Raw genomic sequence first — 72,089 nt, forward strand, 5'->3', positions numbered from 1 at the left:
CCCCTAGGATCTCGTCCTCGTTGGCAGTTTCCCTTGGCATTACATTACTCCCCCCTTGGAGAAGCGTTTTCGTCCTCAAAAACAAAAGTGGTGATATCTTCATAAGTGACACTAATGTTTTCCATGGTGGAATCCTTCATGGATCCAACTGTTTGCATGACCAAAACATGTGTCAGTAGGAGGTTCAATCAAACCAAGAGTAACATCTTGATTTTCCACATTGTTGTCCCTTTGCAACTGCCTTGTGTAACCGGCGCTTATACAACATAGCATGTAGACTCCATGTAGAAATCAATTCAGTATGCTAAACAAGTTATCACAACTAAGATGTACCTGAAAGAATACCTCTTTGCACTTTCCATGAAAGTAACTGGGTGCCATAACTTATCAGCAAAATATAAGTCCTTGACTTGTTATCATTTGTCATCAATAAACAACCCCACCATAACCAGTGTTTAAGGTTGAGAATTTGACTTAATCATGAGGCACGAACTAGCGCAATAAATTCTTACTAATTGCATTGTCTAGTGCTAATGTATGTACTTCGCATATCCTTTAGCACAAGATATACTTTGTAGTCTGTCTAACCTGCCTATCCCCTTGGATAACTGACACGATTGAGGTGTGTTTCTCCACGATTTACATACAATCATCGAGAATGAGCCGTAAATGGGAATCACAATGTTGTACAACGTTGCTGAGGAATCAACAATGTCTTGAATAACCATCGTGGTTAACTGGAAAAATACACAAGCACCCAAACCAAGCCATGACCTCTATTGGTGATTGGTAGATCCAAAAGTAATCTCATAGAGATACTGCACATGGAGTGCAAAATGCTTCATAGCACTAATGCAATGAATATGCATGCCGCTCCAAATCAGCCTTTGCTAAAACACTAGAGCCCATAAACACCTAGTGTGCATGCATTAAACAAAAACGGATCCGAACCAGTATATCCAAGTTCATTATTGCCAATACTTATGGGGAGTGTGATGCTCCTAGAACATATTAAAGAGGAATGTTAATAGTTCTAAAAAGGAACTAACGACTTTTTGCTGCAATCATTTGCTAGCCTCGCTGAATGTTTGAACCATAATAGAAGGTGAAACATTAATCACTTCTAGGTACGAACAATGAAACATTTTCATTAACACCTTATAGTCTTGATATATGCATAAACAACCACCGGTTAATGTTGTTTAGGAGCACTTGCATCCGAAAATTTTTTGCCACGAAAATTGTTCCTTATACAAGGTGCTGAAAATAGTCTAGAAAACATAGTCGACCAGCATCTAGGGACTTTTTTGTGACACATAACTAAAATAGTGGGCGCCAACTACAATCTCAGAGACTCATATTCTCCACATATGGAATATGTCTCATGTAAGGGTGTCTAAAAAAAGATCTGCAAACACTCTACGATGGGAGTGAGAGGGACCCTCAGTAGACTTGCTCCACATTGTCTATACCGAACTCCTTGAGCTCCTAGACCATGTTGTATCCCATGTGAAAACATGTGCCAAATAAACCCTACAAGTGCGTCTATAACTGCATAATGGAGAAACTTATTTTTGGACACTACAACCCAAAATTTTTAGCTCTTACATGACCTTGTCATCTCTCTTAAGAGCAAAAATGGATGACAACATAGAATGGTATGCATCAGACTTGAAAAGTTAAAAACACATTAAAAAAAGAAACAAAACCAAATCAGATGCGTACCTGGAGGTTGAACATAGAGTTCACTAACCTGTAGGCAAATGCATCTACCCAAATTTTTCGCATGCAAAGGCATACGAAAACTAATTGAAAATCTTCGAAATTCAAGGAGTATTACACATGTAACCGGGGTGTTTCCTTTGCAATCCAAACCCCTTGGGTAATATAAATATAAAAAAACCCCTTTGGTTTCACTTTTGCAAGGAAACTGTTTATCTAGCAGTGGACCCTTCACCTGTGTTCGTGACTCCCCCTTCGGTTTTCCCTTAAGACTGCGGAACCTTAAAGTTCTCCACTACCCCTTGGCAGTTGGTGAACTTCTTTCTTTAAAAACGTAAGTGTGATGTAGTCATCATGAACTGGGTCTTATCCCAAAATGGTACTCGTACAGACACTCTTAATGTTGTAGATAAAATAGAAGATCTACTCAAGTTTGAATCATATTCACAATGCGATCTTTTCTAGACTCAAAAATCCATAATCTAAGAGTTTTTCTAACAATCGTGCTGTCTGAATTGCTTGCTTCATCTATACACCTTGGTAGAGAGGCGCATTTTCTGAGTTTGAGACTTTCAAAAACTCAACTTGATCTTGATACTGAAAGTGTGTGGTGATAGAATAAAACCCAAAAAATTAGTAAAGGCAAGACACTTGTTTGTTCATTAAAATCAATGGGTACTCAACTAAATAGATTTTTTACATCTTGAAAGCAGTCATTGATGGATTACAAATATATGGCTCTTAGCCATTCCAAAGTATGTGGCTCTTAGCCCTTCAAAAGTGGCTCTTAGCACTTCCTGTTACCATATTCACATAGAATAATTTTAGAAAAATCATGCCTAGTTTCACCTTTCCCGCAAAGAAGTAGGAAGGAGAGAGAGAGAGAGAGAGAGAGAGAGAGAGAGAGAGAGAGAATGTTGGGCTGAGTAAAATTCCTTATTCAAATGTGTTGTATGCCTCTTACATATGATCTAGTGTAGACCATGTTTGTATCTTAGCTTATCATATAAGCGTACAACAGTATACTTGTACCACACTCTCGGAGAGAGAGGTACCATAAATCACACCTTGACTTACTTACCATGTATGTGATTGTGATTGTAACGAGAAGGTGCATATGTATGGGACTTTGCCTATGAATAAACACAAACACAAAATGTTTTAAAACATCAATAACTGAGCTTGTCCTTGACAGAGTAGCTAGTGCTATAGCGAAAGAGTATGCAATGATGGGTGTTGTACCTTCATCGTATTAGTATGCCATGCATACCAAGGAAAAAAATAGAATAATAAGCCATTGGCTTCAATGAAAATTTCAACCATGTATGCCTTTGGTTCACGTGCCTTGCACGAGTACATTAGCATGGATACATCACAATGCACCATTGCATAAACTGTGAGCTTATATCCACATAGTGCCATTATCATTGATTTGAAGTACTCATTGATAATATATTAGCACATAAGAGAATCCGCGCTTCACATGAAGTCCAACAAAGCACTTTTCTTTGCACAATAGAGAGATCTTTTCCAAAATGAAAAGTAAAACATAGACAAGAACAAACATAACTTGAAATGTACTAACCTTGTTACACACTTGTGGCAAGGTTTCTAGTAGTTCGCTCGAATCGGGCTCATAGTCATACACAGTCCTTGAGTGAGGTAGCATATGTATTATGTACACCCTCGTGGGATGTAAAAATGTGCAAACATATGGGAAAGTTTTTCCCAAATTTCTATGCTAATATCATATTCCAAACTGTGGAAACTATGATGCAAATGACAAAAGGGAATCCTTGATTTGCATAAGTACTTATGGACTTCTGGTTCTCATAGCGAACAGATACTCTTGCCAATGTACAATGTCATAGCAAAAGAAACTCGACCATTTCGAGCATTCACAGATAATTGACGTTGTGAAAGTGTGCAAAGTATTGAAAAAGTAAGAAAAAACTTGCAAGAGATGTACCTTGTATTTTTAGACGGAGCCTTGCTCTAGTGAGGTCGTCGAAAACTCATCGATCATCCTTTGCTAACACTGGTTGGATCCTGTTGTTGTCTGATTGCATTAATGACAGATGACCCGTCTAGGAGCCCTGTCCTAACAAACTTATTTTACAACGTCTTGAAATTGTAACCAATGGTTGGCCTTGCCAAATACCTACACCTTACATGCCACATGCCTTGCATGTACCAGCATGCTACAGGCCTTGCTTGCACCCAAGGAGAAAACATTTCCTAGGACCAAAAGATTCCAAGCCAAAACTAGGAATTTGGCATCCATAACGGGAGACCCTTGATAGTATAATTTATTTGGCCTGCGACTATGCTCATAGTCGTTAAAGATCTCACATGCCATGCATGAAAAATTTTCAAGACTTACTGAACATGCTCAAATTGCCCCATGCTGAGGACAAATATCTCCAAAGAGCAAGTTGTCATTCTTTCCATTGCTTGCATTTTCTTATAATGTAGAGATATCTTCGAGATTCAATGAAGGCATAATTGAAAACATTAAAGCTGGATTGCTTACCGACTCTTAGAAGTCCACGTAGCGTGGTTGGGTGTCTGTTTAGCGATACATTTGCAATTAATTCTACCATCAATTATTTTTACAAGCTTGCATGACATACCCATGATTATTTGCCTTCAGCATGCCTTGCATGACTTTGACATGGGATTTATGGTTATATGATAGTTGTTCATCTCCTTGAGAAGCTATCATTTGAGTTCAATTCCCCTTTGCATGCCAAAATTTTTGAGCCTTAGGTGCTAGTCAACTACGTTTCTCTTGGCGATCGAATCGTGCAACCTTTGCATGATGCCTTCTTAGCCTTTGCATGTCATCCATGCACTATATCCCCACCCATGGACTTCCTTAGCCCTAGTTTTAGTCTCACTTAGTGGGTGACTCCTACGGATTTTGTGGGCACGGACCTTTAGGGTGGGTTATGGCAAAAAACATTGCATGGCAATGGCGGGCTTGCAGCAGAGAGTGGGAGAAGACAATGGAAAACCACAAGAGCATAAGCCCCTGTGTGTTGAAAAACCTCCCCCATTGCAGCGCAAACCCATTGATCCTAACTACAAGAAATTCTGTGGAGTTCAACCGCGAGCCTATGTTCCTTGCAAGCGGGCATTCTCGCATCCATCTTTGTTTGGACGTGTAGGGGAAGTTGATATCGGTCATGGCCCATCCCTGCTCCTGAACATGCCAAGGCATGCAAGCACATCTATTGAGAGAGAAGAATCCCCCTTCTTGATATCACCATAGTATTCTTGGGTGTGAGAAAGAGAAGAGAGAGAGAGAGAGAGAGAGAGAGAGAGAGAGAGAGAGAGAGAGAGAGAGAGAGAGATAGAGAGATAAAGAGAGAGAGAGAGAGAGAGAGAGAGAGAGAGAACAAGAGGCCATGCCCCTATTCCCCTCCTCCATATCTGCCCCCCTCCCGGAGCTCTAATACTAGTGTGAGATTGAGGGAACTGTCGTACTTGATCCTTCGCCCAACCTCCCTTTATAGACCTTGCCCATAGAATCCCGCCTCCATTGGCAGTGGGCCCCTTGCCCAGTCCATGACCTCCCTTGGGTTTTCCCTTGGCATTACAGCATGCATGCATGCCACATATCCTTATTTTGTGGGTCTATAATTGAAGATATTGTTGAGCTTATGATATAAGTAAATAATACAGCTAAGAAAATCAAATATTGAGGGTCTAAAAAATGTGTACAAGTCAAAATATGAATAATATAGGCATAAAAATATAAAGGGGTTAGCTTTAAAATAAGTCTCTCTCATTAAGAGGTTACCATAAAAAGATGAATATTTTTGGGGTTTTAATTTATGAGAGTGAAAGAGAATAATTGTAGGAAGGGAAAAATGACAATAGTGAAACTATACACACACAAATAAAACTAGTTGTTTATGTATTTGTGTTGGGGTGGAGTTACACCAATGGTAAGTTATAGCCATTTTGGTATTATTATTTGAAATATCTCTATATAAGTATACACAAGTATACAAGTATCTCTATTATTATGTAGAGTAAATGGTAAAAATTAACGTACGTAGGCTCGATAAAAATCCACACTTCAACATAGCTATATATACATATTTTCAAAATATTTACATAAAAAACACACTACAATTATACCAAAATTAAAGTTGAAATATTATATACAAACTTGAGTTATTTATATATTTTTTTGTCTCTCCTAACTAGAGATAACTAGCTAGTTGAGGTTTCTTCCATGGAATAATAAGTCGCATAACACATATGTACATATGAGTAGGTGAGGATAGCCATATTGTTAAAGTGATTTTTCTTACTATGATAAATACGGAGAGCCGAAAAATGACTATCAATAGTTAAATTTTACTTCATGCATAAAATCATAAATTTCACACACAAGTGTCATACAAAAGTATGGTGGAAGGTCAGCGCTACGTCTCCCTAAGAACTCTAAGAAACAAAATTTGTGCCCCATAGTCTAATTGTGTTGTCCAAGTAAACACATTGTTGTGGACGTTTGGATAATAATTACGAACCTTGCAGTATTATTATTGATGTGGAGTGGTGCTTGTCTCATCTTCAGAACGTCCATTCCTATGATTATACAAGTGTATTGTGGCACACACTATAAGAGTTAAATTAGATTCAATAGATCTTGAATAGAAACATAAATAAATTTTTGAAAATATAATATCACAGCCATCACAAAACTTGATATTGCTTACATGTGTATAATAAGAAAAAAAAATATCTTCCTCATTCTTAGTGCTTTTGTTATGCGGGACCAAATTCTACAATGTACATAATGTCATATGTGTGAGAGGTTTCCATGGTTCCAATTGTGTGCATAGCTTAATGGGGAGCTGAGGCCCTAAACGCAGCACTCTTGCACATTTTCTCAGATAATAAATGCTTAACTTGATTTAGGAATGTACAAATGTCAAGTTTTTTGAAGTGGCACGGTCATCTTGCTTGGAAAGTCTAACCTGTTGATCTCCTCTTAAAATAGTAAGTTTCATGTATATCCATAACGAATGTATCCATAGTGCTTGACATGTGGGTTTCAACATGTAATTTGAGGCCAAGGGAAGTTTCTCACAAATACAAGATATTTTCTAGAAAAATGGCAATATATTGATAAAGAAAATAAAAAAGTAGCCAAAGAAGTATATAGCACAATGCCACATATACAATGGTGGCCATGGTTGCTTGAGGAAGTCCAAACCCCGAGAAAACTTTTTTGAGATTTTTAAAAATTGAGTGACATTTGGATAAAATGGTCTCAACGTAAATTAAGCTTAATGATGGCGCACAATTTGAGAGAGCAATTCATCCTATGAGAACCATCAAACATTCTCTATGCATTGAGAAAAATTTTAATCCTTTTTTGTAGCAACATCATTCCCACAGACATGATACAAAGCACGTTTGTGAACACCATCCTAGTCACTTGGCCACATCCTCATATGCTCTACTATCTTTTCACCTAGAGAACTCTACATAGTTAGGTACACGTTGAAGCATGAGACAAGGGTAAACTAGGCATAGTCATTAGTAATTCCTCATATTCTAGCTAAGAACCTAGAGGGTGCTAGCCAGGTTGAAATCATAATCCTAACTTGCAAAAATCTTAAAGTGTTCTATTTGTTGTCAAATTTAAATTCTTTTCAGTACTAAAAAGAAATGGTCATCAAAGAGCCCAAAGAAATCCTCTAATGGACTATATGTTGAGATGTAGAGAGAAAGAGAGAGAGACGAGACAAGAGACACACCATATACGCTCCCAAAGACTGATTCATATTGAGGACAACATACAAATATATAGGTGAGACCAAGTTCAGTAGAGTGAGCCATATATAGCTCCAACACCCCCACTCAAACAAAGGTCTCTAGCTTAATGTGAAAAAACCCTTGGGGAGTTAAAGGGAAAAACCCAAGCCCCTATACAATGTGAAATATGAACCAGCGGTGATGATGTGAAAGTGAATTGTGCATCAATGTACAAATATTCAAGTGACTTAGATATCACAAGGTGCAAATGTGGAGTGTGCATAGTGCATGGTACCTAAAAGATTACAATGTCATATGTACGAAGCTATTACAATAGCAAAGAAGCTCCGAGCGCAAGAGGATGAAACGTGACTCATTGAGGCCTTTGGTCAAAATGTCTACAATCATCTGGTCACTTGGACAGTGTTCAACCATAATGGTTCCTTTGCGTACTTTATACCTGAGATAATGATAATGGACAACAATGTGCTTTGACTTATTATGTTGAACATAGTCTTTTTCAAGACTAATAGCACTTTGGTTGTCACACCGCAAGGGTGTGCTAGAAAAAGGAGAGTGAACAATATCAACCAGCATTTGTCGAACCCAAATCAACTCACGAGCTGCAAGTGCTACGGCAACATATTCTGACTCAGTCGTAGAAACTGCAACACAACGTTGTTTCTTGCTGGTCCAAGAAACAAGACAACCATTTATAAAGAAGCAATTTCCACTAGTAGATCGCATAGATAAATGTGAGCTTGCCCAGTCTGCATCTGTGTAACCCAAAAGAGAAAGAGATTTCATAGAATCCGATGTGAGTTGTCGTCGATAGACTAAACCAAAATCTGTAGTGCCTTTCAAGTATTTCAATACTCACTTTGGAGCAGACCAATGCTTAAGACAAGGACATGCAAGATGTTGTCCAAGATAATTAGCAGCAAACAGAATATCAAGACAAATGTTCATGCCAACAAACTGAAGACATCCAATCAAGTTATCATAAAGTTTATTTGTGACAAGTTGACCGCCATTGTCAGAAGTATTCTTCGTAGAGCTCCCAAGACAAGGTGTGTTGGTTGAATGTGCAGATTCCATACCAAATTTTTTAATAGTATCTGCAATAAACTTTGACTGTCGAAGGAATAAAATACCTTTTGTACGGTTCCGTTGGATTTGAATGCCAAGACAAGAGTGAATCTCTCCAAGATCCAGCATATCGAATGTAGAAATCCCAAATCATTGGAAACAAGGATGGTATCATCCACATTAAGAGCAAGAATCACAAAATAGCTACCTTGGTGTTTTATGTATAAGTTGGGGTCTGACGAGCAAGAGATGAATCCTTTAGAGGTGAGAAAAAGATCAAATTTTGTATACCAGGCTCGCGAAGCTTGTTTGAGACCATATAGTGCCTTATGAAGTTGAGCAACAAGGTCTTCTTTACCTGGAATAACAAACCCTTCTGGTTGTTCCATATAAATTTCCTCTTCCAAGTCACCATTAAGAAAAGAAGTTCGCACATCCATTTGATGAGATTCTAAACCAAATTGAACAACAAATGCTAATAAAACTCGAACACTTGTAATGCGAACAACTGGTGAAAAAGTCTCTTGATAATCAACACCAGCTACTTGGGAGTAACCTTTTGCAACTAAACGCGCCTTGAACTTGTCAAAAGATCCATCTGCTTTTACTTTTGTCTTATACACCCACTCACATTTAATAGTTGTACGACCAAGAGGTAATTCAGTTAGTATCCATGTACCTTTAGAGATAAGAGAATCGTACTCTACTTCCATAGCCTCTTTCCATTGATCCTTTTGTGGTGAAGAGATAGCTTCATCATAAGCAACGTGATCTTCAGAAGTAGAAAAAGCATTATCAGCAATATTGTCATCATAAACATGACATGAGCCATGTTCAAAATCAATAGGCAGATCAACAAAAATATAAATATCATCATTGGCAACATTTGGAATGGATGGTTGTGAAGAGGAAAGTTGCTCTATAGGAAGAGTTTCATCTTCTGAAAGAAATTGAAAAGCCTGAAGCAATGATTTAGTATCATCAGAATCATCCATGGACCATCAGCCTCCCATAAGCTGTTCGTTAAAACTAGCATCACGATTCACAATTACTTTCTTGGAGGAAGGGTCAAAGAATAAATGCTGCTGTCAAAGTAGCTTCAGCCCACAAAACACGAGATAAGCCAGAATGAATCAGCATACATCTTACAGCATTGAGAATAGTGCGATTCTTTCGTTCAGCAACACCGTTCTGCTGAGACCAATATGGAATAGTGTGTTCATGCTGAATTCCACTGTCAGCACAGTAACTCACAAACTCTCGAGAAACATATTCGCCTCCATTATCACTACAAAGCTTCTTAAGGCGAAGACCAGTTTGAAGTTCCACAGCCTTGTGGAATTGTTTGAAAACAGATAAGGCTTCATATTTTTGTCTAAGTAGAAATACAGTCATATACCTTGAGAAATCATCAATGAAAGTAATGAAGTAGCGATATTGTGATCTCGAAGAAGGTAGAGGTCCACATATATCAGTATGAACAAGATCCAATATGTCATGAGAATGAGTTGTATTTGAAAGAGGAAAGGGTTTACGATTGTGTTTCCCAAGAGCACAAAATTCACAAATTCCCATATGGGGATGGGCTTTAAAATCCATGCCATGAACGAGATCATGACGTTTAAGATCAAGGAGTTTTGAGAAATCAGCATGAACAAAACGGTGATGCCATACTTTGCAATCATGATCACCTGGAGCAGTGACAATATTTGCTACAGCATCGTTGAGAGAGAGTTCAAACAAATTACCGTTTCGAGGAGTAGTGGCTATAGTTTGTCCATCTTTCTCAATTCGGCATTTGGTATGATCAAATCCAACAAGCAGACCAAGATCAACAAGTCTAGCAACTGAAAGAAGATTACGTTGAGGATCTGGTACATGTAATACTCCTCTCAAAATTCGAGTGGAAGAAGATAAGGTACCAAGATATAAGTCTGCAATATCCTTTACTTGACAAGTAGTTTCATCAGCAAGATAAACAACACGATGAACTGGCAGTGGATGATAGTTATCGAGCCACTTAGACTGATATGTCATATTTCCTGTAGCACCAGAATCGACAATAAAATGTGATTCATCACGTACATGAAGTATTCTCTCTGGAGCAACTGAACATAGGACGCAGCTTGTTTCTGGTAGAATGTTGTTTCGATGTTCAGCAGCATGTGCAGTCTATATTTAGCACATATGAGTGGGATGATCAGATCATCCACAATATTCACAACAAGAAGAAGAAGAGTCTCTAGATAAACGTGGTTGTTTTGTGGTAATATTGTGTTCTTCATCATATTGACGTGCCCAACAGTCATCTTCAGTATGGCCATTTCTGTTGCAGTAAGAACATTGCTTATTAGGAAATTTAAGACGAGAGAAAATATTACCGCGACGGCCACCTCTATGGTCTCCTCTTGTGAAATCATAGCTGTATCGTGACCAACATTCCGACGTTCTTGACATTGAAAGTATTCAATTAAAGACATGCAAGCTTGGTCGAAATCAAGACCATCTTTATTAGAGAGAATAGTAAAAATGTTATCATAAGAAGAGTCCTTCACCGTATCAAGGAGAAGTGTAATCAGTTTCTTTTGTGAAACAGGATCACCGGTAGCAGCAAGTTGATTAATAATAGATTTGAAAGATTCAATATGTCCCGTCATGGCAGTACCAACTTCATATTGTAACTTGTTAAGCAACCCTCTCAAATAAAGTATTTCTGTAACAGATTTCTTCTGAAAGTTTGCAATAAGGTACTTCCATACGTCGTGTGAAGTAGGCAGTTCATACATATTAAGCAAAAGGAAATTAGTAAGAGCAGAAAGAATATACCAACGAGCTGCTTTATCACGTTGTTGCCAATCTGTATAGGCAACATTCCAATCTTCAAATATAGGTCCTTCAGTGATAAGCACGTTATCATTATCCGTATCAACAGGCTCAGGTGGACAAACACGATTTCCAAGAACAACATCGGAGAGTTCATCGCCTTCAAGAATAATCAACATCTTTGCTTTCCAGCCTGGAAATCCTTGACCTTGGAAAGGAGGAACAGAATGCTGGCCAGAAGGAAATCCGTTGACAAGAATATTCATAGCCATATCTTGTTGCGAGAAGACGTATAAGATAAGATCGCAGAATCTGCACACCATATATGGTGAAGGCCGCAATTGAGAATGAGAGCGATATGAGTACTGCGTTCTGTCAACGATAAACGTAATAAGGATGCTCAAGGAACGTCCAAAGATGTGAGAGACATCACCCAAAAAAGTCAGGGTAAAGGAGACGTTAATAATAAACGAGTCCTCAAAATAGAGTGGCGTGAGACGCAATATTGACGGCCACAATATGAATAGCAAAAAGCTAAATCTTCTTGAAAAAGTTAACGCCAAAATAAGAAAAATGATCGTGGACGCTTTACGAAGAGGTAGGACGAAGAAAGCTGCGTCAAGCTCAATTGCAGTAAAAACAACATAACTTTCTGGTGCGAACTCCAATTGACGCCAACCTAGAACTCAAATTGAAGAGCTCGAGGAGACGAACAAGCTCTAGATGAAAAGTGCCACATTGCGTATGCTCCATTGCGCTTTTCCCGTTTCTCCAAATTTTGAGCAGAACATCAAGAAAAATTGAGATGAAGTTCAGGGTGTCATTAACAAGAAAACATAATCAACGATTAGATTGATTAGAAATAAACGCCACATAAAACACTAATCATATTCTTCTTAACACAAAAAAACCACACTTAACAAGAATCAACGCTCAAAAAATAAAAATTGTAACAATTTTGAATCTTACATGCGAATCGCATACACATACTGTTGTCACCATGAATTGAATCGGCGCGTGATCATTACCGCTCTGGTACCATGTTGAGATGTAGAGAGAAAGAGAGAGAGACGAGACAAGAGACACACCATATACACTCCCAAAGACTGATTCATATTGAGGACAACATACAAATATATAGGTGAGACCAAGTTCAGTAGAGTGAGCCATATATAGCTCCAACACTATACACGTGCAGAAAGTTATTTTTTCCTTTCTTATACTATATCATCTTAAAGGAACTCATTTGTAGCCATATCCCAACCCCTTCATCAACCACTTGTTCATGTATCTCACCCCTACCGACTAGTGTTGTTGGCCGTAGAGAAAATTCTTACCTTTAACACTAGGTTGGTAATGGGACACTTTTATGTCCTGTTAAGTGACCATTTTCCTAGAGTTATGTCAAGAGTTTCAAAATGGATTTTGAGGTGCTATCTATCTAGAAACTTGTCTCATGAGCTGAAAAAAACTTGAATTTTTTTTGGAATATCAATTCCATCTTTAACCTTGTCCTTGCACAACATTTCACAACCTAAAGTGTGTGAAAAAACGGGTCCTGTTTTTGGCTTTTTTTAACTTTTTGCAACTATACCACTGTAGAATTCATTTTTTTGAGGTCTATAATGCTAGAGAACTATCTTTAGTAGTCCTCAACATGTCCTCATGCTTCTAGGGAGAAATAAATGTTAAAGTTGTAAGTTATGACCAAATTACAAAAATTGTCAAATCCTGGTTTTTAGCCAATTTTAGCTTTTCTATGATTTTTTTGGTGGCTTTCATGATATCCAAATGTAGTGAGAGACGGAAGTGAAAAAATAGAGCCGGTGGCCTCTACACCAAGACTATGCACAATGGCCTCATCATGGGAAATACGCAATAGGGGCACCACCTAGCAAGATATGCGGCTAGGACGCATACATATACACAATGAAACATGCCATGGAAAACAATTTCAAGATCCACACCCAAATGTGGAATGGGGTGGTCAGAGAATAAGGTGAGAGGAGTGGTGAGTGAGTGAGAATGGGCTCGCTACTCGTGCATGTAGTAAGGAAGATAACTGTCACGAGAACCGAATAATAGAGATAGACAGCAAAAGAGAGGAAGAAATCTTTGTATTGATAGTGTTTGATACAACAGAGGAGCAAAATATATGGGCGCACTCCGTTGTACGGAGCTCGAACCTCCCGACCACCCCCGAGCTTCAATTCTCTTGCATGCAGCGTCTCACTCGCACTCGCAGAAGAGAAATCGGTGAATCCCCCCAAAACGCACCACCCGTCCTTCTATTCTCCTTTTCTCCTCCCAAAAGACTGCGACCTCTTAAAATAGCTGCTTTTCTATTTTTGGCGTTCGGTCGACTCGACTTGCGCGCCAATATACCTGCGAGAACAAGGTAAAAACGTGATCGCGAAGCGATCCGAAGAGGTTAGATTTTTTTATTATTATTTTTTTTTTTTCTAAGTCCACAATTTTTGAGCTGTCTTCAACTGAACATAACTCCCAAATGGAGCCAAAACAGCCCAAGTCCGTCTCACACAATCTTGTTGCCCTCGCTGCGCTCTTTGACGGATATGTGATGAAAAATTTCCATAGCCTGCTCTGATTTGCTGAAAATCAACCTGCAAAACAGCATTTTCTACAAAAACGATGCAAAAACAGCAAATCCAACTTTTTTCTTAATCTTTGGCCCTCAACGAGCATCAAAACATCAAAATCTCTAAAGACTTAAAGAACCAAAGTTGTTCCTTATAACGCAAGCTTCAGTCGCTTCATACATCACTTTTTCAAAATCCACTGTGTAGAAGGATGTGTGGATTGTTTTCGTCCGATAAAATTTTTTGATCCGGAAGGCACTTTCTGGGGCATTTTTGAAGGCGTTAACGTGGGATTTTGAAAAAGTGATGTATGAAGCGATTGAAGCCTGCGTTATAAGGAATTGAAGCCTGGCATTTCTCCACATTGAGTTGGCCCCCCAAAGCTTAGCTTGTAGCCTAGCTAGACCTTCATAAACTTTCTCCAAATGAAGAGAGCGAGAGCTATAGATACAAAAGTCATCAATAAAAACACGGATTGATTTTCCGTAGAATGGCTGAAAAACAAATGTCACATATCACTGAAAAGTGGCTGGAGCATTAGTGAGACCAAAAGGCATAACTCTGTAAGCAAAACATCCCCGTGGTGTGATGAAGGTTGTCTTCTTTTGATCTTCTTCAGCGATGCGAATTTGGAAGTAGCCTGAGTAGCCATCACATACCGTGTAGCGCTCATGTCCTGCTACCTCATTGAGTATTTCGTCTTGAAAAGGAAGAGAAAAATGGTCCCTCTTTGTGGCTGCATTAGGAAGCTTGTAATCAACACAAACCCTCCACTTACCATTCTTCTTTGGTGTGACTACCACTGGAGAAACCCACTCTGAGTCTTCAACAGGATAGATAAAACCGGCTTCTAGCAATTTCCTCACCTCTTTGAGTAGGGCGTCTTGTTGAATTACTCCTAGCTGCCTGAGCTTCTGCACTATAGGTTTACTTCCCTCCTTGAGCTTAATGTGATGTTGAACTACTGTGATGCCAGTGGTTTTATCATATTCATCAATGAACAATGTGGTAAAATTACTTAGCATCAAAATATATTCTTCACGCTCCTTCACACACAACTCACTAGAGAGCATTTGATGTAACTTACCTGCTTCTACCAGAGGTTGTATATATGGTGTCTCCCCTTGGTTTGATGATGAGGCATCAGGTTGATCCATCTTCTTAGGGTCCTTGAGAATGATCCCCATCACCTCAATGCTACTGTCACTTTCTTCACTTACTGTTGACTCCTCCTCTCAAGTGGTTGAAGAGTCACCACTAGAAAACTCATCCATAGAGGTTTCTAGATCCATGTCGCATTGCCGACCTATCTTCATGTTGTAAAGTATTGGCCTCCCTTTTGCATCCTTCATCTGGATTATGCCGGTGTCCTAGTCCTTCTTAGCTCTCATAGCCATAAGCCAAGGCCTCCCTAGAATGATAGGGTAGCCCTCCCCTTTGTGTGGCATGACAAAGACGTCCACATCTACCTCAGTGTTGAATGCCTTTATCCTAACTGCATTTATGACACCAACACATTGAACTTTTAAATTATTTGCCATTTTGGCTCTGTATGGTGCCGACCGACTCACCTCTAAACCGAAACGGTGCATCATTTTTTCACTCATGACGTATATTTGTGTGCCACCATCGATGTAGATATTGGAGATGTGTTGCCCTTTGATGTAAGCATCCATCATTGGTAGTATGTCATCTAGATTCCTCCCAGAGATAGCCCGAGCTATCTTTGGCTTTGGTTGTTTAGTGCTAACCATCTTTGTCCATTGTCTCCTCACCCTGGGTGCTAGGTGGAGTAACTGGGGCCAGGTGATTTTTGGGCCCTGCACAGAAACATCTTGAACCAAATCATATGGTTTAGAATATTCACCCAAAGAGGAATCTACAATGTCAATTTTACGTCGTGACTTGGACGGTTTTTTGCTAGATTCCCCTTTAGTATTCATCTTTTCTTCCTTTTGGGAAGATTCACCATGCCTAGTGTGTTTTACCCCTATGGCATCTACTCCTTTAACTTTGGTCTTATCCTCCTCCACTTTCTCCTTTCCTTTACCTTCAAGACTGATGACGCTTATTGTTTGATTGCCAACTGGTGGTGGGGGTAAGGGTGGAATGAGAGGTTGTGGTGGTGGTGGTGGTTGTGGTTGAATGGGTGGTTGTAGGATTTGCACGGGTGGTGCTTGTTTTGGTGCCCTCGGTGGTGGTGGTCTTGCTCTCGGTGGTGAAACCTTGTTTTGCCTGGCTCCTCTGTTGAAATTCTGCCTCCTTGGGTGTGGACAGTAGTACATGCCATGACCATCATCCCCATAAATCTACAAACTATGATGCGTATTCCAGCATACTGCCGTGCTTCAACTCTGTCAACAATTGCCATAGCTTCTCTGATGTTGTGCCCTCTCCAAAACACTTGACAAAGGATGCTCTTAATAAGTCCCACCATTCCTTGGTTGCTTGTGCCAAGGCATTGTACCATGATCTTGCCTCCACCTTCATTAGAAGTGGGAAGATGCGCAAGCGCGAAGCATCATCATCTCTCGCAGAGATGACACATGCTATTTCCAAGTTGTCTAGAAAGTCTGTAGCATCCTCACCCACCTTACCAGTAAAGGTTGGAAATGCTACACTTGCCATTGTGAGAGTGAGAAAATTAACTCGACTTAGAAATCTTAAAAAAAATATAAAATTAAAAAAATAGAGATTCAATACATGGGTGCTCGGTAGATGGAAAACATACTATACAAGGATGAAAATAACTACATCAAAAGACACTTCATGATTAATCATAGGGAGGATAAAGGGTAGAGAAGAGGTGTTTATCTCTTGCAGTCGTTCTCTACCAAACATGGTTGTAATGATCTGCTGATAAAACATTTTGCGGTCCAAGATTACTTTGATTGATTGAATTTTTTGTGGTGCATAAGTTTGGTTTCTTGCAAAAGGCTGATGTGCTGGGTCCATCACATGATAATTCGAAAAGGCTCTCTCCTTCGTGGTGGAAGGTTATAGTCGGAGGTGTAGAGCTCTTGGTAGTGGAGGTCAAATTTATAGTACCACAAGACAAGGTTGTCTTCGTCTTCTAGCTCTAGGACTGCCCCTCTAGCAAGCTCTTGGAAAAGCTTGAACTCTCTCTCTTTGAGCAACTTCACTTTCCTGCAAGATAGAGTGTCATCTAGTGTATACACAGGTGTGATGAGGTAGGTGTTGAGTCTTACCACTTGTATTAATCCAAGTTGGATGGATACATAGCAAGCTGTAAAGTCATCATCATAGCCTTGATTCACAAGCAACACCCATTGAAGGTGGAGGGTCTTGTCTTTCCGCCAAGAAAAACCTGTGTCAAAGTCCTTGTCGATGACAAGCTCCGCCACTTCACTCGGTAGACGACGTAGAATCCATGCTACTGTTTTGAGATGAGAGTGAGGTATAGAAAGACTTTGGAGGATTTACCCTTTTGTTTTGGAGACGGGGTGATTGTCGGCGCTGGAAAACCCTTGAATCTTTTGGTTCAAGGAAGAGGGAGGGACCACGCGTTCACAGTAGCTTCCTCAAGTTGTGAAGGCTTGTTGTGGGCATAGGTGGAATAGGTGGCAAAGATGTCGACATAGATGTAGAGAAGCTTGGTGCTACTTGAAAGCCTACTGATGTGAGAACGCTTGTGCGGATGTCGAGGAAGAAAATGATGGCATTTTCTTCACTTTGGGTTGCACTCATGTCGAAGGTGCGGTTTTTGGCTACAATGTGAGCATGATGCAGCTTGTGCCTTGCTTTTACGCTTGCGGGGATGATGAGAAATGTAAACAATTTGAGTAGGGAAAGAGGGTCTTACCACCTCTTCTATGCTAACAATACAACACCCTGGCAAGAGTGTCTTGATGACTTGAGTCAAACCTTCTTGAAGCTCCTCCTCTTCAGTGGTCCAATTAGAGAATTCAAGAAGCCACTCGTCCATGAAGGGAAGTAAACATGTCAGTCCTCAGTGGGGCACCAAATGAGAGGCGGAAGTGAAAAAATAGACCCGGTGGCCTCTACACCAAGACTATGCACAATGGCCTCATCATGGGGAATACGCAATAGGGGCACCACCTAGCAAGGTATGCGGGTAGGACGCATACATATTACAATGAAACATGCCATGGAAAACAATTTCAAGATCCACACCCAAATGTGGAATGGGGTGGTCAGAGAATAAGGTGAGAGGAGTGGTGAGTGAGTGAGAATGGGCTCGCTACTCGTTCATGTAGTAAGGAAGATAATGAGGTCAGGGATACATGCAAGTATGCTCACTTTTCATACAAAAGGTGGCGAATCCGCACACCTCAAGATGGAAGTAGCAAGATGATAGGAATATGAGAGGGAGAGAGAGAGTGTGTGTATGGTGGCGAATCCGCACACCTCAACATAAGCAGAAAAAAAAATGGCAAGGAACAAGCATACACCATACTCACAATGAAATCTATCCAAAGCGACACAAAGTATGGCACCAAGATGGAGTGTGTTGATTGCTTGCAAAAGATGAATACAATACGTAGCGTATGGCTAGAAAATGAGAAGGGAACAAGATCGTAGGAGGCATAATGGAGAGATGGGAGTTGATGGTGAGGAATATCATGAGTGTGTCCACCCTTCTTCTTCTTGAAATTGTGCCTTCAACCCTTAATTACAAGTGGTGTGGAGGTGTGGTGCTCATCTTTTGTGCATGGTGATGGTGATGATGATGCTGTTGTGATTATGTGATTAGGGTTCATGCTACAAGCATGTAGCGCAAGAGTGTGTATGGATAGGTGTGTGTGTGTGTGTGTGTGTGTGTGTCCCCAAGTGAGCTCTCATGGCCTCCTTATATAGGGAAGGAGGGAAGGTTTTAGCAATATTTCTAATTGAGGTGAGTGTCCCACTCTGCTGACTAGCAAAATGGGGTGCATGTGACTGTGGCTCCCATCTTGTCTCCTCGTTATTTAAAATACCAGAGTCAATAGCTCTAGAGAGAAGAAGAGAGAATGTGGGTAGGATGTAGAGGATAGGAGATATTTACAATACTCTAGCTTTGGCTAGACATAAGATTATTAGGGAGAGGAGAGAGAGGTAAGAAAATTATAAGAGAGGTTGTCGAAGGTGGATAATTGTTAATGAGGATGGATCCTCCAAAAATGGTGATAGAATCACTCTAGACTTGCCAAGACCTCATTAAAAAAAGCCTTGTCTCTTGTAATCATGCTTGAAGACTTGTAGAACCATAGCCATTCTAGAGGAAAGAAAACTAGGGATGGCCTGTGTCACCATTACATGAGAAAACTGGGGTCCACTACAAAAATCATAGCTCCGCGTTCATAACTCTAAAAATTCTGAAAACAATTGAGCTAAAAGTTGAGATCACGAGCTACATCTTTCATGTTGAACGCTCCTTCAGATTTGGGGTTCTTCTTTACTTAAAAAATTCAGCCAAATAATGTATAATTTGTGGCTGCAAAAGTCTTTTGGTGGTCCCCTTTGAGTGGACTTCTCTCTGGCCTTCAAGTGTAAGCTCCTGCATGTGTATGAAAACATGACCTAGAGTTTTGAAAATATTGGCAATCATCTAGATGGGGGAATTATTGAAATTTGAAAGTGGAGTTGAGGTTTGAAAATGAAAACTAGTGAATAAAATATTTGGTAGGGTGGAATAATATACATACATGAAAAATATATTAGAAAATACTAAAATATATAATGTAATTTAAAATATATATATTTAATATTTAAGGTCAAAAGAGAGATCAGCAAAGAAAGCTTACTTATTTATGCTACATCGTGATTGATTAGCATAAGTCTAATTTATTTAATAAAGGCTGAAACGTTTGTGAAAAAGGAAGAAAAAAATCAAAAGTAACTTATATAATAGGAATTATTTTGGTACAAGGGAAAAAATATATGGGGGGTTCCCATGCATGGAAAAGCTTGCCTCAGTAGTTTTGATTTTCTGTGTCCCATATTGTAACATAAAGCTAATATTCCTTGAGTTTTGGGGCAGCTAATACCCTATTTTGCATACTACACAACGATGGTCGATTTTTTCTATTATAGAAGAAAATGAAACATTCCAGTATATCAAGTATAGCTTTTTCAATATTGCTAGTTTCTTGTGACAACTATATGCATTTTGTAGGTAGTAACCATATCTAGTCATAAGGATCAAATTTGGCTAGATATTCAATAGTTTCTATGGGATTCTACAACTCATAATGTTGAACCCAATTTTTTCATGTTTGCTGTATTTATCACTTCATCTTTGTCCCCAAGATTCCCCTTGGTAAGAGATGTATTATTATTTTGACATGCTCCATGGCTCCTTATGAACCTAAAGTACAATAGGGAACTAAGAAAACATGCATATATTATTTGTATTCAGCGTGGCTATAGAAACTTTGATGATAGGTTTGTAGAATGGTAAAAATTCAACTTTTTTGTACCTACTTCTTTTGGCAAAACAAAAAATAGTGGGTGAGAAGCAATCATATGTTCTGATCACCAACCCATTGAAGTTGACTAGGGAATTTATATCAAGTCCTACAAAAATCCCTAATCTTATTTTTAAACAAAAAAATGTAAGAAATGACTCTTTTGATGAAAATGTTTTGGTCCATCAACTTTGGAGGCTTAGTGTGACCAAAAGATGGGAAATTTTACAGGTCTCTTACTTTTTCAATGTGTAGTAGGCCTTGATCTATAACCTCATGAATGTATTTTACAAAATGAGTGGATCTACTATGGTTTTGGAGGTTTTTTTCAAAACCCTGAAAGGACACTTTTATATCCTGTTAGGTTACCAACCTAGTGTTAAAGCATAATTATTCTTACACCCCAAAATAAGCAATATGTACTACAATCTAATCAGTGTTTGATTCATCCTGTATGAGCCCTCTAAAATCATGTCTCTCATACCCTTACTCTAGTTGAGGCACTTTATTGAGTATTTTCCAAACTTCAAATCGAGCATAATGTTTTTTTCTTTAAGCAGTACTCTCTCAATTGAGAGAGTTAGATATTTTAGATAAAAACAAACCATCATACAATGCTCCATGCTCTTAATGAGCCATGGAATCATGGAGTGACAAAAAAGAATTACCAAGTGTTTGTCACAGAGTATATAAACTTTTAATAATGAATAGAATTAGATGTGAAAATGTATCCACATTTGGGCTTGATTTCCACCAAGTCAAATCCTTTCACTTAAATCCAATCTTGGTACCGTAAGGCCTGTAATTAAAAGAATTTGAACCTATGTAGCTATTCACCAACCTCATGTGGTTGCTCCTCATCTATCATTATCAAAGGACCGTGTTACTACGTATAAAAGGATATATATGCACCAACTTTTCTGATCCAATAAAACCTTCCAAACTTCTGTTGTGATAAAAATCAACTGCCTAGTGTGCTTCCTTCAAATTTTTGATAGGTACGTTTTAGGGCAATTGATTAACTTGTAGCTTTGAAAATTTAAATGCTCTCGTTAATGAGACCTACCTCTAGCCATCCACGCCACCAGCGTGGATGGCTAGAGGCAGGTGTCACATACACGACTTGCGAGAAAAAAATTGCTAGGACAAGCAATGGGCATACGTGCATAACTCTCTCCTAGGATGATGACACAAAAAAATGTGCCCCATATTGATTTCCTTCATGCTATCTGACAAGTGCCTATAGCCATCCACGCCGGCACGGATGGCTACAGACAGTTGTTGAAGGGGATGAATTGAGAGAGGTAACGACTCTCATCCTCAACTAGCTATTCTCAAGCATAGCCATGATAGGGCAATCATGGTGGCTACGGGTCCCTTCCGATCATCCTTCCCTTGTGTACGTCCCCAATACTCCAACGCTAGAGAGAGAGAGAGAGAGAGAGAGAGAGAGAGAGAGAGAGAGAGAGAGAGAGAGAGAGAGAGACGTTTCTATTGAGCTTATATGTGAAGCTACTCAATATATGGCTTCTCTATATATGGCACCGAGGTCCCCTCTATATATACATCATCTCATGTGTGTATTCTACACACTTTGGGGTTCTATTTCTGTGTTCTCTCTTTCTCTCTCAACATGGTATCAAAGCAGGACTGTTTTTTTTTATGAAGAATCTCTTGACTAAAAATGATTTTGCAGATATTAACGCATAGAGGCACCAAAATCGATGTGGTCTACAACTTTGTAGAAGAAAGCTAGTTCAAATTCTGCACCGATTTTGAGTTATTGTTCGCGGACTACGTACATGCTTGAAAAGAAACTTCTCTTTTTGTTTTTTATTTTTCTCTTAATTGAAAACAATTTTGAAAAAATACTCGTGCTTGATCACCAGAATCGATGTGGTCTACAACTTTGCAGAAGAAAGTTTTTTCAAATTATGCACCGATTTTGAGTTATCATTCGCGGACTCTGTGCATGCCTGAAAAGCAACTTCGCTTTTTCTTTTTAATTTTTATCTTGATTGAAATCGATTTTGCTGAAACTACCTGCGGGAGGCACCGGATTTGATGTGGTTTAATACTTTGCAGAAGAAAGGTTTTCAAATTCTACACTGATTTTGAGTTATCGTTCGCGGACTACGTACATGCTTGAAAAGCAACTTTTCTTTTTGTTGTTGATTTTTCTCTTAATTGAAAACAATTTTGCAGAAACGAGGCACCAGAATCGATGTGGTCTACAACTTTGCAGAAAAAGTTTTTTCTAATTCTGCACCGATTTTGACTTATCAATCGCGGACTACGTACATGCCTGATAAGCAACTTCGCTTTTTGTTTTTGATTTTTCTGTTGATTGAAAATGACTTTGCAAAAACTACGCACTTGAGGAACTGAAATCAATGTGGTCTACAACTTTGCCGAAGAAAGTTTTTTCAAATTCTGCACCGATTATGAGTTACCGTTTGCGGACTGCGTACGTGACTGAAAAGAAATTTTGATTTCTGTTTTTGATTTTTCTCCTAATTGAAAATGATTTTATAGTAACTAGCCGCTAGAGGCATTGGAATCGATGTGGTCTACAACTTTGCAAAAGACAGTTTTTTCAAATTCTGCATTAATTTTGAGTTATCGTTTGCAGACTGCGTACATGCCCGAAAAGCAACTTACGTTTTTTGTTTTTGATTTTTCTCCTAATTGAAAATGAATTTGCAGAAACATCTCAACAGAGGCACCAAAATTGATGTGGTCAATGACTTTGCAGAAAGAATTTTTTTCAAATTCAACACTGATTTTGAGTTATCGTTTACGGGGTGCGTATATGTTTGAAAAGCAGATTTTACTTTTTGCTTTTGATTTTCCTCATAATTAAAAACTTCTCAATAATATTTTCTCTTCATCAATCATATATTTGCTGCTCACGTAACTTTGCTACAGAAGCCAGTGCCGTTGATGATCGTCAAAATTCTATCGAGCTACTGTTGGTACATGATTTTTTGTTATATGATATACTCATTCGTTGATTCTCGTATAATTATTTTTTTAGAGATAGTTTTATTGATCATCGCTCGTCGATACCATAGTGATTTTGATGGTACGATGATGATGTTTTGTTAGTACTTTGGTCGTCGTGATTCTCGTTAATACCGTGGTTATTCAAAGTGATGCCATGATGATATTTTGTTGATTCCATGGTTATTCTTGGTGATACCATGATGTGTTTCGTTGATACCATGGTTATTCTCGGTGATACCATGATGTTGTTTTGTTGATACAATGATTATTCTCAGTGATATCATGATGTTGATTCGTTGATACAATGGTATTCTTGGTAATACCATGATGTTGTTTCGTTGATACCATCGTTATTCTCGCTGATACCATGATGTTGTTTCATTGATGCAATGATTATTCTCATGATACCATGGTTGTTCTCGTTGACCATGATGTTGTTTCGTTGATACAATGATTATTCTATGATGCTTTCTGTTGATACCATTATGATTTATTATTTTTATTGATACAATGATGATATTTTGTTAATACTTTGATGATACTCATTGATATCACTACGTTGATAAATGTCATTTAATATAGTATATACACATGTCATTTGCATCACGTAATCACGCATCTTGTACTTTTACGTTCATACTTTATGTACCATATGTTGTCAAAAGAGTGACATCGCGAACCATCTCTTATGGCATTGTGAACATAATTATTTCACCAACAATGCTAATAATTTTCATGACTATGTTTTTTCAGTCTATGATCTATGTAGGATTGATCAAAGAATTGATTTTATGAAGACATGTTGGGACTCTTATTTGAGCGGGGGTGTTGAGCTTATCTGTGAAGCTACTCAATATATGGCTTGTCTATATATGGCACCCACGTCCCCTCTATATATACATCATCTCATGTGTGTATTCTACACACTTTGAGGTTCTATTTCTGTGTTCTCTCCTTCTCTCTCAACAGTTTCCCTCTTTGGCTATCAGCCTCAGTCAAATACACAGTCCCAACGACAAGAAGGCTCTCTCTCTCTCTCTCTCTCTCTCTCTCTCTCTCTCACACACACACACACACACACACACACACACACACACACACACACACACGCGCGCGCGTGCGCGTGCACGCACACACACACACACACACACACACATACACACAGAGATAGAGAGAGATGACCAAAGGTAAGGAAACTTTGGGAAAAAATCATCCATTCACGAGGTAGCAGGATCAATTTGACTGAAGATCATTGGGACTTGTGGAGGCAAAGGCCGGTAAGAGGTGACCGAGACCTCCAAGAGAGTAATGGGCCTGCGTTGAGGTGAGCTAGCCAAGTGTAAAAGGCCGGGGAGAAACCAAAAGATAATGAAAGACTGGCAAGTAAATATCTAGCCTTTACTCTCACACAGCCTTGCCGGTCCCTATGCAGCTGCTATAGGCTGTCTCTTTGCTCCATTTGCGTTATGGATAGCTAAAGAGGAGCTCACTGCAGTATTAATTGGCTTTGTAAAAATAGAAGCCGTATTTCACATCGTAGGGACATAGTCACATGTCTGATATAGAAAAGCGCTAAGACATTCAGAGCAATTAACCTAAGTAAACATTGGGGATTGGGGATGAATGTTTTTTGGCCCCTTTTCCAATCAAATTTGAGAATGAGAAAAATCAACTTTATGAACGTATTAAATACAAAAATTCCTTCAAGGTACACTTAAAGAGGGAAATTTTAAAAAAATATGGGATTTTTTTGTAATTTAACTCTATTTTGTTAGATTTTTCAAACATATTTCCTTCTTCTCACCTCCCTTCAACTGATTGTTTTGATTTCTCAACCGGCCCATGGCTAAGCTGAGGCACACTTTTCTCGAACACTTTTAAAAGGGAAACTCACTTTTAACCCATACAAAATATCCAAAGCAGATATATTTCTTGTTAAAAATCAAGCTTGTAAGTCAAGTCATCTTAGCATGTCATTTGCATTCACACAAGATTGGTTGTTAGGGGAGTATTGACCAGAATATCAACTCGAGTTTCCATCCAAATGTATTAATTATGTTATTGCTTTGCTGACCACCTAGGTGAGATAAGCAGCAATTCTCTTCTTTAAACTCGCCACAATAGAGCAACTTATTTCTCAATAGATTGTTGCATTTTCTTCTAAAGTGATGCTTGAAAGCACACTCACAAGAGGAAAAAACAATTGAGGTTTTTGATGGAGTGTTGATCGTCCTCAAAGGTGAATCCAAAGAAGATGGAACAAGAGAGGTTTTTGTGCCCATCCTAAAAGGTGGATCCAAAGAGGAACACAAATTTTCCATTGAATGGATGCTTGCGATGCCAATGATACCCTCTTCATTATTCCTTTGTGAAAAAATAGTCTAAAGAAGACAATCTACATCCTGGAATATGGAGGAGGAAGTGGGCATGAATACAGTTCTTACCCCATATTGTGATGCATTCTAATCTAGTCGGACATGTTTTACAATTATTCTAGAATACTATGGGATTGCATATTGGCAGTGTTGGTAGCATCCAATCTTTGGAATATTTTACATAGGGTTTTGGTTGGTTCTAGAATTTGCTTCTTGCTTCTCTAATCCAAGCAAGGTGGTGTGTGCCTATGACTTCATTGTGCATTTGAATGAAGTGACAACATGCCTCTATCAAATCAGTCACCATCTTCCTCCCGCAATGCCTCTCGACAATGTGTGCCCTAAACCCCCTCTTTCTTGTTCATGCAAATGAATCAATACTCAAGTATGCATCAAGCCATCTTATCCAATTGGAGTCACATCTCTCTCTCTCTCTCTCTCTCTCTCTCTCTCTCTCTCTCTCTCTCACACACACACACACACACACACACACACACACACACACACACACACACATAGAGTTCTATATTTGGGAGCAAGTTGCTCGGTTTTTGAATCGCTCAGAAATATTTGCTCATTGTTTGGTAAGACTCGGTTGCTCAACCTAGGGGACTACTTTACAGAGTAGTCTCGAGGTGTTTCTACCTCATGTTTGATCTTGTAAGGCCATCAACTAGGGTTTTCTCTCTTCAAGTAAGCATTTGGGATTGGTTAATGAAGCACCTTAGATTGTGTAAAATGGTCTCATTTAGTAATTCAAGTAAAAGATTAGGGTTTTTAATAGGACAAATGAGAACTTCATATGTGAAATTTAGGCACGAGACTGCACCATATCATCACACATACAAGAGTTTTGAGTTGATCTTGGTTCTTTTTTAGATGGAACCTTTCATGAATATCATTTTTTCTCCATTTTAGTGTGTCTGCTGCTTTGAATCCTCTATTTTTTACTAAATTTTTCAATCAACTCTCAAGGTCAAAACCCCAGTCCTTTTCTAACCGCACCGCAAACTTTCTATTACATTTTTGGTGAACCCAACGTGAAATGGGATAGGGTGATGGAACGGAATCTTAATTGAAGGTCTCAACAAAAAACTTTAAAGTTATAGAGAAACAAAAGCAACAGGGGATGAAACTTGATCCAATTGCAATGCAGATGTTTTAAGCCTCTGTTATGTTTATGTAGCATAAACAATCTCTTAAAATAAAGAACGTTCTTCGACAAATTTCCTTCAATCAAGGGTGAATAAGTTGGACCAATATGATGGTAATTATGTAACAAAATATTTTTGTGGCTATGTAAAGGATATGGAGGTACATTGAGTACCCATAGTAGAGATAGTATAAAGTTTTTAGCTAGTTGTGATTCTTTAGATCAATGAGCCTATAAAATGGGAATTGGAAATGAGCATGGGGGCTAGATAAGCAAAAATGACAAAGAGACAAGATTATAGTCAAACCTACTCAAGCCCCAAGCATTCATTAGAGTTTTAAAAAGGTTATTTTTGTGGTACCAAAGAGGGAAAAATCCATCTTAGATGATGTTGTCAATTCAATGCAAGATTTTAAGTTTAACAATTGCAACGTTAAAAGAGAACAATCAAGCCAATCTACAATGCAAACACCTAAAAATAGAGAAGGATTTGTACACAGGTGCATACGGTGTGATGGTACTAACCATGAAAGGAAGGATTGTGAAAGGTTCAAAGTTGCTTTGATGAAGGATATTTTTTTCTTTAAAGAGGCAAGACTCACTTAAGTGAGATAGGTAAGCCTTTGGGAAGGAATTTGGTAGAGGAGGGATGAATAAGATATTTGAGGACATGGCTTCTAGGTCTACATGTCATCTCAATGGTTGAGGCAACCGCCCATGGGTTGAAGGTGGAGCCTATTAAACAAAAAAGAGTGGATAATAATTTGGATAAGATGTATCATCTTACAAGATCCAATATAGAGACAACAACAAATCTCAAAAAAAAATTGGAAGAGAGGATTTTGAATAATTTACTTTGGGTAAGGTGCTTGGCATACCAAATCAAGAGTTCCATAAAGAAATAATCGACATTATCAAGAGAAAGCAACAATCTCTTACTGAGTCTATTTGTGTATAGGAATTTGAAATGCATAATGTGTACATGTTTATGGTAAACAAAGCAATGAAAATGTTATTGGATGTTACAAGTCTACAAGAGAAGTAATCCAAGTTCATTTCTTGGGTTACTAAGATGAATACAATACCACTCATTGGACTTATTACTCTAAGAGTCATTAGACAAGAGCAGCTACCAAGACCCTAGTGAAAGTGGGAGACTTAAAAGTGGGAAGGTGCAGGACCTCTGGCTATGAGAGTTAGTGATGAGAGTCATAAACAGTTTAAGAAAAATCGTTTATGTAAAATCACCAACCCCTTTTTTCTAAGGCTGACTGCAAATCTAAGAGCGTTTGTGATAACAAAGTCACAAACCTTCTTTCCTATCGTGCTTGGAATTTTCTTGTTTTTACATAGATTATGATGGGAGAATCCCCAATTCACATTCAATCTCACTTGAAAAGACCATTTAAAAACACTAAAGTTTCATCCATGAAACCTCAATGCTCATACAAGCACAAATATCAATCAAAACCCAAACCTCTTTCATGGTATCATGTAGCCTTGCCCCCAATTACATAGTCGTAACATCAAACAACTAAAGGGAATGCACGAGCTTCCACCTTCGCGAAGATGATTTTTTTATTTGTCAAAGATTTGAGAGATTCTAAGTTGAAGCCAGCACACCATTTTGATAAGGAAAAAACATAATTCACTCCCTCACAAGCTCAGATTCAAGGTTGCGAAGAGACGAGACTGCATCACACATAGATTGGGCAACCAGGGAAGCTATTGCACAGTAGTCAAAAATTTCAGGGTTTTTTTTCTAGGAATCAACCCTCTCTCTCTCTTCCCCACGTAATTCCCAGCTGACGTGTAATTTCGTAGGCCATTTTTCCACTTTGGACCGAAACTAGGCTATTTGCAGCTCGTTTTTAACCCAAAAAATACCATTTTTTATGCGAAAAATTCCAAACAGAGTAAAAAAAGTCCCTAAATTTATGGGATCAGTCACATAAGCATAAAAGGAATAGATATGCATCTTTTTTTTATCAATATACCATTTTGGGTCACTATCCATGCAATTCTGCACTGTAGTTGTTAGCTGCTATTTTTGGTAGTTTTGACCCTCATCAGTCTTTATAGGCGAGAAGAGTGTGCCACCATGAAACACTTGGAATATGTACATTGTCAAACCAGATTAGCAATCTTATCAAGTGGCAAAGCACGCAAAGGCGCCACCTTTAGGGCCAGGATCCCCAGATAGGTATGCACATTATAGCCTAAGTTGCATTTATACGCCCGTGTATTATAAAGTGTATGTATATGTCACAGGAACAGAATAATAGAGATAGACAGCAAAAGAGAGGAGCAAAAATATATGGGCGCACTCTGTTGTATGGAGCTCGAACCTCCCGACCACCCCCGAGCTTCAATTCGCTTGCATGCAGCGTCTCACTCGCACTCGCACTCACACTCGTAGAAGAGAGATCGGTGAATGATCCCCAAGACGCACCACCCGTCCTTATAGTCTGATTTTTTCCCTCCAAAAGCATGCGACCTCTCAAAATAACCTCTTTTCTATTTTTGGCGTTTGGTCGACTCGACTTGCGCGCCAAGTATACCTGCGAGAACAAGGTAAAAACGTGATCGTGAAGCGATCCGTAAGGGTTAGATTTTTGAAATTGAACATAACTCCCAAACGGAGCCAAAACAGCCCAAGTCTGTCTCACAAAATCTTGTTGCCCTCTATGTGATGGAAAATTTCCATAGCCTGCTCTGATTTGCTGAAAATCAACCTGCAAAACAACATTTTCTACAAAAACGATGCCAAAATAGCAAATCCCACTTTTTTCTTAATCTTTGGCCCTCAACGAGCATCAAAACATCAAAATCTCTAAAGACTCAAAGAACCAAAGTTGTTCCTTATAATGCAGGCTTCAATCGCTTCATACATCACTTTTTCAAAATCCCACGTTAACACCTTCAAAAATGCCCCAAAAAGTGCCTTCCGGATCAAAAAATTTTATTGGACGAAAACAATCCACACATCCTTCTACAGTGTGGACTAACTTTAAAACGACCAAAACTTCCTAGAAAAACAAAATTTATTACTAAAACACCTCAAAATCAAGTACTGTTACAGTATATTATAGATTTATACGCTATATATTCATTTTATACGTGCATATCCAAATAAAAAAGATTTTGATCAAAGTATATTTCAATCCAGCTATATCTGGATCGAATTATAGTTCGATCAAAATATAATTACACTTATAAAAAAAGGGCGGCGTGGCAGTTCCAACGAATTGCGGCGACTTTGATTGCTAGAGAGATAGAGACAGAGTTGCTCGAGCTTTAGAGAGAGTAGTAGACAGTGAGCACAACACATCCACAACGAGCCACAGAGAAAGTGATTTTTCTTATAGTGTTTTTTTCTTTTTTTTTGCAGTTAATTTGCTAACATTGTTGTTGTGAAGCTTTGTTCGCGCCTCAATGTTAGTTTGTATTTTGTTTTTTACTAGCAATGTTGTTATGGAGCTTTGCTCACACCTCAGTGTTAGTCTACAGGCTTAGACATCCGTCCTTGGCTGTGTTGATCCTCGTGACTCATTGCAAGGGGGTAGACTTTAGATGCTTTGTCCTTGATTGTTATTGACCTCCGTGTCGCACTTCAGGGAGTAGCTTAGGTTGTACAATTAGACTTTTTGTCCCTGGTTGTTGCTGACCACCAAGTCGCACTACAGAGAGGAGTTAGCTATCATGCATCTTTTCTTTCTAGTTATTGTTGACCATTGCGGTGCACTATTAGAAGATTGGATTTACAAAAATAGATTCCTCGTCTTTGGTTGTTGCTGACCACCGTGTCGCACTGCAAAGAGGGGTTTAACGTTGTCAAATCCATTGTCCTTGGTTGTTGCTGACCATCACGTCACACTATAAGGAGATTGTATTTAATAGATTCTTCATCTCTGATTGTTAATGACCATCGTGTCGCACTACAGGGAGGGGTTTAGGATTTTAAATCCATCATCCTTGGTTGTTGCTGACCATTGCGTCGTAGTGCAAGGAGATTGGGTTTATTAGATTTCTCGTCTCTGGTTGTTGCTGACCACCGTGTTGCACTATAGAGAGGGGTTTTGGGTTTCCAAATCGATTGTCCTTGGTTGCTACTGACCATCATGTCGCACTACAAGGAGATTGGATTCAATAGATTCCCAGTCTCTGGTTATTGTTGACCATTGTGTCGCACTGCAGGGAGAGGTTTAGGATTTTTAAACCCATCTTTCTTGGTTGTTGTTGACCATCACGTCACACTGCAAGGAGATTGGATTCAATAACTTCCTCGTCTTTGGTTGTTGCAGACCACCGTGTCGCACAACAGGGAGAGGTTTTGAGTTTTTAAATCCATCGTTCTTGGTTTTTGCTAACCATCACGTCTCATTGCAAAGAGATTGGATTTAATGAATTCTTAATCTATGGTTGTTGCTGACCCCGTATTGCACTGCAGGGAGAAGATATATGTATTACATTCTTCAATCTTGAATGCTTTGACCATCCTGTCTTTCATTAATGTTGTTATTATGATGCATGAAATGTTTAGATCTTTCATTACTAGAGGTTATTATTAGGCATGAAATGTTTTTGTTTAGATTTATTGACAATCATATATGTCAAAAATTTATCTATTCTGGATTTACCTTACTTATATTTCCTTCATGTATTTTCAGGCTTCAGTCATGGTAGAGACAAAGTTAACACGTCAGCATCGCAAAATTGTTAGTGATGCTCTTATTTTGTCTGTCTATGGATATGATCATTTGTGACGAGCATTTGATCCACTGCAGGCAAAGTTCTATGATTTTGTGATTGAACTTGTGGAACATTGTTGGCTGAAGCTGTGCAGTGGATTCCCAGTTTCGTTTGACCTAGCTCTGCACACTAATGGAGTGATGCATAACACAGTAAAGCAATTATTAGGCCAGCTCACTAGAAGTTTTGAAAGTATGTTTTATCCAAAAATCAAAACCAAACCTAGAATCAAAGAGCGAATGCAGCTTGTAGCACAGCTACATTCAGAATTGAAGATCAAAGATAAGATCGAAGACTCTTTAAAACGTCCTAGGATAGAAGAGGATGTACCTCCTCCATCAGGTGCTCAGTCCTCCGCTATAAACCTGGATGATACGACGTGTCCTCCTGTCCTACACTTACTTGGGGAGCATTCCATCTTGCACCCCAATTAAGTGAGGGACGTTTTGCAAATGTGAAACAAGTATCATGAGTGGATCATCCTCTCTTCAAAGATCATGTCTTTGCGGCGAAGATATACAAAGACCAAATAGGAAGCAAGCCAACATTGCAAATTGTGCTAGAGGAGGCAACTACTACAATTGTTTTAGCATTATGGCATGATATTGCCCCGTGCTCTTGTTAGGTATATCAAAAGACCTATGTTGATCTTCAAGCTTTGGAATGGAGGTCACCTTGAGTAGTGGATTCAGGCATGTCATCATGATGGAAGCAAGCCTGCAACAATCAGAGAGTTGCTCACACATTTGGAGCTATACAATAGTTCACAGACAACATTTTTCCAATCTGCAATACTCTTTTGCAGACGATTAAATTCTTGCATAGTCATGCATTTATTCATAATAATCTACACACTAGAAATATTATACTCCATTTTGACGAGTGAGGAGTGTATGTTGGCATTGCAGACTAGGGACAAAGTACACCATCAAACACTTTGGCAACATTTCCCAACCTGCCAAATGTCACCCCTCAATGTAGAGCTCAATTTGAGCAAGATTATCCATGGAATGCCCCTAAAAGTATCAGCAACAATCCTCCTCCATTCACCAAGGCATCTGATATATATACTCTCTCGTATATTTTTACGCACTTTCTTGCATGTATTCCAAAACCCACCGAGGGTCTCAAGGGCAAATTTTTGTGCAATGTAAACAAACATCTTGCTAAGGGAAAATCTCCCAAACCCTTAGATAGACCTAAGATATGGGATTCAAGCCTTTGTTTGAATGGAAGCCATAATGCTGGCTATCATATTGTAACCAAATCTAGCTTGAGACCTATTGATGACTAAACCAGTAATCAACTTTTTTGGCATTAATGGTGTCACATGTGCAATGTGTGGTGTCATGTGTGCAATGTTTTTAAAGTTCTTCAAGTTGAAGTTTTAAAGTATTTCAAGCTAGATCGCTCAATTCTCTAAACCATATCTCTTTTTCAAGTGCTAAGACCTGTCTCGAAAAAGTTTATTATTTTTGCATTTCAATTATTGAAGATATTGTACCCAACCAGAATGCACAACAACCTAATGATCCTTTTCTTAATCATGCATTGGCTCAAAAAAATTACAAAGAGGAAGAGATTTGGGTGGCTCAAGGAGATCTCAGCGCTTTGGCTGCATCCCAACAAGACAGATCAGAACATCAAAGGGAGCCACTGAATTACAGGCAATACAGACAGCTATGCCCGAATCACTTCGTACACTACACATTATTTCGAGTCAATGGAATGCTAAGGCTTCGCTCCCTTGAAGGTTTCAGATCTGCCACATACCGCCCTCACACAAAATATCCTTGCAAGATTTATCCAAGTGTACAGGTTGGCACCAAATAATAATCAAGTGGCAATTTACTTTGTGAAACAATGTTATTGCTACTATGTATTGTGGCTCAAAGTTGATTGGCACAATCATCCCACTACATGAGGTGTTGGGAAAGGGCACCCAGCCAAGAAGATTCATGCACGGAAAGCTAATCAAGAAGACCCTCCTTGCAAGAGATCTTACACATATTTGCACGAAGAAATCGTAGTTATTGAGCAGCCTGCAACCCAAGGTGTGGATTTGGCAAGTCAAGGAGAGCCCCATCCATGCTGCTCACTTGTATAGCAGAGCTAGAAAGAAATTTGGTCTTGGAGCTATATATGGCTCACTCTACTGAACTTGGTCTCACCTATATATTTGTATCTTGTCCTCAATATGAATCAATCTTTGGGAGAGTATATGGTGTGTCTCTTGTCTCGTCTCTCTCTCTTTCTCTCTACATCTCAACATGGTATCAGAGCGGTAACGATCACGCGCTGATTCAATTTATGGTAACACAACAATATGTATATGCGATTCGCATGTAAGATTCAAAATTGCTACAAATTTCATTTTTGAGCATTGATTCTTGTTAACTGCGGTTGTTTTGTGTTAAGAAGAATATGATTAGTGTTTTATGTGGCGTTTATTTCTAATCAATCTAATTGTTGATTACGTTTTCTTGTTGATGACACCCTGAACTTCATCTCAATTTTTCTTGTTGTTCTGCTCAAAATTTGGAGAAACGGAAAAAGCGCAATGGAGCGTAGCGCAATGGAACTTTCATCCAAAACATATTCACCTCCTTGAGCTCTTCGATTTGAGTTCTAGGTTTGCATCAATCGGAGTTCGCAGCACAAAGTTATGCTTATTTTACTGCAATTGAGCTTGACGTAGCTTTCTTTGTCCTACTTCTTCGTGAAGCGTCCGTGATCGTTTTTCTTATTTTGGCGTTAACTTTTTCAAGAAGATTTAGCTTTTTGCTATTCGTATTGTGGCCGTCAATCTTGCGTCTCACGCCACTCTATTTTGAGGACTCGTTTATTATTAACGTCTCCTTTACCCTGCCTTTTTTGGGTGATGTCTTTCACATCTTTGGACGTTCCTTGAGCATTCTTCTTACGTTTATCATTGACAGAACTCAGTACTCATATCTCTCTCATTCTCAATTGCGGCCTTCAACATATATGGTGTGCAGATTCTGCAATCTTATCTTGTACGTCTTCTCCCAACAAGATATGGCTATGAATATTCTCGTCAACGGCTTTCCTTCTGGCCAGCGTTCTGTTCCTCCTTTCCAAGGTCAAGGATTTCCAGGCTGGAAAGAAAAGATGTTGTTAATTCTTGAAGGCGATGAACTCTCCGATGTTGTTCTTGGAAATCATGTTTGTCCGCTTTGGCGTTCTTATCACTGAAGGACCTATATTTGAAGATTGGAATGTTGCCTACACGGATTGGCAACGACATGATAAAGCAGCTCGTCGGTATATTCTTTCTGCTCTTACTGATTCCCTTTTGCTTGATATGTATGAACTGCCTACTTCCCACGACGTATGGAAGTACCTTATTGCAAACTTTCAGAAGAAATCTGTTACAGAAATACTTTATTTGGGAGGGTTGCTTAACAAGTTACAATATGAAGTTGGTACTGCCATGACGGGACATATTGAATCTTTCAAATCTATTATTAATCAACTTGCTGCTGTCGGTGATCCTGTTCCACAAAAGCAACTGATTACACTTCTCCTTGATACGGTCAAGGACTCTTCTTATGATAACATTGTTACTATTCTCTCTAATAAAGATGGTCTTGATTTCGACCAAGCTTGCATGTCTTTAGTTGAATACTCTCAACGTCAAGAACGTCGGAATGCTGGTCAGGATACAACTATGATTTCACAAGAGGATACTGAGTCACAACAGATGGAACGTGCTTTTTATGCTCGAAGGAGTCCATTTCAACGAGGAAACCGCAGAGGTAGCCATCGTGGTAATATTTTCTCTTGTCTCAAATTTCCTAATAAGCAATGTTCTTACTGCAACAGAAATGGCCATACTGAAGATGATTGTTGGGCACGTCAATATGATGAAGAACACAATATTACCACAAAACAACCACGTTTATCTAGAGACTCTTCTTTTTCTTCTTGTGAATATTGTGGACGATCTGATCATCCCACTCATATGTGCTATAAGCGTCGATTCGACACAGATCGGAATAGAGCATATGCTACTCAACATCGAAACAACATTGTACCACAAACAAGCTGCGTCCTATGTCTAGTTGCTCCAGACAGAATACTTCATGTACGTGATGGATCACTTTTTATTGTCGATTCTGGTGCTATAGAAAATATGACATATCAGTCTAAGTGGCTCCATAACTATCATCCACTGCCAGTTCAACGTGTTGTTTATCTTGCTGATGATACTACTTGTTAAGTAAAGGGCATTGGATACTTATATCTTGGTACCTTATCTTATTCCAATCAAATTTTGCGAGGAGTATTACATGTACCATATCTTCAACGTAATCTTCTTTCAGCTGCTAGACTTGTTGATCTTGGTCTGTTTGTTGGATTTGATCATACCAAATGCTGAATTGAGAAAGATGGACAGACTATAGCCACTGCTCCTCGAAACGGTAATTTGTTTGAACTCTCTCTCAACGATGCTGTAGCAAATATTCTCACTGCTCCAGGTGATCATGATTGTAAAGTATGGCATCACCGTTTTGTTCATGCTGATTTCTCAAAACTCCTTGATCTTCAACGTCATGATCTTGTTCATGGCATGGATCTTAAAGCCCATCCCCATATGGGAATTTGTGAATTTTGTGCTCTTGGGAAACACAATCGTAAACCCTTTCCTCTTTCAAATACAACTCATTCTCATGACATATTGGATCTTGTTCATACTGATATATGTGGCCCTCTACCTTCTTCGAGATCACAATATCGCCTTATCTGTTTTCAAACAATTCCACAAGGCTGCGGAACTTCAAACTGGTCGTCGCCTTAAGAAGCTTTGTAGTGACAATGGAGGCGAATATGTTTCTCGAGAGTTTGTGAGTTACTGTGTTGATAGTGGAATTCATCATGAACACACTATTCCATATTCTCCTCAACAAAACGGTGTTGCTGAACGAAAGAATCGCACTATTCTCAATGTTGTAAGATGTATGCTGATTCATTCTGGCTTATCTCGTGTTTTCTGGGTTGAAGCTACTTTGACAGCAGCATTTATTCAGAATCATCTTCCTACTACTGCACCCTCTGGTAAGATACCCATCACAGCATGGATAGGTGACATTCCTTCTGTATCTCATTTTCGAACCTTTGGATGTATTGCTTATATTCATGTTCTTAAAGAAACAAGAACAAAGCTTGATGCTCCTGGTCTTAAAGTTATTTTTATTGGATATTCTGACACTTCCAAAGGCTACAAATTCTATGACCCTTCCTCCAAGAAAGTAATTGTGAATCGTGATGCTACTTTTAACGAACAGCTTATGGGAGGCTCATGGCCCATGGATGATTGTGATGATACTGAATCATTGCTTCAGGCTTTTCCATTTCTTTCAGAGGATGAAACTCTTCCTATAGAGCAACTTTTCTCTTCACAACCATCCATTCCAAATGTTGTCAATGATGATATTGATATTTTTATTGATCTGCCTATTGATTTTGAACATGGCTTATGTCATGTTTATGATGACGATATTACTGATAATGCTTTTTCTACTTCTGAAGATCCCATTACTTATGATGAAGCTATATCTTCACCACAAAAGGATCAATGGAAAGAGGCTATGAAGGAAGAGTACGATTCTCTTATCTCTAAAGGTACATGGATACTAACTGAATTACCTACGACTATTAAATGTAAGTGGGTGTATAAGACAAAAGTAAAAGCAGATGGATCTTTTGACAAGTTCAAGGTGCGTTAAGTTGCAAAAGGTTACTCCCAAGTAGCTGGTGTTGATTATCAAGAGACTTTTTTACTAGTTGTTTGCATTACAAGTGTTTGAGTTTTATTGGCATTTGCCGTTCAATTTGATTTAGAAGCTCATCAAATGGATGTGCGAACTGCTTTTCTTAATGGTGACTTGGAAGAGGAAATTTATATGGAACAACCAGAAGGATTTGTTATTCCAGGTAAAGAAGACCTTGTTGCTCAACTCCATAAGGCACTATATGGTCTCAAACAAGCTTCGCGAGCCTGGTATACAAAATTTGATCTTTTTCTCACCTCTAAAGGATTCATCTCTTGCTCATCACACCCCAACTTATACATAAAACGCCAAGGTAACAGTTTTTTGATTCTTGCTCTTTATGTGGATGATACCATCGTTGTTTCCAATGATTTGGGATTTCTTCAGCAAGTGAAAAAGTTATTGTCTTCTGCATTCGATATGGTGGGTCTTGGAGAGATTCACTCTTGTCTTGGCATTCAAATCCAACGGAACCGTACAAAATCAAGAAACAACGTTGTGTTGCAGTTTCTACAACTGGGTCAGAATATGTTGCAGCATCACTTGCAGCTCGTGAGTTGATTTGGCTTCCACAAATGCTGGTTGATATTGGTCACTCTCCTCTTTCTAGCACACCCTTGCGGTGTGACAACGAAAGTGCTATTAGTCTTGCAAAAGACTATGTCCAACATAATAAGTCAAAGCACATTGCTGTCCATTATCATTATGTCAGGTATGAAGTATGCAAAGGAACCATTATGGTTGAACACTATCCAAGTGACCAAATGATTGTAGACATTTTGACCAAAGGCCTCAATGAGTCACATTTCATCCTCTTGCGCTCGGAGCTTGGAGTTGCTTCGGCCTCACTCTTTCTAGATTAGCTTCTTTGCTATTGTAATAGCTTTGTACATATGACATTGTAATCTTTTAGGTACCATGCACTATGCACACTCCACATTTGCACCTTGTGATATCTAAGTCACTTGAATATTTGTACATAGATGCACAATTCACTTTCACATCATCACCGCTGGTTCATATTTCACATTGTATAGGGGCTTGGGTTTTTCCCTTGAACTCCCCAAGGGTTTTTTCATCCAAGGCTAGAGACCTTTGTTTGAGTGGGAGTGTTGGAGCTATATATTGATCACTCTACTGAACTTGGTCTCACCTATATATTTGTATCTTCTCCTCAATATGAATCAGTCTTTGGGAGCGTATATGGTGTGTCTCTTGTCTCGTCTCTCTCTCTTTCTCTCTACATCTCAACATTTGGCATGGTACGTGGCAAGGTATGGGCCTGTTAACGAAGAAGAGATGGGAATGCCGGTCCAAGTTGGCAATTCAAAATTTTGTGTATCTAATCCCTTTGGAGAACAAGCCCATGATTTAAATTAAATCTCCGAAACAATACATAGCTCTTTTTGTATCTTAAATCTCAATATTTGTAATTAAAACCTCTTTTTGGTATGTAAATCCATATTTGTTGGAACAAATGGATGTGACAGATGTTGTTGCAATTGTGTAAGTTATGTTCTCTCTTCTACCCTCTTTTTAACAATGATAGAGAGAAGATGGAAGAGAAAGAGAGATAGTGAGAGAGAAAGAGAGAGAGATAGTGAGAGAGAGAGAGAGAGAGAGAGAGAGAGAGAGAGAGAGAGAGAGAGAGAGAGAGAGAGAGAGAGAAGGTATGGATTGTAAAGCTAAAATACACATAACTTTCACATTGCAAAATTAATTGAGAATATATTACAAACTTTACAGCTCATCCGTCTCCTCAATCAGAGGCACCATGTCATCAATTTCTTCAACGTCTGAACATTCCGGATCAATATCTTCCGGGTTCCATTCCATTTCATCATCAGATTGGAGCTCATTTGCAAGTGCTTCATGTGTTTGGAATCACCCAAAGGTTTCTTATGAAGCACGTATGCCTAACTTCATAGGCTTATGCATAAGTTGCATGTTACAAAAGACATACACCAAGTCCGCAGCTCGTTTAGGACTTAATCGATTTTATTTTTTAGTATGCACGAAAGTGAATGAATGCATGAAAGTGAATGAAGACCAGTTTCTTTCACAGATACCACTTGAGGTGGCAATAGATAATACTCTCATAGCCACATGTTGAAGTTCCACTTTTTCTCCACCACTGTACTCTTTCCACCAAATTGGTGTGCTCATCGTCTTGAAAACATCTATATGCCAAGGATCCCCAAACGTCCCCTCGCTACTAGTATATTCTGTCTTCTGTGTGTATGCCACCTGTCCATCCACATTGCCTAATAGTTGAGCACACACTTTCTTGAAATCACTGATCACTTCATTGTTTGAAGATTGCTCGTGCATCTAGAACTTGGGATCCAAGACAAAACCTGCTCCATGTAAAGGAGTATGCAACTGCTCCCATCGTCTTTTGACAAATGTCATCATCATGGCTTTCTCTTTTCCTGCATAATATGTACTGTCTTTTAACTTGAGAGTGGCTTCATGCATGTACTAGTAAACCTGTCCAAAGATAGAGGCTTCTTTGTCCACTAATCATATCAGATCAGTGAAAGGTTCTGTGACAATAACTTTTTTGTCTACATTTCTCCAAAAAATAGGAGAGTTTATAAGCTGATATCATTTGGAAGCAGCAGGTTCATACTTGGGATATTTATCAAGCCAAATGTCCCATCTTCTATCTGCCACTGTTTCAATAAGGGTTGCTTTTACCTGTTGCAGTGTGGAGAGAACGTAATATGTTGTCGCAAAACAGGTCACACAAAAAATCTGTAATTTTTTTGTTGGGGACTTTGTTCTAAACAAAGTGTAAGAAAATGAATGCTCTCATATAAACTTCACCAAGTGGTTTGCATCTATAGGAGTTTTCTTAATAGAAGGAACTTTTCCAAAGTCCTTTAAGAGCAAATTCAAAGTGTGAGCAACACATGGAACCCATGTAATCTCTGGATACTTTGCTTCAATTGCTTTTCCAGTTGCTTTGTAGCTAGATGCATTATCTGTGACAATGGCTGTCACATATTTAGGTCCCCCTGCTCTTCTAATCGAACGCTCATAAACACTAGCAAGATATCCGTTAGTTTTTTCTTTCAGGGATGTATCAATCGCTTCAACCAAGATGGCACCTCTTGGACAAATCAGCATCACATGTCACAGGAACAGAATAATAGAGATAGACAGCCAAAACAGAGGAAGAAATCTTTGTATTAATAGTGTTTGATACAACACAAGAGCAAAATATATGGGCGCACTCCGTTGTACGGAGCTCGAACCTCCCGACCACCCTCTAGATTCAATTCGCTTACATGCAGTGTCTCACTCGCACTCGCAGAAGAGAGATCGGTGAATGATCCCCAAAATGCACCACCCGTCCTTCTATTCATATTTTTCCTCCAAAAGCATGCGACCTCTCAAAATAGCCGCTTTTCTATTTTTGGCGTTCGGTCGACTCGACTTGCGCGCCAAGTATACCTGCGAGAACAAGGTAAAAACGTGATCGCGAAGCGATCCGTAAAGGTTAGATTTTTTATTTTATTTTATTTTATTACGGTTGTTTATAGCATTCTGATTTGTACTCTAGTTTCGATTGAAATTCTGATTCTGATTTGAAAAGTTATTGGGTGGTCTTCTCTGATTATTTGTAAAATTCCTTCGGGGAAACTCAGTGTTTGTCTGAAAAGGCGGATTCTGCGTTCTATGCCCGGTAGGTATAATTCTTCTTGGAGTAGGGTTGCGGTTCTCATACTTCACCTTCTTCTCATAATTTTCGGCCTTCGCAATAGCATCCAGAAAATCGGTAGCACCTACACCCTTTACTTGATAATACTGATCTTTACGCAATCCTTCGATAAATTTGTTTGTCAACGCCTCTCCTTCTACTTCAGGTGCATACTTGTAAAGTCGCAAAAACTTCTCCTTGTACTCATGTACAATAAGGCTTGGATCGTCCTCAGGTTGCTGCTGAAACTTGTAAAACTCCATCTTTTTATCCATTTCATAGTGTGGAGAATAGTACCTTTTATACGCTTGCATTTTAAATTCCTCCCAAGTGATTGGAGTAACCTTTGTTCGCTGTTTAAGGTATGCTTTTCACCAAAACTCTGTGGTTTGTCGAAGATGAACAACTGCAACCTTTGCTTTTGCTTCTTCAGAGAACTTCTTCAATGCAAAATAATCTTCTAACTCTTCAATCCATGCTTCGAGATCTTTGCCAGTTTTCTCGATGCCATTAAACTCGTTAATCTTTGCCTTCTTGAAGACTTGCTGCAAAGCTGCCCTTTTAGAATCTTCTTCTGCATCTTCTTCATCATGTCTCCTTCTTCGTCCTCTCCTTTCATTAGTTTCCGCTTCGCCGTCATCCCCCTCTGTTCCGTGTGGACGACCTCGACGTCCATCACCACCGTTCCCACCATCACCATCTCCATCATCACCACCGCCAGGTGCCCCAACGCCGACACGTTGATTATTGTTTCCTGGTGGAATAGCCTGGTTCCCGTCTTCCTGTTCGCCATTAAGTTCCACATAGATATCAAGCTCTTGTGTTGCTTTTCCCCGCAGAGCCTCAGCACGCTCCAGATTTGAAATTTCCAGATCTTCTCGTAGTTGTCAAATCAGGTCTTCTTGCTCCTTGATCTTCTTCTCGTATCCGTCCATGTCCAGAATCAACCGCTTGCTCTGATACCAATTGTCACAGGAACGGAATAATAGAGATAGGCAACAGAAGGTAGAGAAAGAGATCTTTGTATTGATGAATCTTTGTTGAAACGGAGAGAGTGAATGGTATTTTAGAAGATATGTTACGAATGTATGTCAATGAAAACCAATCTAATTGGAATGAATATTTGTCGTTGGTTTAATTTGCATACAACAGCTCATATCATTCATCTATTAGGATGACTCCGTTTGAGGCAATGTATGGCTATAACTGTCCCACACCTATAAATTTTCTTAGCTCGAGGAATAAGGTAGAACTGTCATGTGAGATGCTTGAGAAAATGGATAACGAGTTGGCCAAAATCAGGGGGAATATTAGAGAAGCTCAAAAGAGACATAAATTGTATTATGACAAGAAACATCGGGTTGTGGAGTATGAAACTGGGGATATGGTTTTCTTAAAGGTTATTCCGGAGAAGTCTCATTTGATTTCTGGAAAGGATAAGCGATTGTCTCCACGATTTGCTGGGCCATTTAAAATTTTGAAGCGCATTGGTTCATTAGCTTACAAATTGGAATTGCCTTCTCATGTCAAAGTGCATCCTGTATTTCATGTGAGTTTATTGAAAAAGTATGCTCCTAACGTGCATCATGTTTTACAGGACAACTCTAAGTTGAAAGATGACGGAATATTGACAGTAGAACCAGACTTAGTGCTAGATAGGCGTATCAAACATTTCAAAAATAGAGACATTGTGGAAGTTTTGGTTAAGTGGCAGAACTATCCAGGAGAGGATGCATCATGGGTTGATCTTAGTGTTTTGCAAAGCGAATTTCCCTCCTTCCAACTCTGAGGACAGAGTTAATTTTGAAAAGGGGAGATTGTAACAGGACTTGATTTTAAGGTGTTTTAGCAATAAATTTTGTTTTTTTTGGAAGTTTTGGTCGTTTTAAAGTTAGTCCACTGTGTAGAACGATGTGGATTGTATCCGTCCAATAAATTTTTTTGATCCGGAAGGCACTTTCTGGGGCATTTTTGAAGGTGTTAACATGGGATTTTGAAAAAGTGATGTATGAAGCGATTGAAGCCTACGTTATAAGGAAGAACTTTGGTTCTTTGAGTCTTTAAAGATTTTGATGTTTTGATCCCCGTTGAGGGCCAAAGATTAAGGAAAAAGTGGGATTTGCTGTTTTTGCATCGTTTTTGTAGAAAATGCTGTTTTGCAGGTTGATTTTCAGCAAACCAGAGCAGGTTATGGAAATTTTCCATCACATAGTCGTCGAAGAGCGCAGCGAGGGCAACAAGATTGTGTGAGATGGACTTGGGCTGTTTTGGCTCCGTTTAGGAGTTATGTTCACGTTTTTACCTTGTTCTCGCTGGTATACTTGACGAGTGCGAGTGCGAGTGCGAGTGAGATGCTGCATGCAAGCGAATTGAAGCTCGGGGGTGGTCGGGAGGTTCGAGCTCCGTACAACGGAGTGCGCCCATATATTTTGCTCCTCTGTTGTATCAAACACTATGAATACAAAGATTTGTTCCTCTGTTTTTGTTGTCTATCTCTATTATTCTGTTCCTATGACATCGCTCTTGGTCTGCCTTTGACAGTATCCACGGTGCTTTTGGGAGAATCATCTTTCCCTGCTCCCCCATGCGGGGCATGGCTGAAGGCGGGAGACGTCTCATGGCTCTTAAATCTTCCCTAGCACCCAATGAATCCTTCTTGCCAATTATGTGATCCCATATAGCTTGCCCAACATTTTTGAGCACATGCATAGGGTCCAATAAGTGCTAAATTTTCAACAAATCCCAATAGGGGAGCGACAAGAAGATTGAGTACCTTGACATACCCCTTGGCAGCCCATTGGGAGGCGATGAGGTACCATGATGCTCCTCCCAATGCTTCGCCCAATCAGCCATGTTCCAATGGAACGGTTGCACTCCATTAATAGAGGGAGCATATCTACGATGTGAAGGAGGCAGGATGCGATTGTTGTTGGGATAGATCACCTTCCCAAGAAGAGGAGGTCTCTCTGTCACAAGGGAAGGGCCACACACTATGTCCAAATGTTGCCAATCCTGCCAAGAGGTAAACAAACGTTACACATGAGATGATAAACCTAAAGCAAAGAGTACAATTAACATGTGCATACTTACTAGATACCTCTCCAAATCCTGGGTAATCATGCATGGTCCACATGAGGTTGCTCTTGATGACGGCTTTGCAGTCTCGTGGTGGCCGTGAAATGTCAATGACATCTATGCCTCTCCATAGTTCTTGAACCTATTCAACAAGAGGCTGCAGATATACATCCATGTTTTTTACCTTGTGCTTTCTTGGAATGAGAAGTGATAGTAAAATGTTTCCCTTTTTTGTTGCCTCCCAAGGAGGAATATTGTAGTTTACAAGCACCACCAGCCAAGTGCTCCATGAAGTAGAACGGTGCCCAAATGGATTCACTCCATCACTAGCTAACCCAATCCTCAAGTGACGAGGCTCATCCCTAAACTCTGGCCATGTGTCCTCTATGTGCTTCCACGCTGGTGAGTCAGCTGGCACTCTCATAATACCATCTGTGGAGCGATTTTTTGCATGCCAACTCAAAATCTCGCTCGTAGCCTTCGATCTAAACATGTGTTGGATGCGAAGGGTGAGTGAAAAATGCCTCAAAACAAAACGTGGAATTCTATTGCTCTACATTCCTTCCTTGAACCTAGGATCCCCGCACGATGTACATGTGTCACAATCTGTAACAGGACTTGATTTTGAGGTGTTTTAGCAATAAATTTTGTTTCTCTAGGAAGTTTTGGTCGTTTTAAAGTTTATCCACTGTGTAGAAGGATGTGTGGGTTGTTTTTGTCCAATAAAATTTTTTGATCCGGAAGGCACTTTCTGGGGCATTTTTGAAGGTGTTAACGTGGGATTTTGGAAAAGCGTTGTATGAAGTGATTGAAGCTTGTGTTATAAGGAACAACTTTGGTTCTCTGAGTCTTAAGAGATTTTGATGTTTTGATGCTCGTTGAGGGCCAAAGATTAAGAAAAAAGTGGGATTTGTTGTTTTTGCATCGTTTTTGTAGAAAACGCTGTTTTGCAGGTTGATTTTTAGCAAATCAGAGCAGGCTATGGAAATTTTTCATCACAAAGCGGTCGAAGAGCGCAACAAGGGCAACAAGATTGTGTGAGACGGACTTGGGTTGTTTTGGCTCTGTTTGGGAGTTATGTTCAGTTGAAGACAGCTGAAAAAAAAAAGTTTTAAAAATCTAACCTTTATGGATCGCTTCGCTATCACGTTCTTACCTTATTCTCGTAGATATACTTGGCGCGCAAGTTGTGTCGACCGAACGCCAAAATTAGAAAAGCGGCTATTTTGAGAGGTCGCATGCTTTTGGAGGAAAAATCAGAATAGAAGGACGGGTGGTGTGTTTTGGGGGATCATTCACTGATATCTCTTTTGCGAGTGCGAGTGCGAGTGAGAGTGAGACGTTGCGTGCAAGCGGACTGAAGCTCGGGGGTGGTCGGGAGGTTCGAGCTCCGTACAACGGAGTGAGCCCCTATAGTTTATTGCTCCTCTGTTGTATCAAACACTATCAATACAAAGATCTCTTTCTCTGTCTTTGCTGTCTATCTCTATTATTCTGTTCCTGTGACACAATCGGCATGCTTAGTACGAAAGAGCACACAATCATTCACGCAAGCATGAATGCGATGGTAATCCATCCGTAATCCAGTCACCACTTCGCGTGCTTTTCGTCTATTCTCTAGCATGTGATTGCCAGCTGGCAGCATCTTTCCTAGCAACCTATCACAAGAAGAAAGTACATTAAAAGCTAATTTATGCACTCCACAAGCATCCTTCACAATCTGTATACATACCTCAAAAGTGCGTCGACACTAGCATTGCTCCATCCAAACATCGCCTGAAGGTTAAGGACTTCGAGAAATGCCCTTAAAATGGAGCAAGAGCATCTATCATATAGTGCAGTGTGTGTCGAATCGAGTAGCTCACTCCTCGTTCTTTAGGAAGCTTCTTTGCATGCACACTCTAGTTCATGCTCCTCCTCTCGTGCAAGGAGATCCTCAACCATTCTATGCAAATGGTCATTTTCTGCATCCACGTAAGGAGATGGGATGTGGTGACTCATAGAGGGAGCAGCAGTTGGCTGATTTGATGTGCTTCCTCCCTCTCTAATGGATTCTGGCGCATGCGCTCTTCCATCCTCCTTTCCCCTCCTCCACCAACCACACGCCAATGAGGGGTGACGTCAATAGCCGCTACAATTCTCGGATCATTTGTTTCCATCCATGCACGCTTGTGAGGATCGTCCCATAGTCCATAATCTTCTACATGACTCAAGCATATCCGTCGAAGTCGAGCAATGGCGCATTTGCACCGCACACATGGACATGGTAATCTCTTGGCCAACCACTGTGATCTATCCAGTTCAGTGGACGAGCCAAAATCATCCCAAGCAACCTACATTATAAATTACATACACTAATTAAAATCAAAGTACAAAAAAAGGTTAATAAAATATCAATAAAAGTAATAAATAAATAAATTTAACATGCATGGTAATCAAAACTTTTAGGTAGAAATGTCATTTTCAAAGTACTAGGAATACTTTAATTTTATATAGTACCAATAGATTTTGAATATCAATAGTAATAATGTCAGAATGTGGCCATCTGTGTGGATGGGCCGAAATTGCGCCGCGGTAATATTTGCGATAATGAGCACGGTAAAGCTGGCAGTAATGCTCCCGATAATAGGAGCGGAAAATAAAATTTCAAATTTTTTTATAAATAGGGGCACCCTCGTGCCCCGCGAAGTTCAAAATCCTAAATTTCGAATTTCATCGTCTTCTCCACTAAAGCGGAGAGCGCGAACCTCACAACCTTGAGCTCTTCCATCTCTACTCTTCTACTCTCCACCATCTCTACTCTTCCACTCTCCTACCCTCTCCCAACAAGCTCTTCAATTCCATGTAAGTTTTGTTGTTATGTTTTTTGATTTTTTCACACTTATACACACATGCATACACTCATACACACACATGCATACACACGCACAAGTTAACACGCATGCAAATACACATACGCACACACATGCATATGTTAGTATAAGTTATGCATTAGTATGTGCATACACTAATTAGTGTGTGATTACACACTGCATGTGTTCATGACACACACTAATTAGTGTGTACATTATTCTAATGCACACACTAATTAGTGTAAGTAAAGACACACCAAGACCTAAATTTGTTAATTATTAGTTACTTGCAAAATCTAAACTTGTTAAATTTGTTAAATTTATACTTGCAAAACATAAACTTAACACACACTAATTAGTGTGTGCATTGATCAATGTGATTGGCCAATGCACACACTAATTAGTGTGTTTAGTGTGTGCGGTCAATAAGATTGTCCAATGCTCACACTAATTAGTGTGTGCATTGGTCAATGGGATTGGCCAATTAGTGTGTGTTTAGTGTGTGCATTGCTCAATGGGATTGGCCAATGCGCACACTAATTAGTGTGTGATTAGTGTGTGCATTGGTCAATGGGATTGTCCAATGCACACACTAATTAGTGTGTGATTAGTGTGTGCATTGGTCAATGTGATTGGTCAATGCACGCACTAATTAGTCTGTGATTAGTGTGTGCATTGGCCAATGTGATTGGTCAATGTATACACTTATTAGTGTGTGCACTGGTCAATGGGATTGACCAATGCACACACTAATTAGTGTGTCATTAGTGTGTGCATTGGTCAATGTGATTGGCCAATGCGGACACTAATTAATGTGTGATTAGTGTGTGAATTGGTCAATCCCATTAACCAATGCACACACTAATTAGTGTGTGATTAGTGTGTGCATTGGTCAATGGGATTGGCCAATGCACACACTAATTAGTGTGTTTTAACACACACTATTTACTGTGTGATTAGTGTGTGCATTGGTCAATTGGATTGGCCAATGCACACACTAATTAGTTTGTGATTAGTGTGTGTTAACACATACTAATTAATGTGTGATTAGTGTGCATTGGCCAATGTGCACACTAATTAGTGTGTGAATTGGTCAATCCCATTAACCAATGCACACACTAATTAGTGTATGCATTGGTCAATGGGATTGGCCAATGCACACACTAACTAGTGTGTGCACAAGTCAATTACACAAGCCAATGCACACATCAATTAGTGTTTAACGCACACAGTAATTAGTGTATGTTAACACACATTAATTAGTGTGTGCACAAGCCAATGCACACACTAATTAGTGTATGTTAACACACACTAATTAGTGTGTGCACAAGTCATTTACACAAGCTAATGCACACACTAATTAGTGTGTGTTAACACACACTAATTAGTGTGTGCACAAGCCAATGTACACAATAATCAGTGTACCCTAAACACACACTAATTAGTGTGTGCACAAGTCAAGCACACAAGCGAATGCACATATTTCTCAAGAACAAAAAATCTAGTGTGAGGAGAGCTGCAAAGAAGATAATGGAGTCTCCAGAGCACAGCTATCAGCCAGGAAATGTCCATGATGTGGAGTGGGAGACAGCTATGGAAGAGAAAGAGGACGAAAGGGCAATGGGTGCGAGGATGTATACGCGTCATGTTGAGGCCAGATCCCATCAAACTCCTACGCATTATGGTTCGGGAGGAAAAACGGCTTGGAAAGACAAATACGTAAGTACAAATATTAGTTTTATTGTAAAAAATCTAATGTTTTTCATTTAATTAATTGGTTGCTTTTTTTTGTCAGTATAACATTACCATGAGTCGCCCGACCAGAGATGTGCAGAGATATAGAGAGAACCATACCGAGTATCAAACTTGGTGTTGGTTGTTTGAAAATCAAATGGTCTCTCGAGAGGAGTTCGAAAATGCGTGCAGAAGTCTACAACATGTAAGTTTAATCTTATTTAAATTATCAAATCGTTGATTTTATATTAAATATTAAATAACAAAGTGTTAATTGTTTCTTTTCCCGGTTTTGCAGAGTCAAGGAGTTCCACGCGAAATGCCAACCATCTCCCCCATGAGAATCCTCTATTTTGTATACGCGGGTCCCGCTTGCCGTATCCCACATGACCATCCTCTATTTTGTACACGCGGGCTTTTTTTGCCCTTTATGTAAATGCAATACTTATCATTTTTTGGCTCAATACCTCCTCCAATTGTAATATATTCCACTTATGTAAATGAAATTATCAATCTTTTTTTGGCTCAATGTATTGTTCAATTGTGATATTTTGTTGTAATTAATAATAATTACAACAAAATAATAATCAAGGAGTTCTAGGCGAAATGCCAACCATCTCCCCCATGAGCATCCTCTATTTTGTATACGCGGGTCCCGCTTGCCCTATCCCACATGAACATCCTCTATTTTGTACACGCGGGCTTTTGCCCTTTATGTAAATGCAATACCTATCATTTTTTGGCTCAATACCTCCTCCAATTGTAATTCCACTTATGTAAATGAAATTATCAATCTTTTTTTGGCTCAATGTATTGTCCAATTGTGATATTTTGTTGTAATTAATAATAATTTTTAAAAATATTTTAAATAAATAAAAAAACAGATGACCTTTTGAATGGTCCTGCAAAGGATAATCCAAACGGTCATCTGTTTTTTTATAATAAACCCGTCTGTGGTAATGATCGCGATAACGTGTACGCGGCAAAGGTTGCGGGTATTCTTGCTGTAAAGCCCACGGTAATACTCGCAGAAATATAGCCGCAAGCATTACCGCGTATTTTATCGCTAGACCATTACCTCAATATTTTCCGCAGTCTTTTCCGCATACGGGAAATTTCATATTACAATTTTTTTTGTTTTTTCGTGGTAATGTGGGTGATAATACCGCGTATATGTTATAGTGAAAGCACATTGTATGTAAAGTGGTAGGGTGATGTACTTCTCATTGTCATTCTCTATGTGGATGATTTATTGTTCACTAGACCAAGTGAGAGACATATTGCTAATTTCAATATGAAAGATTTGGGGCTGTTGCATCATTACTTGGGCATATAATTTAAGCAGTGTGATGGTGGTATTGCCTTGTGTCAGACAAGTTACATACAGACATTGCTATGTAAGTTTGTACTTGAGGATTGCAAACCTATTGCCACTACCATAGAGTTTGAAATTGAGTGTTGATGATGCTAGTGATCCTACCAATGTCACTCTTTACCAAACTTCTATTGCCTACCTTATTTATATATGAAACACAAGGCCGGATATTCAATTTGCAGTCTCACAGGTCAGCAAATTCAAAGCCCAAGGTCTAAGCATTGGCAGGCTATCGAAAGGAATTTTGGCTACTTGAGTGGCACTTTAAATCTTGGTCTACATTATGCCAAGGGAGGATCGCTGTCGCAAGATTTACCTTCTTTTTTGGACTCAAATTGTGCTGGTTTTTTTGACACACGAGTGTCCACGAGTGGTTTCTGTTTCATGCACGAAGCTTCATGTATCTAATGGTTGAGTAAGAAGCAGCCTAGTATGGCCAATTGTACTTGTGAGGCTAAGTACCAAGCAATCTTCAAATCTATAAATTACTGTGTATGGCTCAGACGCCTTATGGCTGATTTGGGTGTTGGACATGAAACTACCAACACTATCTACACTGAAAGTCAGACTGCATTGGTGATTGCAAGGAACCCATATTTTCACGCTTGCACAAAGCACATTGAGGTGCATTACCACTAGGTCAGGGAGAGGCTCTTAGCAAGAGAGATCAGCTTGTCTTATGTGTCGACACAAAACAACCTTGCATATCTTTTCATAGAGGCATTGTCTCGTGATAAATTTGAAGCTTTCCAAAAAGGTTTGGGCTTTCCCCTTTGGGGAATGATCATTTCCTCAGGGCATGGAATTTCCCTATACATTATGTGCCACCAATTGTTCACCGCATCACTCCTAGGGGGAACTTGTGGTAGAGATCTGTGTGAGAACACTTAGTACTACCAAGGCACTCTTTGTCAATGCATCTGTACATTGCCAAATGTCAAGCCAATGAGGCCGTTGTCAAAGAGAAACACGAGCGTGAGAATGGGGATGAATGGCCTTCAAAATGGGCCACAAGGAGTGGAGGTAGAAATGACATTGCACCTCCTAGATCAGTTTCCCCACACTGGATGCCTGTCCCTGGAGTGCCTATGCAAGAAGACTCTAAAGAAAATAAGAAGGATGCAACAAAACTTGAAGCAAAGGGTTCAGCCTAGAAACTTCAATTTGATATAGAGGAAGAAACTGATCTCAAAAAGGTTTTGGAAAAGAGGATTTTGATCAGGAATGTGGAATTTTCCTTGGGTGAGGTCCTTGGCATAGCAAAGAGGGAGAGCCATGACGAAATAATTGATATCACCAAGAGAAAGAAATAGTTTCTTATTGAATCTATCCATGTACTAGGTGAAGGAGAGACTTTGAATGCACAAAGAGTATAGGTCTATGGAGAGCAAGGTGATGAAACTATTGTTGGATGCTACAAGTCTAGGGGAGGAGTAAAGATGCCACAATCAACATACGAATAAAAGAGCCATGAACAGTGCCATTGTACAAAGCAGATATCTCCAAACCTGAAGGAGTCAAGCTGATAGTGGACTCTCAGCCCAGGTGGAGAAAGGCATGGCTTACAAAGTATCCTCAATATCTAATTCATCTGGTAGAGGCACCTAAAGTGATCAGAGATAACCTTTGTTTTTTTCCCCTACCAAGGATGAGGACATGGAAAGCCCACGAGATGCTACAAAGAAGGCAACCTACTTGGCTAAATTACCCGAAGCTACCAGGCTTGGAGGTAGGCGAGAGAATAAGTGAGCAATACATGGTGAAAACCCTAAGGGGCGCCATCAAATTGTTCACTAGCTCACGTGACCTATCTTGCATCATAATGAGAAAGATATGTAAAACACTTTCGGTAGTCTTCGAGACCTTCAAACCACGCCAGGCAACAGACATTATCTTCTTCTTTCAAGATACATACAAATGTGCATACGATCTATTTGGTAAGCCTTCTCATGGGGTCATACATGCATTGTATCAAAGGATTATGTTTTGTCCATCTTATCACCTCCAGGCCTTTGAAGAAGCCTTCTACAGTGGCTTCTTCACAATCAGCACAAACATATTTGGCCGGACGCTACTAGCTCAACATGCGAGATATGAGTCACTTCTCAAGATGAGAGAAAGCCTACGTTGAAGAAGTAGCTCAACTGCCATGTCGGGGACGACATGAACAAGGAGGGGGGGAGTGTTAGCAGTTGGACACACCCAACGAAGAATGACTGCTTGGTGGAAAATTCTTCTTTGTAATTATTCATTTATTGAGAAAAACAGACATTTCACCTTTGTAAATAATGGGGCTTACAGAAGCTTCCAGATTGTATCCCATTTTTGACATTTAGATTGAGTAGATGGTCAAATTGAAACATTAGGGTTTGATATTGTAAGGTATTTATACCACTTTTTGAGCTTAATGAAGAAAACCTTTAAAAAAGTAATGTTTGTGAGTGAGCGTACTGTGTATGAGAGAGAGTGAGAGTTTCATCTTGACGCTACGCGTGTACCAGTGGTCGGAATTGAGTGCGGGGAAGTGCAGCGTGTTGCCCTTGACGAGAGCTACGCGCTGATACCTACATTGCAGGCGTACGGTCTGGTTTTGCGAGCTTCACCTACGAGCTTCATCTGGTGATTCAGTGAGCATACGTTATTCATTTTTTCATTTCAGCATATCCACGTGTTCGCATTGAATAGAGATAGTCATTGGGCACTTTAGATTTTGGAAATGACGACCTGCAAATTTCAACCAGATATCCTACGTGATTTTGCACTAGGTGTTTAAGGTTGGGATTTTGATTCTTATACCTTAGGGAGAGTGACCTATTGGTGTTAGTAGGGTCTCATTCAAGTTCTGTGGCGTTTCGAGAATGTTTGATGGGTATTCGGCTCTTGAAAGCGTTGTAGGAAATCTTCTCTTATGCACTCTTGAAGGCTGTAGCTTAGACATTGGGTAGAGACCTCTGTAGGAATTAGTCGAGCGCCTGCGGGTCGAGCTTTGTCCTTAGCTGACAAATCTTGTTAGGTGATTTCTCGTTGTGCTGACGTCTATCGCGGCATATCCGCCGACCCTCTCCTTTCTAAAATGATCACGTCCTCAAGGAACGACACTTCCGTGTACATTATTTGCCAGCTCTTGTTCACCGCATCACTCCTAGGGGGGATTTGTTACATGTGGTAGTGATATGTGTCAACACACTTAGGATTTCCAAGGCACTCTTTGCTAGTGCATGTGTACATAGCCAAATGTCAAGCCAATGAGGCCCCTGTCGAAGAGAAACACAGGCATGAGAATGGAGACGAAGGGCCTTCAAAATTGTTAGGAAATAGGACGTAGCTAAATAGATATTTGAGTAGATTATTTAATGGAGAGAGATATATTTCACACACAAAAGATTATAGAGTAGAGAGAGAGAGAGAGTACACACGATATACGTGGTTCACCCAATGTGGGCTACGTCCACGGGAAAGCAACCACTCAATGGCTTTAGTACTTCAAAACAAGAAGTAGTTTATAAAGGGATTATACCCTTAATGGAGCTCCCACCTTGCTTCACTCTCACCACCTCACACTCACCTTGTTACATCAACTTCACACTATATAATGTGTGTAGAAATGGCCTCCTTTTATAGGCCAAAAGGGCTGCCCTCTCTCATGAGAGTCATCCATGTGTAGCCGCCCTTGTGCAGATAGGTCCAAATCAGACCCTCCAATCCGCCCATGTGTGGCCGCCCTTGAGAAGACAAGGCCGCTTTTGAATTTGGCCACCGGCCATCGGCCATTGAATTCCAACTAGCGGCCACCGGCCAACCGACCGGTTATTTTCTGACCATTTTTTGGCCGCCGTCTGACCATAATATTCCAACGAAAAGAAATATTCCGGTGAAGCTCTCACTGCATCATCAAAATTGATTTTCTCCGATCAAAGTTGACTTATGTTTGTGTTAAAGTCATCTAGGTGTTCTGCAACAACTGAACCATTCTCTACCCTCTTTAGATTGAACAAGTGATTCACAAGAAATACCTTATTGGATGCTGATGGTTTCTCGTAGAAGTCGTCAAGTGACTTCATCATGTCCTCCGTGGTCTTCATCTCCGAAACATTGAAGGCCACCATTGACACCAAGCTTAACCCGATTGTTCCCAGTGCCTTTCTATTAAGGACAATCCATGCATCATCTTCCATTGTTGCGGGCTTCTTTCCAAGACTGCCTAGTGGCAAATAGAGGTCCTTCTGGTAGAGATAGTCTTCAACCTGCATCTTCCAATATTGGTTGTTTTTGCCGTTGAAATTCTCAATCTTGAGCTTTCCTTCCTTCTCCATAACTCCCACTCAATTCAATGAATACTTTCCTTGAGACAACTTAGCTACGAGCAAACCTTGCTCTGATACCAGTTGTTAGGAAATAAGATGTAGCTAAATAGATATTTGAGTAGATTATTTAATGGAGAGAGATAGATTTCACACACAAGAGATTATAGAGTAGAGAGAGAGAGAGTACACACGATATACGTGGTTCACCCAATGTAGGCTACGTCCACTGGAAAGCAGTCACTCAATGGCTTTAGTACTTCAAAAAAACAAGTAGTTTACAAAGGGATTGTACCCTTAATGGAGCTCCCGCCTTGCTTCACTCTCACCACCTCACACTCACCTTGTTGAATCAACTTCACACTATATAATGTGTGTAGATATGGCCTCCTTTTATAGGTCAAAAGGGCTACCCTCTCTCATGAGAGGCAGCCATGTGTAGCCGCCCTTATGTAGATAGGTTCAAATCGGACCCTCCAATCCGCCCATGTGTGGTCGCCCTAGAGAAGACAAGTCCGCTTTTGAATTCGGCCACCGGCCATTGACTTCTGACCGCCGGTCACAAGTCAACTGAACAACTCACCGGTTATTTTTCGACCACTTTCCGGCCACCATCCGGCCATAATATTATGGCGAAAAGGAATATTTTGGTGAAGGAAAAAAAAAAGTCTCGGGGACACAATTGTCTTGTTTGAATCCAAGCTCTTCTAAGAATCTGTGAAGCCAGAGAATTTCTTTGCTTGCCTCCATCATTGCTACATACTCTTCTTCCATGGTAGAAAGTGAGGCCACTTTCTGCAGCTTTGAAGCCCAGCTTATTGTTGTGCCTCCAACTGTGAAGACATAGCCAGTAGTGCTCCTTCGAGTATTTTTGTCACCTGCCATATCTGCATCAGCATACCCTTCTAGAAAAATATCAGTTTCTCCAAAATACAAAGCATTTATTGTTGTCCCATTTAGATACCTAAGTATCCACTTGACAGCTTGCCAATGTTCTTTACCTAGGTTGTCCATGAACCTACTCACAACTCCCACTGCATGTGCAATATCTGGCCTTGTCCATACCATAGCATACATTAGAGAACCTACCACTGCAGCACATGGAACTTTAGACATATAGGCTATTTCCTCTTGTGTATTTGGACACATATCCTTAGTTAGTTTAAAGTGACTAGCCAAAGGTGTAGAAACTGGTTTTGCATTTTTCATTGCAAACCTTTCTAGTACCTTCTTGATGTGATCCTCTTGAGATAGATTTATTGTCTTCTTCATCTTGTCCCTTGATATTTTCATACCAAGTATCCTCTTTGCAGCACCTAAATCTTTCATTGAAAAAGATAAAGATAGCTCCTCTTTTAGGTATTTGATGTCCTGCATGTTAGCACTTGCAATCAACATGTCATCAACATACAACATTAGGATGATGAATTTCCCATGTCTCAAATTCTTCCTGTAGATGCAGTGATCCAAGTTGCATCTTGTGAATCCATGATCCAACATCCATCGATCAAACTTCAAGTACCATTGTCTTGATGCTTTTTTTAAACCATACAAGCTCTTCTTTAATCTTCAAACCATTTTCTCCTAACCTTTTACTTCATACCCCTAAAGTTGCCCTAAATTTTGGCCGTGAATATTTCGGTTTTTGGCAAGTGATTTTTATTTCCAGCGAGTGATTTTCCTTCACGCATGATGGCTTATCCTCATAATGGGGGCCTTACAAATGTGCGTTTTTACCACAAAAAATTACAAGGGGTAAATCAGACTCTATACTCAATGAAAATGGGCCACAAGGAGTGGAGTTAGAAATGACACAACGCCTCCTAGATTAGCTTCCCCGCACCAGATGCCTATCCCCAAAGTTCCTATGCAAGAAGACTCTAAAGAAAAGAAGAAGGATGCAACAAAAGCTAAAGGAAAGGGTCCATCCTATAAACTCCAATCTGATATAGAGGTAGAAATTGATCTCAAAAATGTTTTGGAAGAGAGGACTTCTAGGAGTAAGGTTGAATTTACCTTGTGTGAGTTCCTTGACATAGCAAAGAGGAAGTTTTATGAAGAAATACTTGATAGCATCAAGATAAAGCAACAATATCTTACTGAGTCTATCCATGTATAGGGTGAAGAAGATACTTCAAATGCATAGGGAATATAGGTCTATGGTGGCAAGGTGATGAAACTATTGTTGAATGCTACAAGTCTAGGGGAGGAGTAAAAAAGGTTCGCTTGTTGGATGATGAAGATGAAGCTGAGACCACTGAGTTATTACTGAAAGATTCATTCGGCAAGAGAAACTACTGAGACCCTAGTTAAAGTGGGAGACTTAGAAGAGACGTTCATTGCGATGATAGATCATGGCTAGAAACTTTTAACCTCATATCAAAGAGTCTATATCAAAAAGGAAAATGGCCAATCGATATAAATCGTGGATGAATGGTCCGTGCAACAAACAACTCATCAGGGGAGCTATATGGAGCTTGTCCAAATGTAAGGGTGACTATAGGGGACGTGAAAGATGATCGAAGTTTCTTTTTTCAGGATATTTCTATGTACCCTCTTATCCTTGGGTAGTCATACATCATTGCTACTCGTATGGAAACAAAGGTAATGGAAAATGGTTCACCTTATGCTAGGATAAGCAGCAGGGATTGGAATCATGGAGTCCGATTCCTTACTATTTGTGTGGACCAACAAAAGAGCCGTGAAATTCTTAGAGAGAAACCCTTGCCAAAGACAAACAAAGAATTCAAGGACAGTAGGGATCTAGGGGGGTCTGGCCATGTACCATTGTAGAGTGGGATTGCAGTGGTACAAGAAGGGAAACGTTCTCGCATGATGTATATGAAAAGGAGATGTTTTCTATAGGCTCTAAGGATTATCAGATTAAGAGCTATTGATTTTACAAAGTGTGAGGAATTGAAGCGGGGTGAAAGACAACATGTAAATATTGTACAGAAAGGTTTGAGAACCAATGGTTTGATAGAAGATGAGGAATGGATTGCACGTGTGTGTGATGAGTGTTTTTGTAGATACCATGCAAGACTTGGAGTCTTTAGAGGATTGCAATTTGTGTGTTGGGAATGAGGTTGTGAAAATATGCTCCAAGAAATGTACAAAGTTATTGTGTGCGAGTGGATACTAAGTATAGGTCTGAGGTAGAGAAAGTGAAGCCAGTGGAATTACATTTACCAAAAGAGTACACAAATAAGATGGAACAAGATGCTTTGCAAACTAGTATTTGTGACCCAAGCAAGATTGGGCACAAGTTTATGCACGATTCCTTAAAGGAGCTAAAGGTTGGTTGCAAGGACAGTTTGAAATAAGTGGAAAAGATATGCTTGCCAAACATGGAAAGGATTTTGAATTTCAACCGCATGAGATAGGGTGTGTTGATCCATCCATTGTTTCTACTATGGTAATCTTCACTATAGCTCATGTACCTTGGACCTTGCAACCTATTCTAGTTCCAAAGAGTCATTTGCCAAAACTCAGTGAGTTGCTTAATAAAAAGTTCAAGATGGATATTTTGTAGCCTTGGCGTGCTCCATATTGAAACGGATTGTTCACTATTCATACAAAATTGGGTCTTTGTGGTTTATCTAGTATTTACAAGTTGTAAAACAAGGTTACAATTAGAATTTTGGGTATAGGATCAATTGCAGATGAGTTTGCTGAGGCATTTGCGAGAAGCGAGATATATTCTATGGGGGATCTGTACTCAGCATTATCATCATTTCCAACTAGTAATGAAAAAGCAAGGACTTGACTACAATGAGGACACCTTTGGGTGTAGTAAGGATGTGCACCTTAGCTCAAAGAGAAAATAATTCAGTTGTACATATGATGAATGGTATGGACAAAGTCCTATATGACTTCATACTTCACACTACGATGCCCTTTCTTGATGATGTGCCAATCAAAGGACGAAACGTAAGTGATATAGATGTGGCTCTGGACTCATATCAATGACTATGATAATAGTTTGTCAAGGTTGGAAGAGATGGACCTTACCTTGTCTGGGCAAAAATTAGTGTTTGGAGTGAATGAAGTTCTTATTGTAGGACATATGTGTAGTCTATATGGTAGAAGGCCTTGTCCTGCAAAAACTAATGTAATTCAAAGAATGAAAGAGAAATGTATAAATGTGACCGAGCTTTGAAGGTTTTTGTGTGCATATGTCTTTTATGTTATTTGGATTCGCATGTAGCAAAAACCTTTGCATCATTTTTTGAGAAAGAACAAGAAGTTCCAAATAAAAGAAATGCATACCCATGCCATGAGAAAACTAAATAAGTTGTTTTACTTTGGGGAAAGTAAACTATGAATGTGAAAGACATGTGATTGTGACAGTGGATACTAGCCCCACACGAACTGGATGGGAGATTGGTCAAGATGATGAAGATGGTCAGAGATATGTAGTGAGATTTGGAGCAAAGGTCCTAAGTGCTTGTCAACGCGATTATCTACATGTGAAAACGGAACTATGGGGAGCGATTATAGCCTAGACATGTGATAAATATTATTTGATAGGTGAAAATGTAATATTGGAGACGGATTGTCTACCCCTTCTTGGAATGACCACAAACTGCTCAACTTCTGACATTGCTATGTTTAGATGGATTGCCTACATAAAATTATTGAATCTTGAATTTAACCGTATAGCGTGGAAAGATAATTTAGTTGCGGATATGATTTTTAGAGAAAGATATGAAAATGAAGAAGAAATGGTCATTGAGGGTTATGGTGTAGGCACAAGGATTTCTTGTAGCTCTCATGCAAAGGGTGATCATGTTTTCCGATCAAATCCACTTGAGTCATTTACAGAGGACCTATATCAAGGAGATTGAGCACTTTGACAAGGCAAGAATGGTGGACTGATCAAGAGCTCAAAAAATACACAGAAAAGCCTATGGATACTTTTTGAAAGATGGATACTTGTGGAAGAATCCAAAACAAAGAAATGGGATTCCATTGAGGGTTGAATGATGGGGAAATTAAGAGGGACCTTATCCAAAAGTTTTATGAGAGTCTTCATGCTGGACACAGAGGTATGTGGGCCACCTTTACTAAAATCAAAGAGAGGTATTGGTGGATCAAAGGCATGTATAATGATGCATGTCATTTCGTGTAGTCGTGTGAAATCTGTCAAATGTATGTCATCGTAATGCTAGCACCCTATATACCCACTGGCGATGCACTATAAGTGGGTAGTAGACTTGGTTACAATGCCATTGGGTTTATGAAAATGAGTCCTTGCATGAGAATATTTTATTAACGAGGTCAAAGGTCATGCTTTAAGAACAAAAAGCACAGAAGGGATATGTAAATTCCTCTTAGACAATGTGATTAGCCATTATGGTTGTGTTGGGAAAGTAACAGTTGACAGGGGTGAGTTGGATGTTGACAAAGCCAAGGAGTTTTTCTCTACGTTGGGCATTAAACTCGTTCTCACTACTACATACAATCCTGAAGGGAATCGTAAACCAAGTGCGCATCCTCCTATCATTAAAGCTTCGGCTAAGGCTTGCAAAGGAAAATTGCAAGAGTGGCCTAGGCTATTACCTCGTGCTTTATGGGATGATCATACAAGTCATAGCTCAATTACTGGTTATGCCTTTTTGAGTTGATGTATGGTCAAAAACCTATAATGCCAATTGAGGATGTAATTCATACATGGAATGTATTGCCTTGGGAAGATGGAATGAGTAAGGAATACCTTTTTGCTTTGTGCATACAAAAATTTAGAATGAAGGCCTTAGGATACTGAGACTGCAATAGCACGATTGAAAGATGTAAGGTTGAAGAATAAGGACAAATTTGATAAAAGGCACATGCTCACACCTAGAGCTATTGAGGAAGGTGATTGGGTGTTGGTGTATGTCGAACATTCAATGATAAGAAAGCTTTTAAAGATATGGTTTGGTCCTTATATGGTTAAACATGGACATGGTAATGCAACTTATACCTTGCATGAGCTGGATGGGACCAAAATGAAGATTCCCATAGCAAGGAAAATAATCAAACTGTTCAAAAGAAGAGGCAATACGATCCCTTTATTTCACCAGCAAGTCAAAATCAAGGCTCTGATGAACATGTTATGGATGAAGATGAAGAAAGAGATGATGATGCAGCATCGACTTCGTTGAAAGTGATGATGAAATCAATATGTATGCTAACTTAAATGAATACTGAACTTGCAAATGATATGTGTGGCACATGTCAAAGGATGTGCACGAAGAGGAGGGGTGGAAGTCATGCCATGGCACATGCATAATGTAAAACTAAAAAATCTACCTTAGTCTCAATGATTTTGCTATGTGGGATGAAATGCTACATGATGCACATAGTGTGATAAATGCAAAAACAGATGCCACCCCATTGCAATCGTGTACATACCTTGTCAGGAAGGTGAGGTCTAGCAAGTAGTATTGCTGCACGTTTTATCACATTAAAGCATGCCTACTTTGATTTATAAATGTAAGAATGTCAAGTGTTTCGAAGTGGCATGCTCATTTTGCCTAGAAATTTCAATGCGGACGATCTCTGCCAAAAATAAAAGGTTTCATACACGGTCATAAGAGATTATCCAGAGTTCTTGCCAAGAAGTAAAATGAGGTTCAAGATGAAATTTAATCCCAATGAAGTTTTCCACAATTCTAGGGATTTTCACCCAGCTCGTTTGCGTTTTTTACGGGCGAAAAAGGGAATTTTTGGGCTAAAAATGACAAGAACATGGTAAAAATGACCCAAAATTGGCTCAAAATGTCACTTCATGCATGATGCCATGACTATGAGAGCTGAAGGAACATTTTAGAACATCAATATCAGCACTTTGAGTTCCTCTGAGAAGGGATACAAAGCCTACACCTATGGGTCTGCTAGTGGAGTCGAGTGCTGTTCGAACCCTATATTCGAGGGTATGAGGCCACCAACTAGGATTTCCCCACTTCAAATACTTGCTTGGGATTGTCTAATGAAGATCTGAATTTTCCACAAAATGGATATGATAAGGAATTGAAGCGTTTGTTTAGGGTTTTATCAGGGCAAAAAAACATTGTAACTGTGCAAGTGGGAGCGAGGCTACACTAAATCATCACACACACAAGAGTTTTGAGTTGATCTTGGAATGTTTTTTTAAGTAAGGCTTTCATGGCTGGAGTTTTTTTCTTTTTGAGTGTGTTTTTAGCTTCAAAACTTCTACAAGTTTCTTGATTTTGTTGCAAACTCCTATAGTTAGAGACCCTACGCTTTCCTAGCCGCACTGCGCACTTCTTGACAATGTAACATCGTCATCACTGGCATATGAAGCCACCAATCTAGCGTGTGTCAAAACCTCATCTACACCACACATAGATATCTATTGTTGCCTCATATATTTGAAACAATGGCGTCGCATGCCACAATGCAAACCTCGCATATATCAGCAACTATGAGACCGTTGTCTCTTACAAGTCATCATCCATCAACTTTGAATTAAACTCACACATTTTTGCTACCATAAGTGAATGTCCAAGTGAGGGATCAACTTCACCACTACACAATCATAAAAAACATGATCAACACATCAAAATTGATGTCCAGATATGCATAAAACAACTCCACAATCTTCCATATGTATGCACACAATCTGGGATAAACAACTCAACCAAGCATAAAGTGCATAACCATAAACACAATTACTGAGCAAAAAATCTCAAAACACATCCCACAAGAAAACTTCCTACAAAAATATAAAAATTACTTGTAAAGCCTGTGATTGCCTGAGCCACGAGCATATGCAATGTAATAGGACTAATATTTGAAGTTCTTAAAGTCGAAAAGAATGTAGCAGGGCATATCTTTCGTTAGCACGATTTGAAAGATTGTTGAATAGTCTATTAAATAGAGCTTATACGAATGAGTCGAAATATTAAGAGAGAACATATATTCTTTTTTTTAAAAAATAATACACTAAAGACGGATTTGATAAAGATTAATGAATAACAGATAGTCTGTCTATGAATAGTAAAATTGAGATTTTTATTAATATCAATGTTTTATATTTATGTGTTTTAGCTTAAAATGCATGGGTAGGCTTAAAATAAGTTGTAAAAGTAGTGGATACCCAAAAATAGAGGTTTTATGAGTTGCGACCTAAAAGTTGCGTTTTTATCCAAACAAAGACGTTTTTAGCAATTCTGTCCGCGTTACCTTGTAGACCAGATCTATTCCCGTCGTTTTGAGTACCTGGATCGCTCTGTTCTGAGTTCGTTTGTAAAAGTTATGATGAAAACAAACAGAAGGCAGCAGCAGTGTAATGTACACAGGGACAGACAGACCTACAACATCATACAGTTCTCCCTGCTATCAACCAAGAAGTGGATTGTTTCTTCATGGTAGAGTATGGAAATTGAGATTATGAAGGTATATAATTATGTTTTTTACTTTGATTATCATGTTGAATTGGTTGCACGAGTATGTTCTTTTGGCTATTTTGTAGGCGATGCAGAAATCAATGTGTGAAACACGATCTGTGCAAAGTGTCATGATAGAAATCTAACCTTTACGGATCGCTTAGCGATCACGTTCTTATATTATTCTCGCAGGTATACTTGGTACGAAAATCGTGCAGGCTTTTCGAGGAAAAGAAGGATAAAAGCACGACGGGTGGTGCGTTTGGGGATCATTCACCGATCTCTTCTTCTGCGAGTGCGAGTGCGAGTGCGAGTGAGAGTGAGAGTGAGAGTGCAAGTGCGAGTGCGAGTGCGAGTGAGACGCTGCATGCAAGCGAATTGAAGCTCGGGGGTGGTCGGGAGGTTCGAGCTCCGTACAACGGAGTGCGCCCATATATATATTCAATTGCTCCTCTGTTGTATCAAACACTATCAATACAAAGATTTCTTCCTCTGTTTTGCTGTCTATCTCTATTATTCGGTTCCCGTGACAATTGGTATCAGAGCAAGCGGTTGATTCTGGACATGGACGGATACGAGAAGAAGATAAAGGAGCAAGAATACCTGATTCGACGACTACGAGAGGATCTGGAAATTTCAAATCGGGAGCGTGCTGAGGCTCTGCGAGGCAAAGCAACACGAGACCCTGATATCTATGTGGAAATTAATGGTGAACAGGAGGACGGAAACCATGCTATTCCACCAGGAAACAATAATCAACGAGTGGGCGCTGGGGCACCGGGCGGTGGAGATGGTGGTGATGATGGAGATGATGATGATGGGAACGGTGGTGATGGACATCGCGGTCGTCCACACGAAAGAGAGCGGAATGACGGCGAAGCGGAAACTAAGGAAAGGAGAGGACGAAGAAGGGAACGTGATGAAGAAGATGCACATGAAGATTCTGAAAGGGCAGCTTTGCAGCAAGTGTTCAAGAAGGCAAAGATTAACGAGTTTAATGGCATCGAGAAAACTGGTGAAGATCTCGAAGCATGGATTGAAGAGTTAGAAGATTTTTTTGCATTGAAGAAGTTCTCTGAAGAGGCAAAAGCAAAGGTTGCAGTTGTTCATCTTCGACAAACCGCAAAGCTTTGGTGGAAAGCATACCTTAAACAACGAACAAAGGTTACTCCAATCACTTGGGAGGAATTTAAAATGCAAGCGTATAAAAGGTACTGTTCTCCACACTATGAGATGGATAAAAAGATGGAGTTTTACAAGTTTCAGCAGCAACCTGAGGACGAGCCAAGTCTTACTGTACATGAGTATAAGGAGAAGTTTTTGCGACTTCACAAGTATGCAACGGAAGTAGAAGGAGAGGCGTTGACAAACAAATTTATCGAAGGACTGCGTAAAGATCTGTATTATCAAGTAAAGGGTGCAGGGGCTACCGATTTTCTAGATGCTATTGCGAAGGCCGAAAATTATGAGAAGAAGGTGAAGTATGAGAGCCGCAACCCTACTCCAAGCAGAATTATACCTACTGGGCATAGAATGCAGAATAGGCCTTTTCAGACAAACACTGAGTTTCTCCGAAGGAATTTTACAAATAATCAGAGAAGACCACCCAATAATGTTTCAAATCAGAATCAGAATTTCAATCGAAATCAGAGTACAAATCAGAATGCTGTAACCAACCGCAATCAAAATTTGGGACAGAATACTGTAAACAACCGCAATCAAAATTTGGGTCAAAATGATGCAAATCAGAATCAAAGAAGACGACAACCACTGCGGTGGCAACATGATCCTGCTTTTCTAGAACGAGCAAGGAGATTTGGGTTATGTTTTCGTTGCGGTGAGCAAGGTCACAAGACGTTCGAATGCCCAAATAAGGAGATCGATCAGGCTGTTCTTGCACGAATGGAAGCCAATATGAATGCGATGGACACCACGATTGAGGAAGCGAGCGAGGAAGGTAAGTGCTCTGAAATTCCTATGAAATGCATGACAACGTCTGTCCATCATTTAAGGGCATCCGTTATAAGAATTCGGGGTAAGATAGGAACTGAAATTGTGAATTTTCTCATTGATTCGGGTAGTACGCATTGTTTTATGTCTAACAAGCTTGCGCAGGCTTTGAAATTGAATTCTGATTCCCAGATTAGGAGACCTGTAGAATTGGCCAATGGGAAGAAACATTATACATAGGGTCATATTCAGAACTTACCTTTTTTGCTGAACAAAGAGAAACATTCAGGAGAATTTTATGTTATTAGCATGGGTGAATGGGATGTAATTTTGGGAATGGATTGGTTGGCTGCGAACCATGCATTGATTGATTGTGAGAGGGGTGAGTTGGTTTTTAAAAACAGAGATGGTCATGCGATTAAAGCTGAGGAGAGAAATACTAAATCACTTCTGATTTCTGCCATGAAACTTTTGAGGGGGGTGAGACAAGGGTGTGAGACGTTTCTTGTATTTGCTAACGAGATTAAAGAGGATTCTGGAAATAAACAGAAAGGGGAAAATCCAGAATTTGTAGAGGATCTCTTACATGAATTTAAGGATGTGTTCCCGGACGATCTTCCTGGTATGCCTCCGCCTAGAGCGGTAGACCACGCCATAGATCTATATCCAGGAGCAACACCTTATTCAAGGGCTCCATACAGGTTCAATATTGATGAGCTTAAAGAGCTCAAGATACAACTTGATGACCTTTTGCAAAAGGGTTTTATTAAACCTAGTGTATCTCCTTGGGGCAGTCCTGTGTTATTCCAAAAGAAAAAGGATGGTACATATAGGTTATGCATTGACTACAGGGGGTTAAACAAACAGACCATTAAGAACAAATATCCTCTTCCTCACATAGATGAATTGCTTAGCCATTTGAGTGGTGCCACAATATTTTCAAAGGTTGATCTTCGTTCTGGCTACCATCAAATCCGCATTAAGGTCGAGGACATTCCAAAGACTGCTTTTCGTACACGTTATGGGCATTATGAATTTACAGTTCTTGCTTTTGGTTTGACTAATGCACCAGCAACTTTCATGTGCTTAATGAATAATATTTTTCACCCGTATCTTGATGACTTCATTCTGGTATTCTTAGATGATATTTTTGTGTATTCTAAGAATGAAGAAGATCATGCATTGCACTTAAAGAAAACATTTGAGGTTTTGCGTGAACATAAATTGTATGCCAAAGCAAGTAAGTGTACTTTGCAAAGGATCAGATTGTGTACTTGGGAAGAGTGATTTCTAAAGAGGGGATTCACATTGACCTTGACAAAGTTAAGACTATTGTGGAGTGGCCAACACCAAAGTCATTAAGGGATGTGAGAAGCTTTATGGGTCTAGCACAATACGAGAGAGCACACATTAAAGATTTCTCTAAGATAGCAAGTCCTTTGACCGAATTGACCAAGAAAGACAAGGGTTTTGTGTGGACTTCTACCTGTGAGACTGCTTTTGAGACCTTGAAGGCTAAAATAGCAGAAAATTGTGTTTTGAAAGTTCCTGAGATGGGCAAACCATTTGTTGTGTCATGTGATGCTAGTGGTGAACAACTAGGGTGTGTTTTGACACAAGAAGGAAGAGTGGTTGCATATGAGTCTAGGAAATTAAGACGACATGAATTGAACTATGCAACACATGATCTAGAATTGCTTGCTGTTGTTCATGCATTGAAACATTGGCGTCATCTTTTGCTTGGTGTCAAATTTGAATTGCGTACTGATCATCAAAGTTTGAAGTATATTTTCACGCAGCCATTGTTAAACAACAGACAAAGGAGATGGATTGAATTGTTGGCTGAGTATGATTTTGACTTGAAGTATTTGTGTGGGAAAGAAAATAAAGTTGCAGATGCATTGAGTCGTAGGCCCATGTGTAATTTGTTGACTGTTGTGCGATCCAATTTGGTTGATGAGATACATGCCGAAGTTGAAAGCGATTCTTTTTACATGCCTATTTTGAAATTCTTGCGTGAGAATATTGGTGAGATGTATGAGAACAGATATCACTTGTATAAGGGAAATCGGTATTATTATGACCGCTTGTGTATTCCTGCAAATTATGCTTTTAAGAGTCAAATTCTGCATGAGTGTCATAACTCACCTTTTTCTGGTCATCCTGGATTGAGTAAGACATATGAAAAGATTAAAAGTTCATTCTTTTGGCCACGTATGAAATTGGATGTTAAGAATTATGTGCGTGAATGCTTTCAATGTCAACAAGTTAAAATTGAACATAAGAGGATGCCTGGTGACCTTCAACCCTTAGACATTCCTTTACAGAAGTGGGAGTCTATATCCATGGACTTTATTATTAGACTTCCTACTACTCGTGGAGGGTATGACTCGATCTTTGTGGTAGTAGATAGACTCACAAAACAGGCTTACTTCTTTCCCGTGAAAATAACTGATACTGCTTTGACCATTGCACGCTTGTTTGTGAAAGAGATATTTCGTTTGCATGGCATGTCCAAGAGCATAGTGTCTGACAGAGATTCTAAGTTCATTTCACATTTCTGGAGAGCGACTTTTGACTCTATAGGTACCCAGTTACGCATGTCTACTGCTTTTCATCCTCAAACCGATGGGGAAACGGAGAGAGTGAATCGTATTTTAGAAGATATGTTACGAATGTATGTCAATGAAAACCAATCTAATTGGAATGAATATTTTCCTTTGGTTGAATTTGCATACAACAGTTCATATTATTCATCTATTAGGATGACTCCGTTTGAGGCAATGTATGGCTATAACTATCCTACACCTATTCATTTTCTTAATTCGAGGAATAAGGTAGAACTCTCACGTGAGATGCTTGAGAAAATGGATAGCGAGTCGGCCAAAATCAGGGGGAATATTAGAGAATCTCAAAAGAGACATAAACCGTATTATGACAAGAAACATCGTGTTGTGGAGTATGAAACTGGTGATATGGTTTTTTAAAGGTTATTCCTGAGAAGTCTCATTTGATTCTTGGAAATGATAGAAGATTGTCTCCACGATTTGTTGGTCCATTTAAAATTTTGAAGCGCATTGGTTCATTAGCTTACAAATTGGAATTGCCTTCTCATGTTAAAGTGCATCATGTATTCTATGTGAGTTTATTGAAAAAGTATGTTCCTAATGTGCATCATGTTTTAGAGGACAACTCTAAGTTGAAAGATGACGGACCATTGACTGTAGAATCAGACTTAGTACTAGATAGGCGTTTTAAACATATGAGAAATAGAGACATTGTGGAAGTTTTGGTTAAGTGGCAGAACTATCCAGTAGAGGATGCATCATGGGTTGATCTTAGTGTTTTGCAAAGAGAATTTTTTTCTCTTTAGACCAACTCTGAGGACAGAGTTAATTTTGATAAGGGGAGAAGGTAATAGGACTAATATTTGAAGTTCTTAAAGTCGAAAAGAATGTAGCAGGGCATATCTTTCGTTAGCACGACTTGAAAGATTGTTGAATAGTCTATTAAATAGAGCTTATACGAATGAGTTGAAATATTAAGAGAGAACATATATTCTTTTTTTTTATAAATAATACACTAAAGACGGATTTGATAAAGATTAATGAATAACAGATAGTCTGTCTATGAACAGTAAAATTGAGACTTTTATTAATATCAATGTTTTATATTTATGTGTTTTAGCTTAAAATGCATGGGTAGGCTTAAAATAAGTTGTAAAAGTAGTGGATACCCAAAAATAGAGGTTTTATGAGTTGCGACCTAAAAGTTGCGTTTTTAACCAAACAGAGACGTTTTTAGCAATTCTGTCCGCGTTGCTTTGTAGACCAGACCTATTCCCGTCGTTTTGAGTACCTGGATCGCTCTGTTCTGAGTTTGTTTGTAAAAGTTATGATGAAAACAAACAGAAGGCAGCAGCAGTGTAATGTACACAGGGACAGACAGACCTACAACATCGTACAGTTCTCCCTGCTATCAACCAAAAAGTGGATTGTTTCTTCATGGTAGAGTATGGAAATTGAGATTATGAAGGTATATAATTATGTTTTATACTTTGATTATCATGTTGAATTGGTTGCACGAGTATGTTCTTTTGGCTATTTTGTAGGCGATGCAGAAATCAATGTGTGAAACACGATCTGTGCAAAGTGTCATGATAGAAATCTAACCTTTACGGATCGCTTAGCGATCACGTTTTTATATTATTCTCGCAGGTATACTTGGTACGAAAATCGTGCAGGCTTTTCGAGGAAAAGAAGGATAAAAGCACGACGGGTGGTGCGTTTGGGGATCATTCACCGATCTCTTCTTCTGCGAGTGCGAGTGCGAGTGTGAGTGAGAGTGAGAGTGAGAGTGCGAGTGCGAGTGAGATGCTGCATGCAAGCGAATTGAAGCTCGGGGGTGGTCGGGAGGTTCGAGCTCCGTACAACAGAGTGCGCCCATATATATATTCAATTGCTCCTCTGTTGTATCAAACACTATCAATACAAAGATTTCTTCCTCTGTTTTGCTGTCTATCTCTATTATTCGGTTCCCGTGACATGCAATCCTCACTTCTGTGAGAGTGGGTACAAGAACACGTAGCTATGTCCAAGCTGACAAAATCTATCAAAGTGGGAGTCAAACTTGACCACTAAACCATCACAGAGTAAAGCTGCAGATATGCATAAAACATGGTGCGAATGTGGAAAAAGTTTGGTAGGGTTTCCCCTGAAAAATGAGTAGAAATTAAAACTGCAGATACACATAAAAATTAAGCAGTGTTTTCCCCAAAATCTCAGTAGAAACTCAAAACATCTCAACCATAATCAATTGGCATCACAAAAAATGCAAAAATGCATCAATGAAGCTGTTTCAGCAATGTGCAAAACAGAGACTTAGTCCCTCATCCACATATGCCATACACCAAGTGAAAAGTGATTAAATGCTCTCCAACCATGACAAAGAGAAGCAAGACAACAACTGTGGATCATAGTAAACAAAACGCATAAACGTGTTTGAGACCAATTTGTCTCAATCACAGATCCATATATGGCATACTAAACAAGTATTACATGAAGATGGTGATTGTATAAAACTCACAATAGGTTGGGATGATCTTGGACTCTTTTTTGGTGCATGCTTATCGCACAAAGTGATATACCAGCAAAGCAATTGTGAAAGAGAAATGGAGGCATGATAATGGGGTTGAAGGACTCTCTACTTCAAAGAGAACAAGTTGAGAACAACAAGAGTTGGAGGAAGAAAGGATCCTGACCTTCTCATGAGGCTTCATTGTAGGTTCCTCCCCCTCCCGAGGTACCAATGTAGGATGTATCTATAGAAAAATGAAAGATTGGGGGAAGAAAAAAGAGAAAGACTCTACTTATAGGTTAAAATCAAATATTAAAGTTGCTAAAAACTTGAAACATATTTTGGAGGAAAGGATTTTGAATAGTAAAGTTGAGTCTACTTTGGGTGAGTTTCTTGCAATAGCTAAGCGTGATTTCCATGAGGATATTATAGATATCATGAAAAGAATGAGGTAGACTCTTGTTGAGCCTATCCCTCCATAATCATAGGTAAAGGAGAGCCATAGAAGGCACAAGAAATACATGTATAAGACATTAAATGTGATGATAATGTGGTAGGATGCTACCAATCTTTTAGAATAGATATGTGTGCTGGATTTTTGGATGACGATGATGAAGATAATGCCTCACATAAAGTCCACTACTATAAAAGTCATTTTGAAAGATCTACAATGAAAACTTTGGTCAAGGTGGGTGATCTTGAGGAGCTATATGTTGCATTGATATATCATGGCCCCAAAACTAATATTATGTGTTTAAGAGTATTTAGAAGAAGGGAAAGTGGCCAATAGAAACTATCCATGGCTGGATGATTAGAGCTGCCAAAAACTTTAAAAGACATCTTTGTGGCGCATAGGTGACCATTGATGGGAGGCATATACTCTCAAAATGTATGAAATGATATTAAGTCTTTTGAAAAGGAGAAATGATTCAATGTCAATGAAGGACTAAAAGTGTAGGTAGAAACCCAGTACAAAATTGTAGCAAAGAAACAAAGACTAGTGGCCTTGCCTTTACCATCAAATTCTAAGAAAAAGCTATAAGAAACCTCTTTGTAACTAGATCTTAGGGATTCAAAAAGAACCGGACACAATTCCATAATTGAATCTCCAAAAGAACCAAAGGTTCATTGTGGGGAGTTTTTAACACAAGAAGAGAAGAGGTGTTTTACAAAACTTTTTATCAAGACATGGTAAGGCTTTTTCTTTGCAGCCAACGAGATAAGATGTGTTGATCCTAGTATTGTTGCACTTATGGTGATCTTCACTATCCCTCGTGTACCTTGGAAGTTAGGATCAATTTTGGTCCCAAAAGCACATTAAGAAAACTCGCTCATAGCAAAATGGCGACATAATTAAGTAGATTCTAAGAGAGAAAAATTCATGCTTGTCACTATAGACTTCATTGCCTCTTATAGGTCCCATGACCTATCTTTAGGGGGACCTAGAACATAGTACACTAGTCAGCCTTGCCTCAGACGCTTTTCCACCATGGACACACCACCCTTATCCTTATAAGGTTTCTCCCCTCAAACAATGAATCACCTTGGACCAAGCTTTTGAGCTATCCCAAAAAAGACTCAATCATGAGGCCAAGGATCACTCACATCTCATATACATGCAATATGTGTTCCTTAATCAATTCTTCAATTTTCTACTACACCTTTCCTTGGAACTTGCCTTCTTCTTCATCTATTGCATCTAGATTTGAATTTTTTTAATAGTTCATACTTGATATTCTTTTCTTGTAGAGGCATTTGTCCTAAAATATATATTTTTTGTGTGAATTTATCTTATAGGCACTAATAGAGGATGACATCAAGGGGTGGAACATCACCATCATATACATCATTATCCTAAGGTAGTAATCTACACTTGATATCAAATGGCCTATCACATGGGTTACGCCACATATGGTATGACTGAAAAAGAGATAGTGCACGTGCCATAAGAGTTGGTGCATAGAACAAAGCCCATGCTTAATCAAGGGAAGGGGTGATCCAACTCATCCCCATCGAGTCAGTGTGATGGCCATAGCTGTTGGCAAGTTGCAAGATGTAGCACCACCCAAATAGAAATCCCATTTCTAGAGGTCCAAACTTATTTTT

The sequence above is a fragment of the Adiantum capillus-veneris genome, chromosome 12 (assembly GCF_014529385.1).
Source record: "Adiantum capillus-veneris isolate H3 chromosome 12, ASM1452938v2, whole genome shotgun sequence".
NCBI classification, from domain to species: Eukaryota; Viridiplantae; Streptophyta; class Polypodiopsida; order Polypodiales; family Pteridaceae; genus Adiantum; species Adiantum capillus-veneris.